At 41.8% G+C, this 61485-nt stretch overlaps 2 protein-coding genes across 5 annotated transcripts; both read right to left on the bottom strand.

The window, feature by feature from the left end:
* Positions 1–11436: 11436 nt before the first annotated feature.
* On the bottom strand, positions 11437–16239 carry LOC134847908 (uncharacterized). Of its 4 annotated transcripts, none has more exons than XM_063865174.1 (5): positions 16111–16239; positions 15612–15769; positions 12535–12637; positions 12039–12177; positions 11437–11835 (listed from the first exon to the last, which is right to left on the bottom strand). In XM_063865174.1, the coding sequence occupies exons 2-5, from the start codon at positions 15687–15689 to the stop codon at positions 11694–11696; spliced, it is 462 nt and encodes a 153-aa protein (XP_063721244.1). In that variant the 5' UTR covers positions 15690–15769; positions 16111–16239; the 3' UTR covers positions 11437–11693. The 4 variants fall into 4 exon arrangements, with proteins under 4 accessions (XP_063721244.1, XP_063721245.1, XP_063721246.1 ...); XM_063865175.1 differs by having other exon boundaries at positions 15612–15766; positions 16111–16235; XM_063865176.1 differs by having other exon boundaries at positions 15612–15802; positions 16111–16203.
* An 8213-nt stretch (positions 16240–24452) lies between these two features.
* LOC134848680 (E3 SUMO-protein ligase NSE2-like) lies at positions 24453–25187 on the bottom strand. The gene has a single exon (XM_063866196.1). The coding sequence runs from the start codon at positions 25185–25187 to the stop codon at positions 24453–24455; it is 735 nt and encodes a 244-aa protein (XP_063722266.1).
* Positions 25188–61485: the final 36298 nt, after the last annotated feature.

The following is a 61485-nucleotide window of genomic DNA, read 5'->3' as shown; positions in this document are numbered from 1 at the left end:
AAAAAACTCGGTCGGACATGGCAGTTACAATGGCAAATGATATTCTTAAACAAAAAAGACTTTTTACAAGTTTTTTGAGGTACATAATTTAACCATAATTTAATTAATAAGGTACATAATTTAATTTTAATAAGTCCTCTTTGTTTGCGAAAACCATTTACCATAACAGCTGCCAGCCCCGACCATAAAATTCAAGTAATAATTTCTGGAATAACTATGAGTGACCTTTCTGGAAAAGGGTCAGTGATAATCAAGAGTTAACGTATAATCAAGAAAAATTCCGTTTCCAGGGTAAACTAATAAAAAACTACGAAGGGTTACTCATATTTTGTCAGGTTTGAATGTAAATGTAAATGTAAATTGTCATGTTTGAAGCTAACTCCGTATTTTAGAAACAATTTGAGGTCGCACAATTTCAAAAGTTTTTTTTCGAAAAATTAGAAAAAAAATTGTAAAAAAAAACTTTTGAAAATATATTGAAGAGAATTTAATTTTAGCAACTGACATTGGTAACAGTTTTCCTGAAAATTTAAAAGAAGAAGTTCGTAATTATAATCGATTATAATCGATTATTATCGATTAAAAATGGATTATTTTGCTTTTAAAACAAGTTTCATTTTCTTTCAAAAATAATCGATTATACATTGTTTTGTAATCGATTATTTTGTAATTTCATAAACACTGTCTATATAATGACAATATAATCGATTAGGATCCATGGGAGCTCGGTGCGGGACGTTTTAATTTTGAAAATTGATTTTGTATAAAATATTCATTTCAAACAAAATTGCAGAATAGACTGCTTGAGAAAATTTCTCAAAAGGAATACCAATTTATACTGTTAATTACCAAAATTTTATTCATATTTTATTCCAAAACTATATTTATTTTTTAATTAATATTTTTGATTAATTAGATCAATTTATTTTGCCCTCTAAGTTAATTCATGAAAAGCCATTATTTTATCCCCCCTGAATCAGTTAGCGGGAGGGGAATTGTACGGTTGATCCGAATATATCATTATGTTCAACAAAGTTTCCCGAAAAGAGGAAGTGATTAAAAAGTTCGAAAAAATTAACCTGATTATATTAGTTTTAATTGATATTGCGTGTGGTGGGAGGGGGGTGAGGATGTGTCGAGAGATATTTATAGACACATTGCCACCCTAAGCAATGTCAAGTAAAACTGATATAAAATGATTGTGACACAAAGTTAGTTATATTGCTATAGCAAGGAACAAGGTCAAAACCGAACACAGCTCGACCAGAACGAAATAATATGCACTAAATACTAAAAAACAAGCGAAAAAAAAAACACTTTTACAGTTTTGTAATAGAAGACAGTCAAATTGGAAATCAAGATTGAACACGATGAATAAAGCAAGATCAGATAGAGGGACTAAGTTGCAAACAAAATCAAGCTTAGCGAAAACGAGCGATGGGAGGGAAATCGAAGCTGCAGAAAAAAAAGCAGAACGGGCGATGCAACAGCAACCAAGGATGATATGTGCAGTGAACTGGTCGGTGAAGCACGATAAAAGGTTCCGTTAAATTTACGACGTTGATCTCCATTCACAAGAAGACCATGAACGGAAGTTGCACGCAAAGCTCAAAGTTTTCGAGGAATATGATGAGAATTTCCAGTTCAGAAAGTTAAATTCAAGCGTCACAACCCCCAGTGACTGTGTTGGCTGAAACTGGTTGCGAGGAGATGATTGAAGCCCACAACAACAGCCCAAGGAAATAGGACACTAACACGACTGATGTAGGGGAAAATTCAGGAAAGTTTCATTCCAGCCCAGAAACGAGTAACGTCAATACCGTAAGGCCGAATCATGTGTCAAGGAAGGACAAACATCGACTGTCAAAACAGCTAGGGCAAAACATTCTCCACAATCTGGAGAAACTATTTGACAAAAAAATTATAAGTTGAAAATATATCAGAAGACACGTGGTTTTTGAGCAGTTGGAACCATACATCGACCCATTGTCCAAAAACATCAGATAGTTTAGAGCGCAGCGCAAGTCAAGACTTCGCCTAACTGTGTAAATTTTTTGTTTTTTATTGTCTATTAGTTGTTGCCTGTCTGATCAATCGTAGCTTGTAAAATCTTATTGCTCAACGCTTGTTAAAATTAATAGTCCAGAGATTTGGTTTTTGAAGTAAAAAGCCTGTTACGCAATGATTTGTGCCATTAAAGAGTAAAAGTACCATTAGCTGGCTTTCCTGAAAATATAAAACGATTTAAAATATTCAAAAACACACTTGAAATCGTCAAATCAAACTGAACTAAACTGACATTGCGTGTAAAAGATAGAAAAAAAGTGTCGATACTTTTCCTAAAAGCATTTTTTTGTATTTATGTGAGGCTTTTTAACTTTGTAATTCAAAATGAAAATTTAGATTTCCAGACAATTAAGAGGTCCTGTAAATAAGTTCCTATAAACTCTTGAAGAACTAAAGATATGGTAGAAAATATTCAAAAACAAAAATTTCTAGAATCATTCTCAAATTTTACCAGAATTCGGTTACTTTTTTATTTCGGCTAAATACAGAGGAGATACCTAAACTGTCTAGTCTTTCTCTGCATAGTTTGTGCAAAATTGGTCAAGTTTTGGTAAACTTAAAGCAAGAGTACTGATCGGATTAACTACATGACGATGTCAAAGTGAACATTTCACTGGTAGGGGTCTATCTATAACAATTTGTTTGGATACTTAAAAACTTCGAGTTATCTTTGATCTATAAGGGTCTGATAACAGCTGCATTTGATATGAAATAAACTCAGTTTGCATACTAATTATATATTTTTTCTTCAATCGAATCTCTATTTATAGTCAGTGTTTTCTTCTGCAATCAACTAGTACTGGTGCCATTCATCATCGAGTTAGGGATTAAGTCTGTTTAGTTTCCAGTCGGAAAATCTCCCGCGACTGAGCCGTTCTGAATCAATCCACCAGCAGGCATAAACGGGTATGTTTCATTCAATCCATCTCCAGTAGGAAAACCTGCTGCGATTGAGCCATTCTGAGCCCATCCATCAGAAGACATGAATGAGTCAGTTTGATTCAATCCACCTCCAGTCGACATGAATGCAGAATGGTTTTGTCCGTTTACACAAGTCATAGTAACTGTCACTATGAGCAACTGTGCCGCCAACAAGAAATGGTTTGCCGTTTTCTAGAAAAGAAAAATCAAGTTAGTCATTTGTAAACATTCCATTGCTTTCATGTGGGTTCTTTTCGAAGTTAAAAATTTTCAAGGATTTGACCAATTAATTGCGCACAAGGGGTTTTTGGATTTTATACGCACAAAAGCATTCACCGCAAAGAAAGTTTGACCAGATTCTATTGCGCAGGGGTAAAATTAGAGTGGGATGCCTCCATCAGCAAGAGTTTGACACACAAACCGTGCCATCTTTGAAGCTAACTTTAAGACTCCCAGTTTTGACGGCCGATATCAGCCCTAAATTTTTAAAGTTGCCTCCGAGAAAAAAGACGCCTTGCTCGAGTTTTACGCCAAAAATGGCCGTTAATTGTAAACATGCTTCGCTGATCGAAATAACTCAATCTAGTATGAGTTTAGTCCAATAACAAAATCGAGTTTCGACCAATCCTCTGCGACTCATAAAAAGGAGCATTTTGTCTGTATTTTTCTAAGTGGGTCAAAGAGCTCTTCCAAATGAACTATAAGTCTATACTGGCCGAAGTTTTATTGTTCCGACTTTCGTAACGAAAGTAACGGAATATTAGTGCTCGGGGTGGGTTTTTTTCTTCAGACGAAATTCGATTTTTTAACCAGCCATTTTTGAATATCTGATTTTCACAAATGTGGAGAATATTTGGTTTTCACAAAAGGTGGATGATTTTCACAAAAAGTCTCAAATTTGAAAAAAAATAGCTTTATTTTATTACATTTAATTTTTTTGGCGCACAGACAATTCGGCCAAAAACAATTCAGCCAACTTGAAATTCAGACAATTCAGCCAAAAGTATTCAGACAACTCAGCCTGAGACAATTCAACCAGTTTTACAAAACGCTAGATTCGAATGAAAAAATCGGAATTGGAGTTATTTCTCGGTATAAGGTCGCCGGTAACCGGCCTTCTTAAGTTATTTATGTAATTACTGCCTTCTTGTGTAATTTATCGAAAATGATTAATCTTACCTGTAGTTTTTCATTTGCAAGAGTGAGAAGTTATTGATTGATAGAATAACGATCAAGAGTAGAAAATTATTGATCGATAGAGTAAGCTTTTAGCGATTAAACGATCATATTTGTAGGTCAATTCATCAACTCTTAAAAAATTCTTTGGTGTTTCTGGTCCGCTAATGAGTAGACAAACTACCGAATCAGCTAACCGCAAGCGATTGTTATCGAGAAATGGTATGGTCAATATTTTCTGGTCAATGTTTACTTTGAATCAGGCCATTTACCAATTAGTCAACTACTTGAACGACTTAAACTAAAAAGTTAATAAATCGAGATACCTGAATTAAATTGGATCTCCACCTGTTCAACTACTAGAAGGTTTTATAGAGGCGCCTTTTATGAAGGAAGTATCGAAATGTAAGAAGCCAATACTGGCCGAAAACAAGATCAGCAGATATCACAATTAGCCGTGAAAAGGCCAGGCTGTTATCCGCGTCCACCTTCAGGACACTAAAATGATCTGTCATTTTTTGAAATTCCGCAAAAACGTTCAGGAAAAAGATTTTTCTAAAGCTCTGATTGCTTGAAAGTTTTCCATTACTCCATCACACCATCATGAGAATAACCATAATTTTTATAATATTTTAACCATCTCTAAAATTAGTTTTTTTTTGTTACCAAATTTTAGCTCACAAAAACGATTTTTCACTTTGCTCAAATGAATTGAATTTTAATTTTTAAAGTGTACTACTGTTGTTCTCCTTGAACTAAAATTGTTATAAAAAAAATTGAAACTGCATGAAAGAAAGTTTTGATTGTTTTGACAGTCCAGTTAATTTTTACCCTTTTTAACTTATTTTTCTACGAATTTTAGCAATGTGTATATATTTTCAGACAAGTTTCGGCATTTCATTGACTGATGGCAATAACTGAAAACCATTTGATGATTATGAACATTTTGCGCTAAAGTTGTTTTTGCTTTCCAGCAAAAGGCATTAGAAAAGGCATGAAAAACATCAATTGCGCCAAGTTTTGTTCTTAAATCAAAAATGAACTCAGGCGAGCAAATTGATTTTATTTTTGTGTTTCTTCGAAACAAAATTTGCCAAAATAAACAGCAAACCCATAAAAAAGCAGTCCAAACCTTGATAGCCAACAATTTTTAGGTAATATTGTATCATAAAATTTTGAAAATAGACGTTGTTTATTAGGCCAGCTTTTGAATAAAAAGGCGATTGAATTCATATATAAATGAGTATTATGTATAGAAGTACTGTTATGAGAAAATTTTTGATCAAATGGCAATTTTTTTAAAAAAAAGTATAGCTTTTAAACGATTTTGAATTCATATAGTGTAATAAACTACTAAGGGAAACTGGAGCTACTTGTTCAAAATGGTATTTGTAAAAAAGTAGCCAATCCCTTTCCCCATAACCGCTACTAGATTTAGCCGGGTTGACCAAATGGCAGCTTTTTTTTTATAAATCTTGCTATCAGATATTGAAATTCTCAGAACTTTTCTGGAAACGTCTTCACATGACCCAACTGAATCAAGTGCACCGAGCACACTAAATTTTGTTGGTTAATTATCAGTTACTAGATAATTGAGAGTGTTAATCGAGGGTAGCAAAACTCAGCATAAACCTTGTCCAAAATAGTTTTCAACTTAAAAATGTATAGGTAAGAGAATTAACAAAAATGTTGACTATTTGGAATTATTTTGTTTGAAAAACCTAAATTACAATTGTAATTTTAAAACTTTTCCTAAGAATTTTTTTTGAATGGAGTTCAAACAATTGCTCAACAAGTTTTTAACTTTATAAACGGTACAAAAACACCGTTTTTAAAGTTTCGAAGTCTTGCAAGAATGTTTTGAAATGCTATGATAGCTACAGATGTGCATACATATGTACTGATTCACTTCTGATTCAGTTTTTAAGATTCAACTTTTTTTAAAATCAAACATGCCTTTTAAAATACACCAGTTGCATAGTATTTTTTTAAATAGTCGTTTCCTATCAATCAATAACGTCTCATTTTTGCAAAGTAGAAATTAAACTAATACCGGACAAACCAGTTTTGATAGTTTCAATAAATTTAAGACTGGTTTTTCTCAACACTGGAAACCTTTTTAAATTTTTCTTAATGTCACTCGAATCACGAGTTCAATATGATATATCACTTAACTCTATCCCATGATTATTTGGGCTGCTGATTTTCCGAGGAAAACAAAAAAAAACACCCCCAAATAGCAAGTTCCTCCCCAATTTTTAAGTGGTCGGAACAATAAATGTTTTTAAAAGCAAAACAGAAACCATGAACACAATAATTTTGGAATTAGGAATAGGTAGACAAGAAGGTTTTTCCTGAAGAGATGTAGTATGTCAACTGACAACAGTTATCGCTGTGGAAAATGAAGAAAGGCGATTTTTGTTCTTAAGTTACTCACAGTATTTTTGAATTTGAACTAATGAGCCGTTCATATGTTCTCCAAATAGAAAACTAACAAAGATTCATTTTTAATTGCTATTTTCAAAAAAAAAACGTTTTTTTCCTACTATTGCAAAAGTTGAGCTTGAGTAGTATAATTGTTCCGACCAGCTTTATCGTAACTGAGACTACTATAGAAAATTTTTTTTGTTCGGATTTTTTTTCGGTAGAATGTTTTTTATTAGGATGCAAAATTCGTTTCACTACGAGCTAAATTTGAGGCAAATGAAGTCACGCAGAAAAAAATTTACCTTGAGCATTATAGTCGAATCAATCTAAAATTGAGGTTAATTAAAAAATGAAACTTAAGCAAGAGCCCACTTTGAACCCCAGCCCGCCTCATAATCCGCCCTCCAACAGTTACAACTGGCACACAAATTCACGTTCCAGCAGCTCCGATATGGATTCAGAGATTGCCGTTCAAGTAGTTATCATCTTCCACATACTCGCCTTCCTTTTATGTATTGGGTGTGTTGTCACTTGGTCCATTTTATTGTGCGGAAAACAGAGATATAATCAACAAAAAGCAGCAAATATTGTAAATTTATTTATCAACTGTTTAACAGAAGCGTCGATCCTTGTCCCAGCCGCTGTTTTGACGGCGGATCTGCAAAATTACAGCGATTTCGCCTATCAATTTACGGGCACTTATTACGTTGTTTTGTTATGGCTCGGTGTGTTTTTCTTCACGCCTGCATTTGCGGGGGCAATTGCACTTATTTGCTGTGTCCCGAAGAACGCAAGCGCACGTCGCAACAGTAGGGGTAACCTAGACACTGAGGCAATGATGTTGATTCAAGCTTCAGGTTCCGGTCAGCCCCAGCCACCACATGGGGGATATCCACCTCCTCATCCCGGAGATTCATACCCCCCTCCACCACATGGTCAATATCCCCAATATCCCCCTCCACCACATGGTCACTATCCCCAATATCCCCCTCCACCACATGGTCAATACCCTGGACCTCAAGGTCAATACCCTGTACCTCAAGGTCAATATCCGCCGCCACCAAACTGGAACCAAAGCGGAGGTCGTCCTTATCAAGGACAAAACTCAGCATCGGGACCCCCTTCGCCTAGTGGACCTCCCCCTCCTAGATATAAAAAAACCCAATCAAGTCCTGCCGCACCTGCCGGAGGGAGTGTGAAAAATACAGTGGACTCTACGTACAAAAACACGGATACTGATTATCGAAAAGGCACAATGGAACAATCATCGAAAAGATCATCGAAAAGAAAGTAAAAGACACGATACAAAATCAAGGTCACCATAACGACTGATTTTTCCTATGACTCGGTCCTTCCCACGTGCATTAACCAACTGAACCTGATCTAATTTTATTATTAAGTGTCAAAGAACAAAAATCAGACACTCCTCTTGGTCTTAAGCTTTTTTATGGTTTTTTTTTCGGGAAAACTTCGGCTCTTTTTCACCCCACCCCACATTTGAAATTCAGTTCTAAAACATTGTTTGAGCGTGCTCATGTTGCAATGAAACTTCCCATGTTTAGCCATACTAACACGTAAAACACTAATGAAAGCATAAAAATTGAAATATGGCGGAAAGTGGAAAAGAGCCAATAGTTCTCTCAATTTGTCTATGCTAAAATTTGGTTTTTCGCAGTTGAGTTTAGCTTTCTTTTCAATTTTATTTCAAAATCAATAGTTAAAAGAAAGATAAATTACGGTCTAAAAAAATCAACCATAAAAGTTCTTTTAGTTTCAACCGTTTTAATGTCTTTTCTTAAATTCAGAAGCTGAAACACCTTCAAAAAATCAATACGTTTTTCTTACTTGAAATCATTGACACTTTTCCAACTTACTGTTGGCTATGTTTATTATTATTAATTAAAGGAAATTATTGTACAGTTAACGTTGCTGAGCAAAATTTATAAAACTATTTAAGGCCTATACTCAAAACAACGATGTATAATTGGTTAAATGAAACAAACCAAGAAAAATGAAAAACCCGTTGATTAATTCAAAAGTTTTCCGAATGGAAAGTCAGGTGTCCAAAAAGTTTACGCCTAAAAATTTAATTGCGTTTTCTTTGCGAATTTACCTTCCGAAAAGCCATATGGTTGCTTCGATGACCGCTCCAATAAACACAGAGGCGAAGCAGAGCCTTGCACCACTTGCGATACAACTCAAACATAAAAAGAAACAAGTCGAAAAAAAAATTAAATCCAAAACTTTTCCATAATTTTGCAAACGAATTTCTATAATGAAAAAGAGAAATTTTATCAAACCGATTGGTAAACATACAAAAAATTTGAAAAGTAGGGATGCGAGTGTTAAAATTGTGTTTCCTTTGAAACGACGCAAATTTAAGTCATCAAGCCGACAAGAAATAGGCCGAAAAAACAAGGTGAACCAAAATTTTAGTATGACTCGTTAAAACAAAAACAAGGAGCCGAGCTAAAGCAAGAAGTACGCGTTTAAGATTGAATTTATTTGCTATACTGGAGCGGCACGAAAAATGTGACTTCAAAAAGCGGACCTTTCCCAAAACCTTAGTTGTATCTACTAAAAGAATTGTGTAAATAAAGTGTAAAATTTTTTTGAGATAATCACTTTTCATAAGTCAACATTTCTGTAACTAAAAATAAAGAATCTTCCCTTAAGGATTCGAAGGAACAATTTTTGCAACCGGTTTTTTCAGTTGAATTTTTCATCTTAGAAATGATTGAGTAAAATTTAAGAAAAAATATTACAAAAAACTTTCATTATGTTCTAAAAAACGGTCAAAATGATTTCCAAAGTCCAAGAACTTTTTTTTCTGCAAAAAGCAGGTTGTGGTCGCTTAAGCAAAGAGGATTCCCAAAACCGAGTTTAATGAGTCAACAGAACCTGAAAATTAGCACGGTAGTTAAAAGTCGAAAATTTCCAAAAAACTTTCAAAGTCAAATATTTGACTTTTTCCAGGGCCATAACTTTTTGAGTAACATTTTTTTGCGGTTGACCGCTAATGCAAGGGAATTTTCCACTGCCTGTTATCTCCATTAAACCCAAAATATCAGATTTGAAAGATTTGTTTTCTAACAAAGTTTAAACGTTCAAAAACCAAAAACTTGATTATTCGGAGGGCCATAAATTTGTGTTAAAAAAATTGGGCGTAACCACTCATCCGCAAAATCTTTCAAAAGTCTTTCCATTCATTGAAACAAAAAAGTCAGATTTGTGAGGGGTAGTTTTCGAGCGAACGAAAAAACAAATAAAATCATGGTCAAATATTCCCCCAGACTTTTTCGAAGCTGAAGACAGAAGGGTCAAGTAAAAAAGACTCTAGGGGAATATACAGGCACACAGGGAAGTAGGTGATTTTTCACTTGATAACCCTTCTATGAAAATTAGTAGAAGCTTCCGAGAAAAACGAAAGATTTTCCATAACTTAGGAAACGAATTTCTATGAAAAAAAAAACATTAAGCCGATTGGTAAACATACAACCAATTTGATAAGTGGGAAGGTGAATGTCAAATTGTGTTTTCTTTGAAAATACGCGAATTTAAGTCATCAAGCCGATAAAAAAAGGCGAAAAAATTTGGGCAGAGGAAATTTTTTTAGCGAAAAAATAAAAAAACAAAGGCAATACGAAGTCAAGGTAAGTAAAATTACACACAGTAGAAGAAAATGAAACACTAGAAACAAAATTAAAGAACCTGCACGCAGCAAAAACCGATTCCAAGATGTGACAATTCAGCAAACAAATAAGTGGCCGACAATTTTGTTTAAAACAGTGTTTTTCCTGTTGGAAATAAAATAGGTCCTGATCAAATTCGAACCCAAGACCTTTGCCATCCAAAACATATTCGTTACCTCCAGGCTGCGTTGACCAGGCACACATGGAAGTTTGAATTCTTTATGAATTAGGCTACAAGTGATTCTTTTAAACAAGTTGCTAACCCGAGAAAAGTCTATATTCCAGTTTGATAACGCTTGCTTATCGCAAGCGTAAACATGGATGTCGTTATGTAGTACAAAATGAAATTCTCAGGTATGTAGTTTTAAATCATGTTCATATATTTGAAAACTTTTTTTGAAGAAAAAACTTTTAATGACAGGTTTTTTTGGTTCAGTGTTATACTATTGATGTCTCATTGCTGAAAATTTTATTGTTGTATATTGGTTAAATGACTTCTATTATAATAATAACTACAACTAACTCAAAACCAATTCTGCTACTCAAACTTACCAAAAAATTCCAACTTCAATGATTAGAACAGGGGAACTGCGACAGACAGCAAAAAACAGTTAGATGAATCGTCTTGCATTATATCGAGAAAAAAACAGGAAGAAAGACATGAGAAGAAAGACGATTTAAAGAAAGCTTGAAACGTTTAAAATTTTGGATCAATCATCAATTAATTTAGATGAAAAATAGTCTAAAATATTCAAATCTAGTTTTTCAGAAAGAAAAACAACAGAAAAAAACCGAGAATTTTTTTGATGTCGAAAACTTTTACAATTTATCACATTTTTTTTGAGAAAAAAGCGAGCTCATCACTGCTTCAAAATCCCAAATTTTGTTAAAAAAAATTAATTTGAAGTTCAAAATCAGTACACAAAACGTTTCAGAAATTATTCGGTGATTTTAAACCATAGCCAAAAGACAGCTGTAAACAAGTCAATGAGCGAAGTAAACAGAAGAAAATTAATGACTTTATTTTAGAAACTACCTCAACCTTCGAGTTCCAAATTAGTTTCGAGTTGCTTTGAAATTCTAGAACATTCTATGGTTGACACTTTTTTTATAATATTAACCCAATTGGAGAAAACAAAACCAATAGGTAAACTTTTATTTTGCTGGGAAATCTGAAAATTAAAAACCACTTTCGTATTTCAAACATCCGAAAGCTTCACAATGAATTCTAATTGAAATGGTATTAATTGAAAGATCAATTGGATTATGATAATAGAAAAACCTTTCGGTTTATTTTATGGCATGACGTTGGCATTTAGTTTTTGAAGATATTTTGGTCATTTTCAAAAGGTATTGTAAAGATAACGAGTTTAATTTGTCACATAAAGATAACAAGATCACATGGTCGGGTCACGTGGTTCCGAGTTCTGAGGCCATGAGTCCTACGAAGTTGATGTACTGTATCTTTCCGTCATAGTTCATGTCGGCAGTTTTGATCAACTCGTCTGCCTCTTTTTCCGTCATCTTGTCCCCAATTGTCATCAAAATATTCCTAGAACATCCCAGAGAACATCAAACTTTGCGAGCCAACTTTTAAAAAAAAACTCAGATTTTTTTTGGGAAGATTTGCGCATGTAAACTCCACTAAACCGCTTACTATCAAACTACAGCATCAATTTGCATTAAACATACAACTAAACGGCTTCACAAAATTTCACACTGTTTGAATTAATTATTTTTATTTCGCAGTCTTACTTGAGGTCTTCAGCCCAGATGAACCCCAACTTCTCCTTGTCGAAAAACTTGAACGCCTGCATGACGTCATCTTCAGTCATAGGTTTGGTCAACTTCGAGTAGAGCGCCTCAAACTCCGCAAAGTCAAACACACCATCGGCTAAAACACTCTAAATATAGAGAACATTAGAAAAAAGGAATAACTAGCTATATCCGTTAGTTGAGGATCCTTTGCAAAACTAATGTGCCGACAAAACTTACGTTACACGTATTTGAGCGCGGAATCCAGGGAAATTTTGTATAAGTAATTTACTTATATTTTGGAACATGTTTAAAGACCTTTTTGAAACTAAAGGTTAAGCTCCATTTTTGGGCCATGAACAACGCAAAAAAGGCATCAACAGTAATTATGCACAAAGGATTCCATACAATGCTATTGACTATTCTAACCGCCTGACGGGGCGGTTGTTGGAATAGAAAGTCTTAAATAAAGTACTGACTTATGAACAGGACTCACAGTTCTTGTCAATCTCCACAGTTATGTCTTCTACTTCTTCCGGAAACAGTTCCAGACCCAGCTGCTGGAACATCTCACCCAGCTCACCACTCTTCACCATTCCCTAGACACCACAAAATCATTTGAAAACAAGTTGAGTCGGATGATGTGCAAGAAGCTTACTCATTCTAAAACTAGAAAAAGATTTTTATATATTCTTGAAATATGTATCGTTTTTAGTGCCTGGCGTGATTAGACAACTATACAAACGCGTAAAAAGTTAATGAAGTAGACATATTCGACATTTGCCTTCAAAAACTGAACGACAAACGCAAATACTTCTAACTTTCTAAAATTTTTTGCTCAATAAATTTGATCTTTTTCAGAAAACCCTGATTTCCAAGAAAGAGCTAACGAAAAGTTCCAAAACTCGTTTTCTTTGAAATAAAACCAAGTTTTTTTAGCCTAAAAGCTTTAATAAAATTTGATCGCTTTACTCGCTCGAAATATAACTAAAACTAGAACGAAAAAAAAAAAGAAATAGTTTTCGGCACTGTGAAAACTTTTTGAAATTTCTGAAATGTCGTTGAAATCACGAGCCATGGGCTTCTATTCGACCCATTCCGATGATCATTAGTGATACTTGATTTTTCATGGAAAACAAAAAACAAACAAAAACACTAAATTATTCCCCATTTTATGGTGGGAACAATTACTGCAAAACATCTAAATTGTTTTTTCCTATCAATTTGCATTTAAGACTATAAACAGCGGCGACGGGTATAGTTTTGCATTTAAGACTATACACAGCGGCGAAGATATAAACTATATTCCGGAATTAAATAAAAAGGTCGAAAAAAATCAACAACATCAATCGAATTTTATTCTGTTTGTCTCGTGTGAAAATCAATTTAATGAAAAAATATCAAGAAAAAGAATTGTTATTGACAACCCAAAAAACACAGCCAAAAAAAAACGCAAATTAGAAAATTCCAGAAAAAAAAACCGGAAGCAATTATACTAAAAACTGCTTAAATCAGAATAGAAGTCCATGCTTTGAAAAGTAAGACAAAACTAAACAGACAAAAATTTTTTTTAAATCAATTTTAAAAACATGGCCTTTCGGTGGCAATCGAACCCAGCGCCTTGGACGTCCCAAGCATGGGCGTTACCTCTTATCTAAGTTGGCAGGAACCGTAAGGGATTCAACTTTATTATGAAGCAAGTTACATCCCATGCATAAAATTTGTTAGCAAAGTGCTTTTCGGTAAAAAAAAATCTAGTACCTGATTGCAAAACTATGTAAATCGCAATAATAACTGAAAAAGAATATATTTCATCAATACTATTAAAATTGATAGAATAAATTTGATAGCACTTGCTGATCGCAATCGTAATAAGGAAACACAGAGTCGAAGCTGTGCTTCGCAAACACAAGCGTGGAAAACGCAAAAAAAATATCTCTAAACGGGCAAAACAAAGTGAAATATGGAAAAGGTTAAAAAGACACTTTGACAACTTTTTTTGCGAGGCTTGGGAGCAACACGTTCTCACGTCTGCTTTATGACCGCTGGTAATTTTAATAACACTAGCCACCAATAAAGCAGCTGCAGTTTCTATCAAATTGCCAATGCGATGCAGGAAAAACTCGACCAAAAAAACTAACTATTTCAATGTTCCGGATATGGATCTCCTACCGGTTGTTTAGGATTTCCACTTCCTCGCAATCGCGCCACGGACGCTTGGAATAAAAACTAGTTGCCCAGTTTATGCTAGACTCACATGTTTTAATATTTTGATCATATTTTGTACTGATACCGAAATGCGTAATTTTGAAAGTTTCTAAAATGGACTTAACGCAAAACCCTAGTGATTTTTCTGCTTAGGTAGAGTATTAGCTGCATTATTAAAGAAATATATGCTAATCGATTTTTCAACTGAATTCTTTATCTGAGGGTAGTTTTCGAAAAAAAATTGAAAAACATTCCAAAAAACGATCAAAAATCTTAAAAGTTGGCTTTTCCTAAATTCACAAAATTTTCTCTACTAAAGCATGTGAAGAGTCTCGTATGCAGAGAAGATGTCTACACCCCAATTTTTAGAATGAATCCTTAATATCGGCTTTAGCTAGTAGCTTTCGAGAACAGTGATGAAATTTCAATTAGTCCAGAAGTATAAAAATACAGATCAGTAATTATAGACAGAAATGATTTTTAACTTAATTTCTGATTTGAATCCGCGTTATAATTGGAAGAGCTTTAATAAGATATCACACTTGGTGCTATACGAGCTCTTTTGCTTTTCGAAAACTTCGAGAAAAAAGCGATTTCGAGCTGGTGAAACCATAGTGGAGCTCAAGGAGACCGTGCTTAAACTTCTATAGCAAAACTCGAAAGTTCATATTTCTGGATCGTAAAATGTAGATGTTTCAACTAGGACAGGGCGGTAACGGTAACCAAAAAATCATTGGCACTGCCGACACTGATACTGCCACCGATAAAATTTTTACGTCGCAGTGATATTTTCCGAACAATTTCTTTAAATACTGTCAACGTTTCGAAAATTGTATTCTCTAATCAATACTTGAAATTAACCCCCGAAGTTAACCTGGAATAAAATCTCACTCTATAGACCTGTTGCTGTTTTTTAATGATTAAAAGAACAAGTGCAGCGAAAATGTTATGTCATTGACCTTGATTTGCTAGTACTGATGAAACTGACTGATCATGCTTCGCACTGATGACAACACAGTTGCCACCCTGTAGTTGTGCTTTTCATGGTCTGCTCCTCATAATGACTTGCTCGGGTCGAGTGAGCTATCAAACGTAATCCTTCTCACACATGGTGATGTTTTTTTGAGTCCAGCCTCCCCCCTCTACCCAAATGGTGATAAATTTTGCTTGAGAACTTTTCAGAAAATGATCGAATAGCGCATCAAAACTGCCAATCTGACATATTAAGGGTCATATTTGTAAAATACTGCCTACCATTTTTTTCAAAATTAGGCTGCCGATCAAAAGCCCAGTTCAAATGCCTACTTGTAGTCATTATATTGAGGCGTGGTGGCGACATAAGTGCAAACTCAAAGTATGGCCTACCTGTCCTTCTGGGTCATGACTGTTAAACACTTCCTTCAACTCTTCAATCTTCTCCGCGTCCAATTCTTCTCCACTCATTTCCAGGGCTACTTCAATTCAGTTCAATTGTTTCTTTGTAATGCTTTTGTTTATTTTGATATATTTAAGGCGTAGTTCTTCTTTTTCGCGGTTTTTGATTTGGTTATTTTTGGCTAAAAACTTGGACTCTTTTACCTTTGAAAAAACTTTCAAGAGACTTCGACCAAGCAATTTGGCAATGAATGTATCTAATTTAACTCCGAAAAAACTATACCGACAAAAGAATTATAATTATTATGGTATCAATTCAGTCTACAACTGATTTTTTTTCAGTCAAATAAAAAAGAAACAAAAGAATTAATGATTTGGGAGCAATTGAGCAAAGTCCCAATTCCTAGATCTGTTCAATCACTAGAGATTAAGGGGGGAGTTAGTTTCACCAAAAGAACAAAAGGGATTCTCTCATTACACAAAAAATAACCAAATCGTCAAAACAATGTTTTTTTTTTCTTGAATAAACTGCAAGTAAAATCATCAATTGCTGTACAATTATGAACAGTAAATGAAAATACAAATCTTTCTTTTAACGTAAATCATATTCACAAATCAAAAAAGCTTCAAAATTGAATTAGTAATTTCACGTATAAAACATCACAGTGAGAGCAAAATTAGTTGTTATGCGCGTAAAATACTTAGTACAAAACCTTTGCTCTCGCAAAAATTAATGTGAATTTAATTTGAGGAATGAATTGTTGAAATAAATGGTATGCGAAAACAACTTGAGACAAAAGAGACTACCCAGGTTATACATAAGGCTTGAAATTAATTCTCAAGATGGCAACAAGAGTTGCTTTCAGCATTCCAATTCGTTGTGGCTGAGATAAGTAGATTCTTAATTTGTTTTTTTTTAATGATCAGACGTGTTTTAAAAATCTTCCTGTGCTTCAAAAGGTACTTAGGAAAGGTTTAAGATTAAAACAGCAAACTATTTGAACAGCAAACCGCAAGCTAATTGAGATTGAAACTGAAAAGAAAAAATATCATTTTGCGATAGATTGTATGCCATTGAAAAAAGCAAGGGCGTGTCAACCGGGCACTCAAGTTAGATGCTTTGTGAACGTACACAACCTTATATCCTAGAAAGGGTTGCAGCAGATTTTCATCTAATTGACTAATTCAAATTAGAGCAAAGTCGAGCGTTGCAATTTTTAGTAGCTACATGCATTCGTTGACTTGACGGACTAGAATAAATAATAGAAGAACTATAAGAAAATATGACATCGGGTGTTTTTTTTCACACAAGGTCAGTGCAACGAACAGGCACACGTCTCTCAACACGAAGGTCATGCTTTTGACCCACTTCGGTCACGGTTGGAGGGGTCCCAGAGTCTTCCACCTCCTCAAGATGTGACCGGCTGCGGCGAAATTGATGACATCTCTCCCCCCACGGTTGGTCCTGCACTGAGCAGATGGGGGATAAAAAAGTGCCCGAACAAAAGTCAGACGGGAGATGAAAAAGAGTGGGCTCCCAATTTCATTCTAGCACAATATTTCAGGTGTGACTATCTTATTCATTAAGCTACCTTACCATTTCAATGAACCTTCGCCGTTCATCTAGGAAAACGACCAAAAATTTTAATAAAGCAACTCGATTTTTTTTCAAATTTTGAATTTTTTGGCAAACCTTGTTGTCACCATATTCTTTAGCATACCTCATATTTCAACCCTCTCACTTCATCTACGAAACCAAATTTTTCAAATCCTTCCAAAATTTAACCGTTCACATTGTTGTTTTTTAAAAAGAAATATTGATATTACTAAATATGCTGAAGCTTTGATTAAAAGTAGCTTCAATGGAAATCAATCAATTATCAGCACAGATTGCGATTATTGTTCCAAACACGAATGATGAAGTAATTCTATACTCGGACGTGTTTTTAATTGTATTTTCATTAAACTTTCTTGTCGCGCAAAATAAGTTTCATCGAATAAAAGTCACAGAGTGATATGTCACATAAGAGCCCTTTCGGTCACGGAAGAAAAAAATTGAAATGATTGCTCTCAAATCCAATTTAGATCGAGAAGAGAAAAACTAATTTTCCAGAGTGAGCTAGTGTTTCAGGCTTCCCGGCATAAGACTTAAAAAAAATAGACTTCATCATTCGTTTTGCAAAGATAAGTTTTTGAATGCAGCACTAGGAATGAAAACTAGCCGATAGAAAAAGACGGAAGCCATAAAACCGGAAAATTACATAGAAAAAATTAAATTCACAAATATATGTTTCGAATGATATAGATTTGTGAACAGAGTTTTTTTGGATGTCCAATTTGAGAAAACATGTCGGCTAACAAAATGTTCAGCGTTAAATAAGCATTGTGAGGAAAATTACTATAGAGAAAATACTCGGGTAGACGTCCGTTCTCCTGAAAAAACTTGTGCTAAAAAAACTTTTCATGACTCTAAGTTGTTACGAAGTCCGTCTAGTCTGTCTTGCTTTTCGATGGAACTGCCGGTCTAAAGCCCGGAAAAAGGAGAAGAGTGGACACAAAAAAGGCACTCGATCAATTAGGATTTCATGCAGAAAATGCATTGTTAAATAAATCATGGAAATTCGTACAAGCAATGGCCCTCGGGCCCGTGCGCCCATTGAATGAGGAAAAGGTGCTAAAAATTTCATAGTTTGAATGACTAATATGACTAATACTAATATGTGCAACACGAAGGAATCCACCCTGGAAAAGAAGTCGTCCGACTAAGCTCTTGGAACGTTGGCAAACTAAAAGGAGATATGCAAAATTCTATAAAGAAAGATATCGGTGTACTGTCTAGAAGAAACCCTGTTTTGTACTGTATCGGTGTACTGTTTTCAAAGGAAGAGGCACAAGAAGTTTCGGAGATGGCGAAGTTTTTCTGGCAAAGAAATTCACCAACTGGTGGAGAAGATTTGGAAAAGGTTGAATTTTGTAACACGCTAGAAGATACTATGGTATATCTACCAAACCAAGAATATATTTTCCTGTGTGGTGACTCGAATGGAAACTTTGGAGGGTGGCGCCAGGAAATTGACCGAGAAAGTGTCCCATTCTGCTTTGTGAATCCGAACTAAGATATCAGACTTCTCAATTTCTATCAGTCACAAAACCTAGCCGTCCTAACACTTTCTTTAACAAACGCTGCGATGATGATGACTGTACGCTTCAGAGTTGAGAACATTCTTACACAGATTGTCGCAGAGATGGGTCAAAATTTGAAAGTTATCACGGGCGAAGAATGTGGTACTACAAACTTATTTTTCGTGCGTGCATTCTTTCTTGAAGTTCCTATTTACCGCCATACGCCAAAACCAGTTGGAAGAAAAAATCTTGGAAATTAAGTGAAAGGGAAAACTAACTCAAGTACAAAGAAGCAATAAGAAAGAAGCTATAGAATAATCAAAAACAGGCTAACTGGAAAAACTTTTGATCAACCCTTCAAGAATAAGCGAAAAGCGTATGCCACGAACAACCGAAAAACCAGCGTGAAAAAGATAAATATGGTGGTGAAACGAAGAAAAATAGACAAAGGAGTTAAAAAGAAAAGAAAAGTAGCAGAGGTCTGGAAATGAACCAAGCCAAAAAGGACGACACGATATGTCAAAACGGAGACAAGACTTCAAATGTTCCGCCTCGCCAAGCAAATCTTGTTGCCGAGCTAAAAAAAAAAGCATCGAGCTAGAAATGTTGTCAAGGTTTTTCAAAAACCGGAGCCACGACTTGAAATTTGTCACCTCGCCAAGCAAAAGAAAAACGATCAAAAGGATGTGGTTGGAGCAAAATTCATTAAGGAAACTCCTGACTTGAGACGAGGATGTTCTGGCAGTGGCAAAGCTTTTTCTCAAATTTTTCAAATGAGACATACGTTTAAAATGGAGCCCATTAGATGAGTTTAATATCCAGAAAGTGGCACTGGCAAGGAGAGAAATCAAAAGTTATCAGCGCCCAAGACCAACTTCGGACATGATAAAATTTTGCCGGGGAACCTGAACTTGCTGAAGTTTTTGAAATCCCTAAGTTAGTCAGGAAATCTGGTCTAATCCCCTCCGATTGGAGCGAAGGTGAAACTGTCTCATTTTACAAATGTGGATACTACAGAGGCATCCGATTACGGAGGCATCCTATCAAAACTTTTTGAGAAGAACAAGAAAAACATCTGAAATAAAGTACAAAAATAATCTACATACAAATAACTGACCTTATGGGTGGTAGATCAACAACCGATGCCGGTTTTATTATAAGACACTTGAAAGAGCTAATTGCGAAAAAAACTTAAATTACATATTTGTTGTTCTCGAAAAAGCATTCGACCGTGGTCCCTGGGAACTGATCCCATGGGTTTTAGGCAACAAAGAAATCTCAAAAATGTGCTACGACTGTTAATATGTCTGTACACGGAGTCGAAAAGCAGAATTCGCCTACCCCAAGTATGCGGTGATTACTTCAAAATTAAAGTAGGCGAGCATCAGGTGACGGCGCTTAGCCCGTTGTTATTTACAAAATTAATGGAAGAGGTTACAAAAACTGTCGTTCCAGGGTCCTCTGTGATACTCTATATGCAGATGAATTTGTGATATCAGCTGAAACGGAATACCAGTTTAATGAAAAACTTCATAATTAAAACCAGGCTTAAAAAATTTCTCAGAAAACCCAAAAAGAGCTATTCGCTTGTTGTTTGAAAGGAGTCGGCGCCTATTCAAAACTTTGCAATTCCTGTAATCAAGTGATACATAAGGAATGCAATGGGTCTGAGGAAAACACCTGAAGATAAAACCAATGTTTGTCCACGATGCAATAGTCCTTCAAATTATCGCTCAAATCAGAATGCTAATCAATGGATCAAGCAATCTGAAACCCAGGACACTATCAAAGAGCTCTGCAAGCTGGGCAACATAAATTGAGGTATCATGACGCAAAAACTGCATCGTTCAGAAAAGCAGCTTTCTGGACAAAATGCCGCCTATGCTGCTGAATGAAGATATTGACTTGATTACAAAGTATCATACCTACAGAGCTTGTCTCGGGCCAGTTGTGATGTACTGTTATGAAAGCTGGGCGATCCACAAGTGCGGTCACCGCTACAATGGTTTGGCCTGGTCACCAAAGAGAAAATGACCACGCGCTTAAATTGACAGACCGGGTTTCAGTCCCAGGGGAAATACCAGCAGGAGAACCTAAAAATTGTTGGACCGATTGTGTTTAACGAGAGATGAATAATTCCCACTAATTCCCTCAAACCCAAAAACTTCCTTAACAGAATGACATAAGAAGCTTGAATCTTATTAAGGATGCCCTCATCTGATAACTTCAAATTGTCAAGCTATCCAGATACACCATTGCTTACCCACTTTCCGAACGCCCAACCTCACCACAAAAGGAGAATGGACAATTATATGATTGGTATGAGCTGTAGTTAAGTTGTTACGAATACCAAAGCATAAAACCGCTTGAGAAGTTATTACAGCCCTCCTTTAAACAACCTATTTTGAGGCAACTAAGCCGATATAAACTACACCGAAAAGATTGAAGCCAAAAAACCTTAAAGAACATCAAAATGGTTTTTTCAATAAGCATAATTATTATAGCATCCTCTATAATAAGTTTTTCGATGCAGTAAATTAAATTTTGCTCGTCTATAAGTTGGGATATGATTGAGATTAAACTGTATCATTTTGTATCTATTCCAAGTAGTCACGGATCTTTTAAAAACTGATTTTTCTACATATAGTCTATTACATCCTTGAAGGAAAAAATATTTTTAATTTCTACTGTTTATATCTATGCTGTGATTCTCGTATTTGACTTTTCGATCATGAGCATGAAAAAAAAACACATTTTTCAAAAACTATGAGCTAGTTTGAATTTTTAAACCTATTAATGACTAGGGGCCAGCTTAAACTGGAAGTATTTCTTTGATAAATGTTAAAATTTTTGTACTGAAGCGGGTAATTTCAAAAAATGGGCTTCACCCAAAACCTTAGTTGGTTCCCTAATAAGATAAACAGTAGTGAGTTCTTTGAGAATTTGAAATTTTATCAAGATCAATGTCATTCTTACAAAATTTAAATCGTTTCAGCTTTTGCACGGAAGCTTCCGACAACCTGTTGAATCGAATAAAAAATTGATATGGGATTCGGCTCGATAGTCTTCGAGAAAAAAGAAGTTTCAAAATACGGTAAAAAATTCAACATTTTGACTTGTACGAGAGCAATAAGTTTTAGTTGAAAAATTTGGGCGTAGCCGTTGATGCAGTGAAGCTTCCTACGACACGTTTTTTTTATTGAAATCAAAAACTCCGATTTGGGAGGGTAGTCCTTCAAAAACTTAAATACCTTCAAAAACTTAAAAATTTGCTTTCTCCGAGGGTCATAACTTGATGTGTAAGAAATTTTGGGCGTAACTGCCCACGCAGGGGAGCATTCTACAGCCCATTCTAGCCATTGGCACCAAAATCTTAGACTCGGGAGGGTAGTTTTCGAGAAAAGTCCAAAACCTTTTGACTTTTCCGAGAGTCGAAATTTTGACTTTTCCGAGAGTCATAACTTTTAATGTAAACAAGTTAATGTAAACAAGTACTGCTTATGCAGGAGAGCTTCAAACACATTTTTATACCCATTGAAACTAAGCTCTCAGATTAGGGAGAGTAGTTTTCGAGAAAAGTCAAAGTTTAAAAAAAAAACTGCCAAAAAATAGAAAATTTGTTTTTTTTTGAGGTCCATAACTTATTGTATAAACAAATTGGCCGAAGCCGTTTGTCCGGGGAACTTTTATCAACCTTTTCTATCAATTGAATACAAAATCTCAGATTCGGAAAGGGAGTTTCCGAGAAAATGTAAAAAAAATCCAAAAATATGCGTCAAAAATTCCGCACACACAATTTTTCGAAGGCTGTAGAGAGTTGGGTAAGGTAAAAAAAAAGACGAGGGAAATATGGCGGCACGCAAGGTAGTGAGCAGATTTGCCGTTGGTAGCACTTTCTTGAAAATCGGCTGATCAGATTTTTCAGCAAAACCAATTTTTTGAAAAAGTGAAAAAATTTTGCTAAGCGTCTCAAAAAAATGCAAAACCCGATCCCAATAATTTTTTCATTATACCTATTTTTATCAAACAGGAATTTAAACAAAATCAAAACATACACCAAATTTCTACATAAGGAGGCCATTGGCATTGCCTTTAAATGATAATTATACAGCCAGAGTGACTCACCTAACAGTTCAAGAAGTGCAATGAACCGCCTTTTGAACATGGCTGTGACTAATGTCCATTTTTTGTGCAACGATCCATGATTTGTACAGTAGGATGTTGTTTGGCAGTTTAGATATTTTTAACAGAAGATAATAACCTCCGCCCTCTAGTAGTCCACTGAAATCAATGGCTATGAAAACACTTGATAAGATTTCGGTTTCTTTTAATTATCCTAGAGCACAATCGATATCACTCTTTTCACAGAACAGGATGAGGTGCATCCGAAATAACAATTAAACGCTCGCAACGATGAGAAAAACTTGTTTTGAAGTTCCGTTTTTATTAAAGGAAAGACTTTTGTTTTACTGCTATGATTCTTCTGCTGAAAACGCAATCATAAGAAAACTCTGCTTCAGAATAGGATTTTGACATCACTTTTCATTGTTAGTCATTTTCATTGTTAACTGATAATCGTGCTTCGCATAAATTAGAGAGCATTGCCCAAAAATCTAGGATTCGCAACTAGTTGTTCCGGCCATTTGACAAATGCGGAGGAACTTTGTATTCGTATGTTTTAGTTTTCTTTATTATTTTTCCACTCAAAATCAGGTACAAATAAGCATCATAATGGATCGAGTTACATACCAGATTAAAACCTTTTCTGTCGTGATTTAAGCAGTAATACAAAAATGTGAAAAATTTATTCTCAGCGTCGAGAAAAATTGGTTTGAAATTTTGTGATGTTTGTTCTAATTTCGAGTTAAAGAGGTGGGCGTGCAGGCTTAAAATTGCTTACTTAAGCTTAATTTAAGCCACAAAAACTGAAATTTTGTGATGTTTGTTCTAATTTCGAGTTAAAGAGGTGGGCGTGCAGGCTAAAAATTGCTTACTTAAGCTTAATTTAAGCCACAAAAACTTAGTTTCACTCGGGAAAAGTTAATTTTTGGAGTTTTTTAGCGCCACTTTGGGAATCGGTAAAAAAATAGAACGAAGTTTTTGTTTCGTTTTTCTAGTCATTTTTCTACAAAAACTGCTTTCCATTTAGACTATGAATGTCGAATATGACTTACTTGAAATTTTTTCGTTCAGATCTTTTTATTACACTACACAGAAAAAACGACACTAATTATAAAAAAAAAATAAAGACTGGTCGGAACATTGTGATATTTGCACAGTGAGCCGCTATCCTTGTTTCACTTTGTAATCTAAATAACAAAAAAAAATTAATTATCGATGTCAGAAGCCTGTTCTGAAGCAAAGTTTTGTTATGATTGCCTTTCCTAATTTAATGATAGCTTCCACTTTTGAGCAACTTTTTTTGTTTGAAAAACGGTTTTATTGCACAAAAGAGATCATCAAACTGACACACGTTCTAATTGCGTATGTTTAGCCAAACACGTTTTCTACTCGGTTGAAGAAAAACCAATGAAGAACTTATATCAGTTATGGTTTGACTTCTATGCGGAAAAATCTTCATAAAATAAAACTGAAAATATTCTCATTTTATAATATAATTCAACACAATATCATAACAAAAAATAATGAATTTATCAATAACAAAACTAGCTTTCAGTGATGCGAATTTGAATTTACCATGCAATCAGTTCAATCACTTTCATCATCGTCATCCTCCACCCTGCCTGTTCGACTTAACAAAGCGCTGATTTCGTCGTTGGACTGCAAATGGCTTAATTCTACTGGTCGTTCATTGGCACAATTATACGGACACAAGAATGCCCTCTCAGATTGTTTAATCGCATTTTCAATTGCAGCTTTTTCGTAATTGTGTCCGCAAAACTTGTTTGCAACAGGATTCACAAATTGCTTTTTGGTTAAAGGGCAGATCAAATTTTTCTTTCGCATGACCGACTCTTGACTGTTGTCTACCACCTCGATGGAGCCGCGGCTTCGTTTCAAGCGATCTTCGGCGCTTTTGATGGCATCTATTGCTTCTCTAATGAAACCCGCACTGTCTTCGACAACCCTTCGTTTGGCGGGCTTAAACGCATCTAATCGTTTTGCTAGGTTTGCATTAACTTCTTCAAAATTTGTCAAATCAACAACAGACGATATGGAGCTTTCAAATTCACGCCTCTCACTTTCGGCTTGATTGCTAGTTGTAATAATGTGTTGATGATGTTTTTGACTGAGAGCTATTGATTTTATCAGCTCTTCCAGTTCCTTAAACTGTTTTCTGACTTCAGATTGATCTATACTTATTCCTAGCTGTTCTCCTTTCAAATATAACTCCGCTAATTTGTTTGCGTCGTCAACACAAATGTCTGAAAAAGCTCTCATCGATTGCTCGATCTCTTCTTGGTAAAAATTTTGTCGGGACATTTCCAATCTGGAATCAATAAACATTAGAAGAGATTTTTGATAAAAAGTAAATTTCAAACGTTTTCGCACTTATGTGAATCGTCAGGATTTTACAATAAACTAATTTAAATGACGATAAAACATCAATTTACATCCCGTACGACCAGTACAATCACTTCCGGGCAGCTCGTATGAGAATCTTAACAAAACGCTTTTTGACAACTGACATTCGACCAGAATGTACGAAAATGCAAAGTCGGAATTTGAAACTTTATTGTGACATCGGGGTGGGAAGATTGACGGTTTTGACGAGTTAGTGGTTTTAATTGTTCATTTTCACGAACGCGGAAGGGTTAATTTGAACTTTCATGTTAATTTTTAGAAATTCGTTCAAGAAAGACACGTGACAACGTCAAAATTTCGCGCCATGAAACGGCGAAAACACAACCACAGTAGTCTCACACAGAAGAACAACAGAACTAGTTGAGAAAAGCCGTAAACGGAAATTGTGTGATACTGATCTATGTGACATTCGACCAGAATGGACGAAAATGCAGATTCGAAATTTTAGCAGCTAACCTTCCGAATTAGCAGTTTTGAAGGATTAGCAGTGTTATTGGAACGTCATATTTCTGAGAAACGTCAGAAACGGCCATTTTGGCAGAAAAACTGAAATGAAACACAACAACAACAGTAGTTGCGACGATAACAACGAAAAAACTTAGAATCGGAATTAGAGACGAGCAGAAATAGCAGAGACCGTTCCGAGTTGCAACTATTGTGTCGCTACGATAGTTGCAAGGCCGTTGCGATCAACGGTGAAGGGTAGAAGGCAGCCTTCCGGAAGGAAAATAGAGGTTTTATTTCCCCGGATTCAAGAATCCGGAGGGGTCTCTGGACTGAAACTCATAGCATTTTCTACAAATTTTTAGCTTCCCTATTATGTCCTGAATTGAATTTAATTAACATCTGAATTCATTTTGCTAGGATGCGAAGCTAGGAGTTGGGGGAAAGGGTTGATCCATCTTCGATGGAGATGATGATATTTATCTACTGAACAAAAACAATAGTAATATAATTAATAGTAGTAGCCCTGATTTTAGGAGTGACCTCGTGGTCTGGGGATACTGAGTTCCAGCCATGAGCTCACTATTTCTGCATGTAATTAAGTTAATTTGAGCGTTCTGGTCGAAGCAGGAAAGCAGTATCGTTTTTGTCGACCTGATTGTAACATTCGTCTACTGCAGTCACACATGAGGCTTAAGAAAAATAGGCCCTATAACCACTGGCTCAAGGGTCAGGGACACTATCTCTTGTGTTTTTCTACCTCAAGAACGGTCGGAGCCAGTTCGGTTCGCTTGTGACATGAGACTACGACCCGTTACAGCTTAAAGGCTACTACTAAAATATCCCCCCACTCTAGAATTAGAAACGTCCCCATACTTAGGTCTCTAGATACCCAAAATACATGAACGCCGTTAAAAACCGGGTTGGAACAATCCGTTAAGTTACTTTTTATTAGACAGTGTAACTTTGATCCATTTCAGATGGATCAACCTAAAACTCGCCTTACCTCAACATCACAATTATAAAACACACTCTAGGAATTTAAATTAAGTACTCACATTGTAGCACGCTCAAGAACCAGGAAGTAAATAAGTCGGTAAACAACTCAAGAATTAATAAAGTAACTAATATGAGTTTAATGTTAGTCAGTTTTAACAACAAGAACAAGTTTTTACTCTAGACTGCAAGTTCTCGTGAACCATTGGGACACTCAAGCTGTCCACCTTTCCACCGAAGGTTCACTCTAGTCCAGTCAATAATAGTATTCCAATCGTAACAATCCAACTCGTGGGAATGCTCTCGTCTCTGTTTCAGATGGGACAGCTCTACTCTAGGTTATTATTGCTATTGAAATTGCGAATAGCAATTTCCCACCGATTTTTCTAGCAACTTTCCCGCGATTGTTATTCAACTGTTCTGAAATTGTTCTGATCTCTTTTTCTGATTTTCAGTTCTCGCGAGAAAATCGTGCATGACAGGTTCCATTCGAAATTTTGAAAAATTAAATTTCACTCCAAAAACAAGTGTTTTTTGCTTCTCTCAAGGTCAAACTTCCAAATATCACCGACTGGCACATACTCCCCGGACTCGAGATCGATGTCCTCATCGCGCGCTGTCTTCTGCCAGTGAGTCCCAGAAAAACCGAGTGTTGCTCAAGATACAGTGCCAGTGGTCATTTACAGAAGTTTGCAGCAGATTTAAGCTTATCTACACCCCAAAATTCACAGCCATTTAAAATTTTCACACTATTGCTAAACAGCAATCAAAATCTGCATACACCTGCACCCTTGAATTTTCGCTTTTCAAGCCAATCATTTTAAAATCTCTTTTGTCCTATTCAATCAGGAAATTGTCATGCAGCATTTCGATTTATATAATAAATATAGTATATTAGTAACAATATTTGCTTTGTTAAAATTTCTTTTTCGTTAATCCAAGTTTCACTCGGATCCACGCTCAAGCCCCCCTTCCCTCTCAAGACTCAAGATCCATCCGATTTGCCCATTCATCTCGTGCTCTTCGCCTTGGAGGTACTGCATCCTGAAGTGCTAGATGCGGCAAACTGTCTCAACAGTTCCTCTTCATCATCGGAACTAATCACAATCTCCTCCCAAGCCTTCAGCTGTTCATAGGATCGCATCCATTCTCTCTGCTCCTGCAATCTCTTTGCTTGGTTGGGTAGTGCCTTCACCCTAGCTTCTCGGTTCAAGCAAAAGGAGTTGTGCAGGCTCAAGCTCACGTTCTTCGCCAGGTCTTCCTCTAGTATCGACTCCCTCGCTTTGGTATTGTCTCTAGACATCTTACCCACTCTTTTCCATCCTGTCGTGATCGCATTACGATGGGTTAGCATGGGTCTCTTGAAAGCTTCCGGCCCAATCTCGGCCTGGAACTGTCGATACTCTTTTTGATGTTTTCTCATGTGATCTTTCGTTGTCATGTACAACCAAGACGTCAGTGTCGCCCGAAACCATGGAAAGTACCTCAAGCGACTCCATACGTGCCTGACTTCCGTCGGTATGGCGAATACTTTGCACGCAGTCTCAAACAACTCGAGTCTCCTGCTGTAGTCTATCGCGTATATTGACTCAGCCGTTGGCGTCGTCGCCTCCCGATACTTCGTTATATTCTCCTCTATCCATCTCAGAGCTAACATCGTACTCACTACTAAGAGCGTCACCTTCTGCCGGTGATCCGGTAGTCCGATCGACCGAATCTCTTCCACATCCCACACCAGGCAAAGGTTCTTGTGATCTGGATACCACACCGTTTGTGCCAAACAGTGGCATGGGCATTCCCCATGAGAGATCTCAATGCTCCTGAGATTACGCTCCCCTGAGGCTTCCAAGAGAGGTTCAAGCTCCATCATTTTCTCGTGCATCGTGTCGTTGTCTTCCAGGTTCGGAGTACTTCCCACAGGTTTCCCGATCACGTTTTGTCTCTCGTGATCGCTCGTGTTTTCTCTTTCCAACTTCAGAAGATCTTCTCCCCAGATTTCGCTTAAGTCATCTCTCAATTCTTTTGGTACTGTCCCTTTGATTTTTCTCAACAACTTGTGCGAGTGATGCGACATCCGAGCCAACCTCACGCACTTGGGCACTGAGAAGGCCTTGTCCACCAGTATTCTCTGGCTGGACACTTCCACCATCGCCATGTGTAGCGGGTAGTGACTTCCGCACAAGTTGGCCATCATTGACCCTATCAGCGATTTCGCGTTCAATGGCAAGCCATAAGCTTCGCTCATGGGAAATCCCATTTCCGCCTCAAGACCAACCTTCCAGCTCCGGATGTGCTTTTGAGTCACCTGCAACACCCCAGGCCATGATTCTACGCTCAACGCCGTCACTAAATGATGTTCAGACTCCAGTCTCTCCAGTGCCTGCAGACCACACATTCTCGAGAAGAATCCGAGAGCTGTCGCTATATTCACCGTGGTTCTCGCGTAACATTCCGCTATTATTTGCACTTCACTTTTCTCCCTTTCTGTGATGTCTTCGAACCAAGTGACCAGGTCTTCTTTTTGAAACGACAGTATTCTGACGCATGACCGTCCATCGCAGATGTGCTCTCCGTTCCCACACGTCGAATCCAGACAGCTACCCGGCTCCAATTTCTTTGCTGACCCGGGGTCGCTCGTCCTTTCGCTTGGCTCTTGCATCTGGGGCGTGATTAGCTTATGTAGCACACTCAACTTCGCCAGATCTTCATCTTCCGTTGGTGCTAACCTCACTCGCTCTGTGGTTTCCTCGATTAGACTTGCATGTGGATGTGGACACCAGGAGGGTCTTAGTAGCTTCCATATCACTCCCAAGTTCGTGGTTAACAAGCCATTTCCACCGCCCATGTTCACTTCAACTCTCTTGTTTGAGCGCGGTATGCTTATCACCTCTGGTGTTTTCTCAAGAATCAGGCCCAGGCTCGGCCCCTCTTTTTCCACCGCGTCTATTTCCATTATTCTTTCTGTCCAAAACTTCAGTAGCTCCGCTACCTCATGGTTTCTGTGGGCTCCTCCAGCTTCCGAGTCCAAGAAGGGATTGTAGGCTATTCCCATCACTCCAGACACATATTGGTATTCCCCCTTCTCACTGAGTCTCGAGTACTGTTCTGACGAGGCCAGGTTACGGTGAACATCATGTTCTTCCTCGAACTTCTTATTAGAGAACCTCCGTACCTCGTCCAGCTTTCGATGGTTCTCTAAGGATAGTCTGGAACCATCTTCTTTCTCTATTCCTGTACTCTGATATACGTTCAAGATGATCGTTGAGACTCTTCTCTCCATGGTTTTACTTCCACTTGCTCTCTGGTGGCATGCCAGGATGGTGCTATCAGACATCATTGACATTGTCCATCTCAAGAAACATGTGGCATCTTTTCTTCTAGCCAGGCTCAAGCCTGAATTGTCCCTGGCCACGTGTTGCATCAGTGCCTGATACACCTCTAGCTTCTTGCTTCCCAACTTCAGCCTGTCATACGAGGTCAATGTCTCCAACTCTATTCCCACCAGACTCCAGGTGAACATTAATTGTCCCGCAGTTCTAACGAAGGGATTCGCCATTAGTGGCGGTGCTGATGAGGATGTCCTCATCGCCTCTTCAAAATGATCCTTCAACAAACTCTGCCAGGACCTCTTCAGATGACTTGCCATCTCTATCTTATTAACCTCGGCTTTTTGCTGGGTGGCCCAATTGCGTCGCCTGCGAGCTATTCCACTGTCCAACTTCTTCAAGCAGTCCTCCATTTCCTTCAATGTTTCGAGGGCCACCCACCACGTCCGGGAAGTGTTCCTCGTCTTGTTCCTCTCCAATGGATCACTCGTCACTTGTTTGCCCATGTCCTGATGTGCCTTCGAGATCCATTCTTTGCCGATCTCCACTTCCCCTACCTGTCCGTTCGTTGAACCTCTCTTCACGTTTACCTTCTGAGGCTTGAAGTCTTCTTCTGACGTCGAACTGGTGGAAACCTCTATTTCCTTTTCTACTTCAAGTGGTTTCCTGAGCTCCGAGTTGTTCTTGTATGCCGCCGTCTTGCATCGGGCCAAAACGATGGGCGCCGTCTCTCTCAAGTTTCCTTCCGAAACAGCATCCACTGAAGGACTACCCCATCCTTCCACTTCTCTCTTCCTCTTGCGAGTCTTCACATCTCTGCTCGAGGGTGTTGTGGCTATCATCATTGATTCGACCTCTCCATCCACTCCTTCCAACTCTTGCCTCCCCCCTGCTCGAGCCTTAAGGATATTAGTACTTTTAATCATATTACTAGTCCCAACCTTATCCCTTTTTATATCATCAACCATTTTATCCACAGTTTTTTGTTTCAGAGTAGAGCTGTCCTCACATTTCTCTTTTCTAGTCTTCGATCGTGCGTTCCTCAGCTCCACTAGCTTGTTCAGCAGCTTTTTTCTTGCTTTCTCATCCAGGCCCGTTCCTATCAGGAGCGGTTCCCCGAATCTCACTACTGCGTCCCACAGTTCCTTCTTGAACTTGTCCAGCGTCGTCTCGCTGCCCACTTCTCGATTGAATTCCCCCAGGAATTCCTGCCAAGCGTCATCCTCGAGAGATCCCAAGAATATGTCCCTGTTCCCTTCGAACGTGTTCTTCTCCCTTTCCTCCGAGCTCAAGAGTAACATCCCCATATTGAAGGTCTCACCTGCCAATGGCAACTCTAGGTTCTTCCGCGGGGACGGGTTCAGAGGTGGTGTGGCAGTATCTGCCCAATTCTCTTCGCTCAAGTCTTTCAACAGCTCTTGAGTGGTGAGTTCCTCCCCTGATGGCCCTGGTTCAGGTGTATTCCCCACCTCCATGTCTTCTCCAGCTTCACTGAGAGTTTCATCCATACTCTCTTCCTCTGATTCATTTCTTCTTCTCTCGAGAATTCTTTTGAATCGATCTTCAACGGGTCCACTCCTCTTGTCTCCAGGCGTGTCTACAGACAGTGGTGACGGTGTCGTAGGATCCAGCTTTTTATATTCCGTCAGGGCTACATGCAGTTGACCTGCTGCATCTAGTTCTGTTCCCTCCTGTGTCACTTCTACTTGTTCCAAGCCATAGGGTGCCTTGTATTTTCTCGTGGCAAATTTCATCTCGTCCACCAATGCGACGTGTCCCTCCATCACGATCATCCTGCCATCATCCCATATGGGTAGCATATTCTCAAGTCCTTCCTTCTCAAGAGTCCTCAAGACTTTCCGCACCTCATATCCAGGGGGCTGCGAACCTCTACTCTTTTTCGCTTGCGTCGTCCACGAATTTACCTTCATCTCGCTGGTGTGGAAGTAGACTGCCGCCGTGTAGCCGATGAACAGGGGATCCCAGCCATCCGTGAAATGCCTCTGCGTTTCCTCCGTCATCATCTTCGCCATTATGGAGGGAACCACCAAGGGACTATTCATTCCCAAGGTCATCCTCCTGACTGTCGGGAACTCAGGCATGGTGGCTGGTAGGATTTCTTTCTCCATTATGGCCTCCAGCTCCCTCTTGACTAGCGCAAAGCACTCCTTCCAGGCGGGGATTCTCAAGACTTCTCGTCCGTTGGCCGTCAATGGGTTTAGGTTCCAAAACTTTGGATACATTTCAATGAGGCCCTCTCGCTTGCCTCCCATTCTACATTGCATTTGTCCCCTGAAGTTGCACACCATCATCTCGGCATCTTTCACTTTTCCGAAGAGTACCGTGTTGCTCATACGCGCCCTGAGCACCTCCTGCTGACACCAATTCAGCGCTGTACCATCCAGTACGCTGATGAGACTCAAGTGCGTCACCGAGTGACGATACGTTATCACCAGGGGGTCTGGAAACGCGTACGTCACTGCTGGACCATAGATGCAGGTCACCACCTCCTCTAGACCTCGGATTATCCCCATTGGGTCCGACCTCATTGCCAGGCACAGGTCCGTCAACAGAGGCATCCCTCTGTTCGCCTTCTCCCATTCTTCTCTCGAGGTTGGGTTCTCATCTTCACCCGTCATGTATCGATTCTGCATCATGAGGTATTGCACCAGCAGTGTCTTCAACCCTGCGGCACACTTGTAGGAGCTGGTTTCAATGCTCGTGTGGACTCTCCCCATAGACAGAGGTTCTCCATATTCCATTAACCGATGAAACGATACCAATTCCCCATGGGTCAAGAGTACTAGTGCCAGATACCCATCAACTCGAAGTGTCTCCACTCCTCGACTAAACATGTATGCTGGGCCCATGTTGAACAAGTATCTGGGGTAAACCAAATACAGGGCCAAGAGCAGGCTGATGGACATGCCCAGTATCTCCTGTACGAAGGCTCCGAAGATAGTCGCCGTGGTGCCGAACACTCCTGCCAAGAATTCTCTCTCCCAGCAAGGACTCAAGAACTTGAGAATCTCGTAATCTCTCCTAGTCTTCAATTCGCCGTTGGCGTGCTCTCTCCAAAATCCTCCAATCGTCACTTCATTGGTGGCCGAGACAAATCTAGCCACCGTCATGTCTCTCGTTTCAGCTAGCTCCAGTTGCTTCTCTAGAAAACTCCAGATTTGTTTCACGAGGAGTGGTGCTTCCTCCCTCGTCTTATTCATGACGTTCTCCAGCCTTGGTGTCAGGAATGGCCACCAGCCATTCTCTTGAGTCAAGCGATATTTCATCGATTCTAACTGTTTCTCCGTCTCGACCACATTTCTTCTCTCGTTGCTGGGACCTCTAGTCCTGCTGGTGGAATTTGCGACTTTCACATCCATACTCCGGAACCACAGGCTGGCCGTCAACTGGTTTATCGCCGGGTGGTCGTCCCCGATGACTGGGCTGAACTTGAGTTGTCTAGCAAAGTTCGATATCTCTAGCAAGAGTACCTCATCCAATACAATCAGGACGTCGGCCAGTCCGTAAAAGCCCCTCAGTGCATGAGATATGTCAGCCCATGCGGCCGGCAATTCTGATTTGTAAAGCCTCAAGTTCAATGGCTCCAGCTCTCGATTGGGGGCTGCCATCAGAATCCGCCATTCACTCCCTTCTGCTATCAGGATCAAGACCGCGTACACGAATTGTAGGGCGGGTGGCATATTTGCGTATCCCGGGGATGTGGTAAACACCACCTTCGTCTTGGACCCAAATCTCGAGGCTACGTTCTCTTGTACCTCATTCATCGCCGCAAATAACGCCTGAATAGCCTCCCATATCTTCTTTGATGTCGGAATCTCCTTGCCCTTCAGTTGCTCAAGAAGTCCCATCGCGTGCAGGTGATCATTCATTCCTGCAAACATTAGCAGCTCAGGTTCACAGGGCATCTCCGACTTTATTGCCACCACTAGAGTCAACATCTGGTTCAATTCGGCTCCTGGCAAGGAGTATACCAGAGTCTCCGGCCAGAACAACTTGGGAGACGTTCCTTCGAAGTCCGATCCCGCCACAATGACTACTCTTGCAGCAGCTGGATCTGCTCTTTCATAAACTGCCAGAGTTTTGGCCAGTTGGGTGCCACCACAGGGCTTCCCGTACCTGGGATCTTCTGCCAACTTCGGACCTTCGTAAGCGGCATCAGGCAATTCCATTCCCCCCGGATTGAGTAGCTTGTCTACCACCTTCAACTGCGCCGGTGTTGCCAACCTGATCCTAGCGATGCCAGTTCGGTGCTTGGGAGGTTCTGTTATAAGTCCAGGACCCCCCAACAGTTTGAGAGGCCTGTAGTTAATGGGTCCCATGATCGTTTTTGTGGGAATTCCAGTCAGGTCTGTGGTCTCCATTAACTTCGCTCTCGAGAAGTGCGCTTCGTGAGCTTTCAACCAGTCTATGCAATGATGTCTATTCAAATCCTCGTGCGACACTCGTTCGATCCCCAGGGTTTCCGCCAACTCTCGTCTGCATTCCAAACTCTCTAGATCCAGTTCCTTCACCTTCTCAGGATATCTCAAGCGGGCAGTCTCCATAGACTTCTTTTCTCTCCTGCCATCTGCTACCACCACAGAGGACATCGCCGAGCCCGGAGGTGTTGATGACTCTACCTCCTCCGACTCCATTGGCGTGGCACTCTGCAATCGGGTCTGATTGCTCCTTGAACTGTCTCTAGTATCAACTCTCGCTCCCAAGCGACCAGCCAAGGCCCTCGAGGCAAGGAATGGTGGGTTGGGAGGTGGTCCTAAAGTGAATTGGGCTGTCTCCAGCAGGTCCGCCTCTAGCGTGTTAATATGTTCCTGGAAGACGTCGTTCAGCCACTCCGCTCCCCTTGGCCTATCGAAATGGATTCCATCTTTTGAGGTGTCTTCAGGGAATCCCTTTTTCTCCATACGTTCTGCTATGTCCAACAGCCTGAGAGGAAGCACACTCTTCCGGTGTATGTCTCGGATCATCTTGTTCAGGCTCCGCACCTTCTGGTTCATCTCTAGGGCGTGCTGATCAAACATCATGTTGTAGGGGACCGTGCATACCGTCAGCAGGATGGGGTCCATCTGGATCCTCAGTTCCTCAAGAAGGCAGCTCATCTTGTCGCACAGCCTCGCTACTTTCCTCGCTTCTCCCCTTGACACGTCGTTGGTCCCAACCATCAGGGTCACTGCGTAAACTTTGGTCATCCCTAGCATGTCCAGGGTTGCCAACATCTGTGGCGTGGCAGCTCCAGCGAAACTCAAGACTCCTGTCTGCCAATGGGACCGTATCTGGGTCAACACCCGCACCAGGCTATCCCCTATAATTAGGTGAACTGCACCCTCTGGCACACGAGGTGGCGCTAGATACTCCACCCAGGCTGCGTCATGGAAGCAGTCCCTCCTGGCTCCCTGTTCCGCACTCCAGTCCAGCCGATTGTGCCTGTGGTAGTTCCCTTCTGTATTCTTCTTATAGCTTGCGATCACGACATTCCTGACCGGCTGTTCCCTCCAAGTTGGGGGAAGCTCTGGCCTTGTCGATCTTTCACGACTCTGCTGCTGCAATTTCTCGCCTAGCTCCTTCAGGCGCGATGAGGCGCCACTCACCTGACTGCCACTCGAGGTCGAGGTTGGGGTATATCCTGGTAACACCACATCCATCAGAGGACGTACAGGTTGTGTCTCTAGGTTGCGCAAGGAAGGCGTCACGTCATTCGGTATCCAGACCTCTAACCCTTCGCTCATGTGTTCTCTGGCCTCGCGGTCAAGGTTGAACCGTCCTCTAGCCCTGGGAGCTTCATCCACCTCCATGCGCGACTCTGGCCTCGAGCTGGTCACCACTCGTTCGTTTGACCTGGCTCCCTTCTGTGCGTCAAGCTCGCGTTGTCGCTGTTCTATCCTTTCCAACTCCGACTTCAGTTGATCACGATTTGCGACGTTCTCCCGCACCCTCAGCTCCTGCTGATGTTCAGCCCTTAGCATCTCAAGTAATTTCGACGTCTGATCTTGCTCGTCGACTGCCTGGTCTCTCTCCAGCTGAAGCTTCTCCCTGTCCAGCTTCGCCTGATCCCGATCGAGGTTCGCTTTATTCCTTTCCTTCAGCGCCTTCTCGAGCTCTTTCTTTAGAACCCCCAGATCCGGATATGCCTCTGTCGTCTGTTGCGCTCGCGACATCGACGGCACCTTACTCGAGCTCTGGCCTGTGGATCTTGCTGTTGGTCTCGTCGGTAGCGGAAACTCTCCTGCGCCGTGTTCGGTGTTGTTACTCAGGCCAGGATTTCTTGCCAAGTCAAAGCCCCTTACTCCTCCATCCGCATTCCAAGATAACCATCTGGTCTGTTCTCGATTTGATATGCCCTCGGTGGTGTAGCCGACCATCAAGACAGCCTCCGTCGCAGACTCCCTGCACTCACCCTGGTCCTCCAACTGGAGGATCGCATTCAGCATCACCGCCATTCTCTCGTCTATCTGGGTGTAGTCCAGGTCCCTCAAGCGTCTGTACAGCTCGTCAAGAGTGGGCTTCTTCAGAGCCGCGGGCACGGAGTTCCAGAATCGGTCTGCCATTTTTGCAACTTCGGGATGTATATAGGTAGATGTTAACCAGCTCAAGAATTACCTTACCAACTCAAGAATTACCTTACCAACTCAAGTATTACCCAATTCAAGAATTCTCTAGAAATGCTCTCTTGCAAGTACTTGCTGTAAATTCGGATTATCGCGTGTTCAATCAAGATTCTCTCTTTCTGTTTCTCGCTTGAGTGTAGTTGGATTTTCAACTTTGTTTTTCAAACTCGATCTGAAAACAGAAAGCTCATTAAAACTTAGCATGTCACGTTCCTAACCTAGAGACCCCCCTTCTACCCATATGGTTAAAATCTTATCATTCTCATATCACTTAAAGCAATTCGATTGGATTTTCCCTTAAGAACATGCAGATTCATTTTATGTTTTAGCACCATCAATTCTTTCTTTTAAAATTCAATTGTCATGCCAATCACATCTTAAGATCCCTTTACCTGCGCCGCACCCCAGTACCTAACTCAAGACTCCTCCCTCACACCCGACCTGATACCTCCATGTACCCGACTCAGGCAATGCTCAAGTAGTACTTCTTGTGAAGATGCACCATTATCTCTGTTTCTGCAAAGACCACATGTAGGATAGCGTACAATTCCCTCGAGCTCAGTTTGCCCCTGTTTGGGTCGTACACCGGCATCGAGACCTCCACTATTCCTCTTTCAATCATGAAGTCACGTAGTCTTGTCAGTGCCAATATCACGTGTTCGGGATCAATTGTGTTTCTGTCGTTGACTCTCGTTACTAGGAAGCAGAGGTATTTGCCCGGGACTTGTGCCACTGACGGTGGAAGCGCTGCAATGCCTCCCAGTCCTGGCCTCTGTCTGAACAGAAACTCTACGTTCTGGTACTCTCTTTTGAAGTCAGCCTCCAATCTTGATTTGAAACTCATGTCCGCCGTGATGCAGATCGCGCTGGTCCTGTTTGACAGGATGAAGTCGCTATCCGTTATCATGATGTTCTCTGAGTATTCATTGGGTATTTCGAATTTCGTTTTGAAATTCCTTCCTATGGTAGGCTCTGGTTCTTCTTCCTCCAGTTCCAATCCGCTTGTTTCCCTCACTTCCTTGAGCTTCCTTATCATCAAATTTTCGGTGTGGGTAAGTCCTACCCCCACTCCCCGGACAAAAATATTTATCGACGTCCCCGTCGATGTAGTCGGGTCTGAATTGTCCTTGGGGATGTCCAGTGGCCTGTCTGTTGCTGTCCATCCGAAAAGAGGGTCCTCTGTCTTCATGTAATTTGCTGCTGATACATCGATTTGCTGAATGCTTTGTCCTTCGCGGCTCTCGTCTTTGACATCACGCATCCACTCTAGAATCCTCAAGTTCGTGTTCTCCCTCCTTTCTATTTCACTCTGCTCGAGATCCGTCTCCAATTCTGGCGTCGAGTAATCATCCTGCGGATAATGTCCACCATCGTCAATGACCTGCCATTCCTCTTCGGCTTCCAGTTCGCCTGCACTTAGTAGTTCATCGCCCAACTTGTCTGGCTGTATCTTATCGATCAAGAAGTCATCCCCGTACCTATTGTACCTCATACCTGTTCGTTTACGATTGCCAGTCCTGGTTTCCGGTGGTGTTGGTCGATCCGGCTCCATCCACTTCGGTACCTCGTTTTGCTCTGGGTCGTTCCAGTCTTCTTCTACAAATGAACCTGCATCCGACTCCACTTCTATCTTTTCGTTGTCGTCCAAACTCAAGTTCTCATTTCCATCATTTTTCTCTCTAGTGCCTTTCTCATTCACTTCGCACGCTGGTTCCACCACCAGGTACTCAAGACCTTCCATGTCTTTTGGTAGGCACCAGTCCTCCGGGGACGGGACGCGAGGCTTCAGATTTTCGTAATGTGCTGCTCGCCCTGTACTCAAGCGATAGAACCGTCCTTGTTGATGTACTTCCGTAATCATGAACGGTCCTCTCCATTTCTTGAGTAGTTTCTTTGTTCCCTTGGGCGGTATGACATTTTGGAAGACCCACACGTATTGGCCCACTTCGTATGGCTTTGCTCTTAGTATCTTTTCGTCATATTTCTTGCGTTGCCTCATTTGCGCTTGCGCCGTGTTTCTCCGACATAGCTCGTTTAGCTCTTGTTGTCTTTTGATCGCTTCCTTCACGTATGCTTGAGGTGACGTCCTCTTCCCCTCGTACTCCGGGTAGAAGAATGTTATAGGCATTGCCCTTTCCCTGCCTGTCAACATCATGAAAGGACTGATACCCGTCGTTGAGTGCTGAGTACTATTGTAGGCTCCTACTACCTGTGGCAGGTATTTGTCCCAGTCCGTCATGTATCTCGAGCAGTACACCCTGAGCATGTTGACCAGTGTCCTGTTCTGTCTCTCTACCAACCCATTGGTCTGTGGATGATAGGTCGTCGAGTGTGCTTGAGCAATGTGTGATCTCTTCATCAATTCTTTTGTCAAGTCCCCCACAAAAGCCTTGCCGTTGTCCGACTGGAAAGTCATTGGACAACCATACCGCGATATCCAATGCGTTATCAGGTGATCACATGTCTCCTCTGCCGAGGCTGTCTGGCACGGAACCGCTTCCGCCAACTTGGTGAAGTGATCTATTATAACTAGTATTTGGTTATAACCCGACTCCGTCATGCAGATTTTCTGATGGTCTATCTGCACCACTTCATTGAATTCCGAACTCTCGACAGACTTGAGGGGAAACTTCATCTTCCTTGGGTCTTTTACTTGAAGGCATGCTAGGCAGGCATTCACCCATCTCTCGCAAGCTTTTCTCATTCCCGGCCAATCAAACCTGTGAAGTATCCTTTGTTGTACTTTATCTATCCCCTGGTGGCCCATCTGGTCGTGTGATCTGAAAAGCACCTCCGTTTGGTACAATTGTGGTAGTATGATGAGGTTGTGTTTGTGTAATATTTTTTCCTCATCTCTTCTCTTGCACGCTACCACCCCTTCAGCTGTGTGATAAAGTAAATCTCTCTTTTCTTTGTAGAACTGGCTCAAGATCTTGCAGCTGTCTTCCTCAAGTTCCCCCTTCTCCTTGACTCCCGAATGGATCCATTTGGAGAGGTTACTTGTCATTTTGTCATTCTTCTGGGCCCTTATTAGGTTAGACAGCCTGTATCTCGCCTTAACGTGCTCCTTTAGCGCCATGATCTGTCCATTCATTTCACCAGGGTTGTGGATGTCATCGCTCAGCTTCACACATATCATCCTTTTCACGATTTTCATGTCGTCTTCTGGTACCAGATTCGTTCTGACGTTTGAGTTGCACGATAGTTCCCTTAGTGGTTTTCTTGAAACTGCTATTTTCTCGAGCTCTTCACCACCTCGTACCTCTTGTATTTACAGATTGTACGTCCCTGAAGATGGATCCGTCTGTAATTCCCTGTCGTGCTGTCTTATCTTCTCTTCCGCCAGTATCATGCATAGACTGTCTTGGTCTTCGCTGCTCTCATCCGAGTCTTCATCCCATTCTTCACGCTCCCCGGACAATTTCCCTTCTCCGGTTTCGTCTTCTTCCATGAATCTGGACCACTCCCCGGACTCTTGATCTAGTCCCAGGTGTTCAACTTCTTCTCTGAATGTTACTTTCTTATCCCTGACTTTTGTCTGTTCCAGAATTTTTTCGGGGATTTTTTCAACTAGTGATCGCACAACTTCCCTGCTATCAGTGATGCTTCCTTTTGAGACGTCAGTATTGTTCACTGTTTCTTCTCTCCGAAGTATGGTTAGTTCCGGTGCCTCCTGACCTTTCCCTTGGATCACGGGCTTGTCATCTGATAGTTTCTCAAGCAACCTCATTAAGTCTTCATCTATTCGGACCGTTCCCTCCTCTACCTGGATGAGATCATAACCTTTTGCCTTAAGTGTTTCCCTCACGATCTTGGACTTGAGCATTATTCCTATCGGAATCCTTCTGCTTTTCTTCAAGATGGTCTTTTCAAGAGGCTCTTCCGGCAATTCGGGATGATCTTCAATCGGTTTGCCTGATTTGTCCAGCCATCTCGTGAGTGGAAGACTGTCGTACGTTTCTTTGTCCATGAAGGAGAAGCCGTCTTTGATCTCAGGTCTGTCCGCCTCTCTTTGTTCTTGCCTCTCGTAGAACTCCGTCTTCTTACTCAAGCTGTCAGCATTTTGATGTTTATCTCGTGTTCTGTGCTCAATTATCATGTTGTATCCATCCAAGCGAACTATCCACCTCCCAATATAGCTCTGGTCCATTGAGTACGTTTTCAGCCAGCTTAGTGCTCGGTTGTCGACTCGCAGCTTGAAGGGCTCACTGCCTAAGTATGCTCTGTATTTTTCGACAAAGGTGACCACCGCAAACATCTCTGCTTTCGGTGCTCCGTACTTCATTTCTGTGTCACTTAGGACCTTGCTCCCGTATGCTATTGGTCTCAAGACTGTCTTCCCATTCCATTCTTGTTCTTGATGGAGAATCCCAGAAATAGCGACTACTGACGCATCCGTGTCTAGCACGTACATCCCCTTCTCAGTCGGCATACCCAGTACTGGTGCCTCACACAGCTCTTTCTTTATTCTCTGGAATGACTCTTCCGCCGCGTTGTTCCACGTGAACTTCTTGCCCTTATGTCTCATTAATTGTTGCATCGGGTATACCTTGTCCGCATAGCCCTTGATGAATTCTCTATAATAGTTGGCGAAACCCAGGAAGCTCATCAGCTGGTGTTCCGTCTTCGGTGATTTCCAGGTTAGGACTGCTTTCACGGCGTCTGGGTCAGGTCTGATACCGTGTTTATCTATCATCCTGCCCAAGTATTTAATCGAGTCCTTGAGTATCTCGCACTTTGATGGTTTACACTTCAGCCCCGATCTTTTCATGCACGCGAACACCTCGTCAAGCCTCTCGATGTGGTCTTCTAGTGTTGGCGTTGCTATTACCACGTCGTCCACGTAGCACATTACCAGGTTGCCGTACTTCTTCGTCACGCCTGTCAACGCGTGTGCCATCAGCCGCTGAAACGTGGCTGTTGCATTGCAGAGTCCAAACGGCATCCGTTTCCATTGAAACAGACCCAACTCGCAGGCGAACCCTGTCTTGTCCCTGTCTTGCTTCCTTAATGGTACCTGCCAAAAGGCCGAGCCTAAATCAAGAGTCGTAAAAAATTTCGCATCACCTAACTTCGAGAGGCTCTCATCAATTCTAGGTATGGGATAGGCATCCTTCACCGTGACGGAGTTCAGGTATCGAAAGTCACAACAAAACCTTAACTGGTCGCCTTTCTTTTTGGCCATCACTACTCCACACGCCCACGGTGACTTGGATGGTTCTATCATGTCATACTCTAGTAACGTTTCGATTTCTTTTCTACACGCGTCCGATTTGTGTGGGGTCATGCGCCTCGCCCCCTCCCTGTGTGGTACCGCGTTTTCCTCAAGTTCTATTTCATGTTCAACAAAATTGCAACACCCGATATCCGCCTTATGCCTTGAAAAAACCTCCTCGTTCCGCTCTAGTACGTCCTTGATAGCTTCGAGCTGTTCATCTTTCAGTTTGCCCCTTAAATGTTCAATCTCCGGCAGAACCGGTTTATCAGTTTGCATTTCATCTGGTGTGGGTCGCTCTGGAAAGTTCGAACAGCTCGAAAGCCCATCGTCCGTTTCTGACTTAAGTGATTTGATAAGACTTGAAGAATCTTTTATTCTCTGCAATCGTCTCAAGATACAAATTTTGTCCCTGTGATTAGGACAATCAACAACTTCATTTTGTTTTGAGTTTTCAATTGTTTCGTATCGAGTTTTAACTGGTAAAGCATATCCCAGCTTCCTCCCTCTCTGTATCGTGATCGGTATATCAAGGGTATTCAACAAGACACTGACGCAGAGGCCGCTCTTCGTTATCGAAAATGATCTTCCTAAAACAGCAGCGCTTTGACTATTGGGATTCGGAACTATACACACTTGCTTGTTGTCACTTAGTTCATTATAATTTTTCATCCTCAAGCTTACGATTGCCGCTTCATTGGCTTTTAACCTCACTCTCCTACTCAAGAATACCGGTGCTTTGTTTTCATTCGCCATTATTAAATTTACCGGTTTGATTGCGTACCTCCTATCCGGGTTCCGTATCCTGAACATTGCATTATTTAGATCAATCGTTACGTCGAAATTCCTGATGAAGTCTCTGCCCAAAATGAATTGGTCAGATTCATCTAGGTTTTCTACCACGATGAAGCTCATCCACAGGTTACGTTCCCCCAAATTGAGGGCTATTATCGGCGTCCTGCCCAACGCCCGAAGGGCCCCTTTGTTTGCAGCTGACAGCCGTATTCTCGAATCTATCAAGTCACCTTTGTCAAAGCCCATCTTTTCCCATGTTTCGATTGGTATGACGCTCAAGACTGCTCCCGTGTCGAGTAATCCACGTAACTGAGTCTTTTTGCCATTTATGTCTAGCACGTGCCCTGTCACGTCTGCTTCCGTCCCGATGTGCATTGCATCTTCTTCGAGCATAGCACAGTGTCCAATCGATCTTACTTTCAATTCTTCTTTCCCTACATAGATTTGTCCAATTAGGTCTTCGTCGCATGTTATCATCGTCTTGGTATAGATGTTGATTCCATCTATATTTAGCATGACCTCGTGTGGACCATAAGCTTCAGTGTACCTATTATCAACACGTACCGATTTGCTGCCCCCTCTCGTGAGTAGTGCCCTGAGCGCTCTAGAAGTCGTTTGTGGACTTATTCCACTCAAGTAGTCTGCATACACGTCAATGTGCATTATCGTCTGGTCGCTCGGCTCGCTCAAGTTTCTGGTTACCTCGTGTCCGCCCACTGTGATTATCGACATTATTCTTGCTCCGATTTTCGATATTCCAAAAGGTTTACCTGTCACCATTTTCACGGTGTTACAATTCCCGGTCTTCATTGAGCCCGTTCTAGCCTCTGGTATTGAGTTCGATCCGGTTAATGCTTCGTTAAAATTCTGTCTTTCGATCTCCAACTTTAGTCGTTGCTCTATTTCTTTCGCAGCCAGATCTTGTTTCACTTTGGCAATTGCTTCCGTCGCCGCTTTCTCATAATTTATCTCTAGAGAGCTTCCGGCCGCGGACTCTAACGCACCGCTAACATGTGTAACAGCTTTCACTGTCTTCGTCGGCAATTCGGTGTTTGGTGCCCCCAAGTTCCTAGATTCAAACTCGTTTTGCCTGTTCCGCTGATTCTGCACCGCCGCTAATGCCAACTTATGTTTGGGGTGATTCTGGTCCTTGACCGCTTCCCAGAACAAGGGACAATCCATTCTGAAGTGCCCCTCCTGGTTACAGAAGAAGCATCTGGCGCCTATCTTGATGATTAAGCCATTATAGTACTCGTGTTCCTCCATCTGGCTCATATCCTCTTCATCCGGTGCATAACCTAGGCTCTTCATGCCTTGTTTGTACGTTGTGCAGTCAGCCACATGATGATCCGCTGACCCGCAGTTCGCGCATGATCTGCGCTTGTCCATATCATCTCTAGGTTTGTACCATGATGACCTCTGGGGTTGGCTTCCCCCTTGCGTGTTCCTGTTTTCGGAATATGAGTACTTCTTAGGTTTCATCAGCATGTATTCTCTTGATTTCTGTCTCATTTCTTCTGGGGTGGGTGCGCTGTCCTTCGACAATGTGTAGTATGTTGCTAACATTGTCCTTAAGTCATCACTTTTCACCCCATCGATGAACTTCGAGGCAATGCTAAAGTTCCGTCTATTTGTCGACTCCTCTGGGTCACTCCTCCTTCTCAAGCTCTCGAGGTCATCTAGGAACCGATCTATTGACTCGTCGTCCCTCTGCCTTCTCTTTTCAAATCGCATCATCGCTTGGTGACCCTTCATGCCTGACCCGAATCGATTCAGCAATATCTCGAAGATCTTGTCCGCGGTGTCGCGTTCTTCCTCCTTCTTTGCGACCACGCATTTTAATGCCGTTCCTTCCAAGTTGCTCAGTATGGCTGTACATGCTTGTCTTTCGTCACTCAAGTTGTCTTGTTCTAGATGTAATCTCATCACTTCCACCCAAGTGTCAATGCATCCATCGGAGTCGTCCTTGAATTCTTTTGGCTTCTTGAATGTCTTTCTTGATTTTCCCTCTCTCCTGTCGCTCGAGTCAGTGTTCCTCGTGGCGAAGGCCTCTAGAGTCCTGTTCATCATCTCCCAAGTGCTGGCCCATGTCATAGCATCCGGTCCTGTGTTGCTGTTAGCTGTTGAATCTCCCGGAGCAGTCGTTGTATTCGACGTTCCATTCTTCATTATTGTTTTCGCAGCTGTTGGTGCTATGCTTATCGCATCCCTGGTTAAGGGCCACGGTGTCGATTGTCGTTTGTTCCTTTGTGGTTCTACAAAGTCAACTCTGGTGCTTTGCGTACGATCCGCTGCCGGTCTTTCTTGTGGAGTGGAACCTCTCAAGATTGCATCCAACTTCGCCTGTATTGCACACGAACTCTCGGCTTGACTCTTGCTCATTGTGTCCATTCTCCTTTCCAGGCTCCCTAATTGGCTGTTGACATCATCATATCGGTTCTTCAACTGTTGCATGTCTGTTTTGATGTTCTTTTCCCGTTCTTCATTGGTGGCTTCTACCTTATCTGACATTTCCTTGAGTCTCTCATCTGTTGCCTTAGCTAGGTTAAAATAACTGTCTAGATACTCGTGCTTGTTGTATCTTATCTCCTTTTTTATCACCTCTCTGTCTTCTTCACTGTGCTTAAGTCTTTTGTCAATCTGATTTAATTTCGCCAACAAGTCACCCAGCTCAATGGTAGTCTCTTCATGGTCAGCTGTCGGTCTCTCTTCGGCCGTAGCCTCTGCTTTAGCTTGTTCCTCTCTTGGATTGGCTTCTGAGGTCTTCGTGCTCACTGTCCCAAACGTTCGTGCTCTTTCTGCTTTTGGTTCTTCAGTCACGTTTTCTTTTGTTTTTATTCCGAACATTATTCCCAATTTTTCCGTAAAAGATGTCCTCTTTACTTGAGAGTCTTCTTTCACCGTTTCTTCGGTGTTGCCTATTGCATCTTCCGCGTCATCTATCGGTGAGAACTCTATGGGTTTCTGGTTCGGTTCCTCTGCATTGGGCATTGGAGTTGACTCTGTCGCCATCTTCCTTGTTTCATCCACACTTTGATCGGGTGTCTCTAGATCAATCTCGATGGTGGGTTCTACTCGCTCCCCTTCCGTGCCCTCTTTCGCCCTGTTCTCCGCTGTACTCCTTGTGCTGACCATGTTAACTGAAAAGTTCGTCTTCGTTATCTTTGGGCCCGTTGATGTCGTTCCGCGCAGCGATGAATTATATTTCGTGTTTGATCCACTTGACCTTTTTTCGAGCACCGGTACCCTACTCCGCCTCATTATTTCTATTTACAACTGCTCCTATTTACAATTTTATTATATACACGATTCTATTCTAAGGGTAAAAAAAATATTTTTTGTGGTAACAAATTCTGTACAACGTGTTAAAAACCTTATCTAATTCTCTTTCTAAAACCTCCGAAAAACTTTCCTTAATTTGGTCTTAACCGTACCTATTTCGATTTGTCTTATTCTGTCTTAAGACACACTTGTTGTGATTCTACTTCAATTTTTATACCGTCCCAAGACTATTCGTCACTATCACAGTACTCTCCGCTAGTGTCTTAAGACCCTTGTACCAAGACTACTGTCCCAAGACTAGTGTCCCAAGGCTAGTGTCCCAAGACTACTGTCCCAAGACTACTGTCCCAAGACTAGTGTCCCAAGGCTAGTGTCCCAAGACTAGTTTCCCAAGGCTAGTGTCCCAAGACTACTGTCCCAAGACTAGTGTCCCAAGGGCAGTGTCCCAAGACCAGTGTCCCAAGGCTGGTGTCCCAAGACTACTGTCCCAAGGCTAGTGTCCCAAGACTACTGTCCCAAGACCAGTGTCCCAAGACCAGTGTCCCAAGGCTAGTGTCCCAAGACTAGTGTCCCAAGACCCTTGTCCCAAGACCACTGTCCCAAGACCACTGTCCCAAGACCCTGTCCCAAGACCACTGTCCCAAGACCCTGTCCCAAGACCACTGTCCCAAGACCCCTGTCCCAAGACCCTGTCCCAAGACCACTGTCCCAAGACCCTGTCCCAAGACCCTGTCCCAAGACCCCTGTCCCAAGACCACTGTCCCAAGACCACTGTCCCAAGACCCCGTCCCAAGACCACTGTCCCAAGACCCTGTCCCAAGACCACTGTCCCAAGACCACTGTCCCAAGACCACTGTCCCAAGACCCTGTCCCAAGACCACTGTCCCAAGACCCTGTCCCCAGACCACTGTCCCAAGACCCTGTCCCAAGACCACTGTCCCAAGACTGCTCTGTCCCAAGACTTCTTCGGTACTGTCCCAAGACTCGTCACGGAGTGTCTTCCTCGTTGTAGGGTCTTCTTGAATCACCGTACCTTGTACCACCACTCAAGCTCTAGTAAAATTTTCCCAAAAACCCTCTCTTAAAAGCCAAATGCTGACCCCCCTCTTCTTTTTGGTTGTTTCTATTTCAATGTAGGTGCGCAGGTATCTTGTGATCACCTGTTCGTATAAAACCAAACACAAATCCTCACTAAAATGCAACAAAAATCTAAGTAAGAAAAATCATAAAAACAGAAAAATGAGCCCACCTGAAATTCAAAGGTGACCAATGTCTACCTTTCGTCGAAAAAAATGTCTGGTACCTAATTGCCACGCGTTTTCCTCCCCCCACTAGTGATCTTATGGGGTTTCACAAAAGCTGTTTATATCCGGTCCCCCCTACCAAACCAACCAGCGTACCAGTCTTAACTCGAGTTGAATTTTGGATCTCCACCTAATATTATCAACGCGTGTTAATTTCTAATGTAACTAAGTCAACGATGTCGACTAATTAGTTACTCTAATTTCCCCCTTTTTACAATTTACAACCGCCAACCTCTAACTTAACCAGTCCCCTTCTAACCTCCCCCCTTTCTAGCCCCCCTTCTTAAGCCTAAAAATTACTTTAAGCGCCGGGTGCTAAACCTCTCAAGAGAAAACCGTAGACCTGTTTCCAGGCCTGCTCAAGTAAAAACGTTCTCAAAACTGGGGGATTTCGCTTATCCAATTTTACACTTATCTCCTATAATGTAATGTGGATTCTAACGATACCCGTTCTGCCCAACTTGAGAACTCGAGAATTGCCAAATCCTTCTTGGCTGCTTTCCCACTCGACTGGTCACCTGTTCCAGTCCAGTCTCCTATTGGTTCAGCTCAAGTGTCCCTGAACCACTTTCCCACTCGGCTGGTCACCTCTTCCAGTCAAGTCTCCTATTGGTTCAGCTCAAGTGTCCCTGAACCACTTTCCCACTCGGCTGGTCACCTCTTCCAGTCAAGTCTCCTATTGGTCCAGCTAAGTTCCAAGCTATCTGAAAACCCTTGACGACGCCCCACTTCGGGCACTTTATTCAGTTTACTGGTTTAAATTGCTAGGTTGATCGAAACGATCGAACTTGTAAAACAGTATGGGTATACTATTTAATTAATATAAAGGTTTGATCCAACTAATCTGGTGTCAAAGTCACTGTCTTTTTTCGTTTTATGGTTTTTGTTTTGCTTTTTGTCTTTTTGCTCGTGTTTTTGTCTCCCTAGTTGCCCCCCTTTACTCGGTTAGCTAAGCCTCGTTCGGAGAGCGTACCAGGAAATTTTCTCGAGTTTTCTTAAAAAGCTATCACGGTACAACCGGAAGGTTTGCACGTTCCTGTCGAACCGTACCGCCGGTACTCTAGAATGGGCATTCAGCCCGAAGCTGTCTCAAGTGGGTTCGACTCCGTAGTCTTGATGTCGTAAACACCCAGGAGCGCCATAAAAACACTATGTAACATTCGTCTACTGCAGTCACACATGAGGCTTAAGAAAAATAGGCCCTATAACCACTGGCTCAAGGGTCAGGGACACTATCTCTTGTGTTTTTCTACCTCAAGAACGGTCGGAGCCAGTTCGGTTCGCTTGTGACATGAGACTACGACCCGTTACAGCTTAAAGGCTACTACTAAAATATCCCCCCACTCTAGAATTAGAAACGTCCCCATACTTAGGTCTCTAGATACCCAAAATACATGAACGCCGTTAAAAACCGGGTTGGAACAATCCGTTAAGTTACTTTTTATTAGACAGTGTAACTTTGATCCATTTCAGATGGATCAACCTAAAACTCGCCTTACCTCAACATCACAATTATAAAACACACTCTAGGAATTTAAATTAAATACTCACATTGTAGCACGCTCAAGAACCAGGAAGTAAATAAGTCGGTAAACAACTCAAGAATTAATAAAGTAACTAATATGAGTTTAATGTTAGTCAGTTTTAACAACAAGAACAAGTTTTTACTCTAGACTGCAAGTTCTCGTGAACCATTGGGACACTCAAGCTGTCCACCTTTCCACCGAAGGTTCACTCTAGTCCAGTCAATAATAGTATTCCAATCGTAACAATCCAACTCGTGGGAATGCTCTCGTCTCTGTTTCAGATGGGACAGCTCTACTCTAGGTTATTATTGCTATTGAAATTGCGAATAGCAATTTCCCACCGATTTTTCTAGCAACTTTCCCGCGATTGTTATTCAACTGTTCTGAAATTGTTCTGATCTCTTTTTCTGATTTTCAGTTCTCGCGAGAAAATCGTGCATGACAGGTTCCATTCGAAATTTTGAAAAATTAAATTTCACTCCAAAATCAAGTGTTTTTTGCTTCTCTCAAGGTCAAACTTCCAAATATGACCGACTGGCACGTTCCTGCTGGTCGAAGCAGGAAAGCAGTATCGTTTTTGTCGACCTGATGTTGAAAAAACCACCAAAAGAACTGGCTTGGTAGAGACGGTGAAAAGCATGTAGAGCTCTGTTTAGATGTTGGCCGGTCGTCTTAGAACCTAGCTTTATTTTCCGTCGATATGTATCTTCCGGGCGAATGTTACATAGATGTTTTTATCGCGCTCCTGGGTGTTATTCTTTTTTAACATCATGACCGGCAGAACCGTTAACGAGCATTCCGCACCGAGCGGATGCTCACATTAACGCCCTTAATAGGCTAAAACCGCCGGGGCGGAAGGGTAGTTCGGAACGCGGAAGCCTTCCGGATTACCGTGAATAGTTTTTTAACCTAGTTAAGACCGAAAATTCACGAACCAGGAAGGGTGGGGGTATCGGCCATCCCCTCGTTCCCTGAGAGGTTTGTGACCAAAAACACTTGAAGATATATTTAAAACCAAACAAAAAGTAGTATAGTACCCAAAAAAAACAAAAAACGTTAAAAAAATAATCGAAAAAACCAAAAACAGTTTAAAAAAAAAGTAAAAAATCAGTAGAAATCATCCCCCCAGACAAGATGTGATCCGACCCTCCCGCTTGTTGTTGATAGATATATTGTTGTTACAGGCATTTTTATCAGTCTGGATTGTTACGATCATTTTTGTAGCCCGTTTGTGAGGCTTGTACTGTAGGGTTGTGTGAGTATTTAAGCACGTTAATGCTAATTTGCGCTCAATCCGGAAGGGTCAGCTGATTTGCGCTCAATCCGGAGGGGTCTTAGGAGAAGACTGATCCGGCAAGCAGTACAAGGAGCGAAAAGAAGGGGATCAACGACAACAATAATCGACTGTTGGGTATCGTTAACAAGTTTTGTATCCATTTGGTACAAAAATTAAGATAGTAATCTGTGGGGGGCTCGACAGTGCTGCACTGTAGTGACCCTTCACCGAACTGCGAATATCTGAGTTAAGCACCTTAATTCGGATATTGAACAAACCGGAGTGGTATAGTATTAACAAACTAATATTAGTACTTATATAGCCCATATTAATAATCCTATATCGTTTTTCAGTGAAAAAACAAAGAAAATAGACCGGTTTTTAGGGTCAAAATAACGATATTTTGATCCTCCCACAAATCGCGATTTTTGACATATCGATATTTTTTGAAACGGAAAAAAGCGCTAAATTAGTGCGTTACATTGTAATTGCACTACTATAGTAGGTAGAACCGGTTAATCTTAGTTCGGAAGTGGTTGGAACTATTTTGGTACCAAAAACCGAATTTTCGTGATTTTTGAGAAAACGGAACACTATAAAATCACAAATTTTTTTGAAATTTTTGAGTTAGGACAGTAAAAATAGTTGTTCGGACAACGTCCGCTAGTGAATCTACAGATTCTAAAACCCGCTTCCCGAAAGCCTTCCGGGTTACAGAGAAATCGAACTTAACGTGTTTGATTCAGTGGATTCATCAATCCGGAGGGGTCCAGGTAGCATAGTTTTTAGCAAATTTTTTCAACTAAAGCGTTTTAGATCGGGTCTTTTGCATTGAACTAGAAGAGTATAGGCCTTTTGTGCTCGGATCAATAATTTTTAGTTTGAAAAGAACAGAATTGCGGAAAAAGTTAGGCGGAACCTATAAGAGAGAAATTTCTTGACTTTAGAAGGAAGACGTTTTGGTTAATAACTTTAGAACTACTAGACAAATCCAGTTGATCTTATTACCATTAGATCAGAAATTAGCTGAGCTTACTAATTGGAACAAAAATTATTCGAAAAAGTAAGCATGAAAATTTTTTGAGATTGTTTTTAGCAAATTCACCAATTCGGGAGGGGTAGACTCCTCACGTTTTATAATTTTTTTTTGGAAAGCCCTTACACCCCTACCAAAGGGTAGAAACGGTTGAATAAGGCAATTTTACGTTGTTCTAGAAAAATAGGGAAGGATTAAGGCACCAGAAGACCTTGATAGAGCCGGATTAGGCTAGCGATAAGACCCTTCACCGTAAGCGTGAATTGTCAAATAAGAGGCTTAACTTCAATCCGGAAGGGTCTAGGGAAGGACCACATACCCTTCCTAGTTGATACAAAAAGCATGATAGCATTGGAGAACGTATCCGGAGGGGTATAGGTTGAAAATCAAGGAAGTCTCAGAAAAGCTAATTTGACAAAACTGGAGGGGTCAAAATATATTTTTTTCTCTCCTAATTCGGAGGGGTCCCAATCCGGAGGGGTCCTGTTTTCATGAAACCGGAGGGGTCCTAATCCATCCGGAGGGGTCTTACATTTACTAACTCAGAGGGGTCCCAAAGCGGAGGGGTCTCGTTTTTCCAGATCCGGAGGTGTCCTATTTTTGCCAATCCGTAGGGGTCCTATTTTGCCAATCCGGAGGGGTACTGTTTTTGTCAACTCGGAGGGGTACTATTTTGTTTAAGGACTTAAGTAAACAGAAGAAAAGATAATAGTAAGGGGTGTTAGGTTATTAAGAGACAGGCTAGGAACCAGTGACTGCACTGGTAACTTGCCTTTTAGGAAAAAGACCAGACTAAAACAAAACAGGTTCAAACTCGGATATTCGCGACACTAAGTCTAAATAAAAAAAGAGTGTGTAACTCATTGGCGTGGATTGAAATCCAAAATGTTTCTGAGAAAAGTGACTGCACTGAGGATTTTAGTAGGTCTAGCTCGGGCAGTCCGAAGGCAAATAGGTAACACAGTACTCGGTGGGTGCAATAGACGCCCACTTGAGAGAATTACTGCCTTCAAAGTTTTGTCTGTTTGGTGCAGCACCAAGCAGGGAAAGCTCTTTCTTTATAAAACAAGTTCGAATTTTGTACTGCGACTGACTAAAAGTACAATACACATACGTTTTTCATAAAATTATTCTTATTTTGTTATATCTGGTTTTAAATCAACAATTTGTGTTTAATTGGGTAGTCAATACACTACCTTTTAAATTGAATGATATCATCATACTGTGCTAGCTCTCAAATCTTACGACTATAATCGATTGTTGTGAATAAGTTGTGAATACGCTGTGATGTGATAACATACAAGGATTCGTGGTCACTATTTAATAGAAATTTTTGGAATTTATTGTGTTGTGTTATTATTATCGATAGTCAAACTAGAAGGCCTCTAGCAATCAAATTGAGTGTATAGGCATTAAGAAGTGATAAATTGAGAATGAGTCTAGACAAGTCAAGGATACGTAAACGAGGTAATAGCTCTAGGAAATTCATACCTAAAAAGCAAAGAAAGGCAATGACCGACCCTTTTGTGGAACGGATCACACGAACCCGGACCGGCAAAGGGGAGACGGTTTCAGGCAGAATGGTTGAAACTAGGAGTCAGAAGTCCTCAGAAGAGCAAAGAGCTGTGTTAGAAGTGGAGGTCCATCCGGACCAGGCCATGCATGAGAATCAAGAAATGCATTGGCCGGACGGGAGAGGGAACACAAGGCTAGCGAGTGAATCTACTCCGGTAGAACAAGGCCAAGATTTTGCCACTTCAACCGGGACACTGGACCGAGAGGAGATGTCGGAACTGTCCGACATCTCTACTGAAATAGTGGCAACTAGAAGATCTCCAACAGACAACACCATGATGGCAGGCGGGACTGAGAAACAAACGACGTCCTCATCGTTCTCAGAAAGAATGAAGAACACTTTTGGAAACATCTTTCCATTCACCGTGGAAATCCCAGGAGGAAGAAGAGGATGAAGACGAGCAAGTGGATTTTGGATCTCAAGTCAGCCTCAATAGTTCGACCCAGGAGAATGAGGCATACGTCAAAAGAGAGACTGGAACCATTGACAAATTTGGTGTGGTGAGAACGATAAGCAAAGACGCAAACACACTAGGCCAGTCGAGAGGCTTTGCGAGTATGACAAATTCAGAGACGCGAACTGGGGAGAGTAGAAACAAGGGGCTAGGCAACGCATTGGCGGATCCTGAAGTGGATAATGAAAAGACGTCGAGGCAGAGAATCAAAACCCGAATCTCGACCAGCACGAAGCTACCCGGGATCGACAGGGTGACACCGCCACTAGTGGACAACGGGGCAGCATTAGAAGAAGCCTTGAACATATTAGTGGGCAGTATAGGAGAACAAAATGAACAGATGTCCATAAGAATGAGTGAACTGGAAATGGCAGTCCACATTGAAAGAGAAAGTCTGCGGGAAGAAATAAACCGCAATAGACAAGAAGTTGGTAAGAGCAAAAAACGCTTGAAGGAAAGAACGGACGAGCACATAGCGAAGAACTTGTCGCGAATGACAAGAGAAGCGGAACAGAGAGAGTTACGCTTAAGAGACGACATGGAGAAGTTAAGAATTCAGCAAGAGCAGTCTCTTGGGACTCTTGACACAAAGATAGACGCAATGATGGAGAGGCGAACTCAGGCTATCATGGATAGGTGGGACGGGATACTAGGCAGCAAAAGTGGACCAAAAGAAGGGGAACCGAACTCGGGAGGTCCCAGCAGGGAGCCGAAGGTGAACTTCAATGACAATCAAAGGAGGAGGACATATGGATCCACTAGAGGTAGGGGCAGATCATCAGTCTATGCCACAAGGGATAATAGAACATGGGGCCCAAACAAAAGAGCAAGTTCAACTGGGAACAGACAAACCTCTAACGAACGACCGACGCAAGGCACATATGCGACTGGGAGAGGTGATTCCGGTAACAGGAGACATGCGAGCCCAGGGAGGAGTCATGTGGGCCAAGGGGGAAACAGGCACGGCGATTCGGTTTGCAGGTATGCACCGAATACAGAGCCCTTAACAAGGTGCGATGATACTCAGGCGGGGCACTGGAGAGATGCTACGGCAATGGCCACAGCCTTCGAACCTCTGAACAGGTCTTTGGAGACATTCCTGACGAGGTTATCCAGAACCAATGAACGCAGTGAAAAAGCTAGAAGAGTCTTTAAGAAACCAAGATGCTACAAAGACGAATCTGATGGCTGTATTGATACTGCATTTCGAGGAAGAGGATTTATCGGAAAGACAAGAATGCAGTGCGCTTTCCAGTAACTTGGAGGGGACAGCCCTGAACTGTGTCATGGCAAAGAAGCAATATCAGCAAGATACAGTTGAGAAAATCTTCGAAATCTTGTTAAATCGTTTCGGATCAGGGGTGCAGCGGCACCAGGCAATGATGCGCTTCGAGAAACGGAGGCAACGAGAAAATGAGACCATAGACAAGTTTCTAGAAGATTTGGAGATGCTTAGAAGACGCAGCCAACCGGATGAGTCAAACAGAAGGATGAACCTGGCAGTAGCCTCGAAATTCATCGATGGTGTGAAGAATGATGAACTTCGAACAATGCTAGCAACGCATTACACACCACTATCAACCAATGCGCCAACACCAGAGGAGTTGAGGCTCAAGTCAAAAGATTATCTTTTGTTGAAACCTCTTTCGAGATCTGGATATTATAAGAACAATTATGGCAATTTTAACAACGGACCAGCAAACCAAGGGAACAACTGGTACAAACCGAGGGATGATATGGACAAGAGACGCTCTTGTGCCAATTGCAGTTCAACGGAACATCATGTGTCAGCATGCCCAACTTACAAACAAGGCTTGAAAGCAATAGGCTTTAGCCTCGAGGACGAAGATGCGTCAGAAGTTGACCAAGAGGATTTCATGAGAGAAGTAATTGCGAAATTCGGCCCGAGGTGTTTCTTTCGCAACTTGGAAGGTCATTTTAAATCAGATTGTCCGCAATTCTGGGATGCAGTGGCAGACATCAAGCATCCAAGGCATGAGGAAGCTTTATCAGGAGTGAAAGCCAGCAAGGCTCGTCTGTTGAGTGAAGCGGAGGCGCACAGAAAAGACAAACCGCAAGAGCTGGCGACGAAGAAAATGCAAGCAGTAACTGAAGAGACATGTGAACCGGAACCAGTGACTGCGGCCAATGACTTCAAGATTGATTATAGGGCAGCCGCGACGGATGCTCTAAATAGAGTGCAGCAGGAACTGGTGACAAGAGAGATCGAACAGAAAGTGAAAATCGAACTGGAAAATGAGAAACTACAGGAGCAACTGAATGCCTTCGAAGCAACGGAGGTCGAGGGACTAAAGCACAAAGCAGTTTGAGCATGAAACTTTATGTGATCTCCGGTCAGAAGTTCGGCATGGTGCCGCAAGGAAGCAAGATACATTCGATAATCTCGGTGGCTGGACACCAGGTAATCAGAAATCTGAGTGAACCATCCGAGTTCACTTTGATGCATTTGGACACATATGCAGATTATCTGAGGCCGGTGGAGCCACGCACTAAGTCAAGAGCTGTGCGAGAACTACTAACAACGGGTGGCCCTCGCACGAAGAAACTTCATGGACGCTATGTGGAAGTCTATGGGCCGTATCAAGTGATTCTGAACGTAGATGGAATCAGTATCTACACTAGGACTTATGTGACAATAGATAGTGACCACATAGGACAGATCTATTTAGGGTAGGAGGAACTCATAGTCCGCAGGATAGGCCATGACGGTATGATTGAACAAGACGCGGTACACATTGGATACGAAGCTGATGTGACAGCACATCTGCTCGATACCAATGGCAAGAAAATCGGAGTCACAGGGCTTCTGGACACAGGAGCGGTGGTGAGTGTGATGCCGATAAAAACTTGGGAAAGAATGGGCTTCACGAGGGAAGATCTAATTCCGACGAATCTCCGACTGGCCGCCGCCAATCGAGGAGCAATTTACGTAGCCGGAAGGACGCCGATAACAGTTCTCCACATGGGAGGACGAGATCTATGGATGAGCTTCCTGGTGGTAGAGAATTAAGACGACGCCGACCAATTCATCTTAGGCAGAGATTTTGTCCGGAATTTTGACGTAATGATTGACTTGAACAACGGTCTGATACGGATTAGAAACCCGTACCGGAAGTATGTTAAGAAACCAATTAATAGGATAATAACAGACGAAAACAAGGTACCAATTTTTTTAGACAGAAAAGTAAAACTACAGCCAGGGCAGGCTGTGGTAGAAATTTTTAGAATGAGAAATTTGAATTTGTTAAGTGATAGTAAACAGGTTTGTTTGGTACCGAATCCAAATAGTCAAAGCTCAGTGATTTTAGGCCGGAGCTTCTCGGTAACGCAAAACGGACTGTGTGTCAGTGTGTTATTCAACACACTGGACACCATGGTTTCAATCCAGCGTGGAAAGAAGCTTGGTTACGCTTGGCCGATGAGGACCGACTATGAGAAGACACAAAACTTGAAAAAACATAGTGTGAAAGAGTGTCCTTATCATGCCAATAAAGATAAAATTTTAAAGAGGATAAATGAATTAAAATCTATTCATAAATTGTTTCCAATGAAGTCCGACACGGATGACGGTTTATCGAGCTGCTCGAATTTTCCGGAACGCCCCTCGTCATATGAACTAGAGTCTGACAAACCGGTTTTGCCAGAGATAGAACACTTAAAAGGGAAAATAGGCAAGGGCGATTTCGAGCTACTAAGGGAGGTTTTAAATCGGAACGCGGAAGTATTTTCAAGACATAAGGCAGATATCGGTTGCTGTAATTGAGTAGAACACGAAATCGAACTCGAGGAAGGCGCCGTTCCCCATAGGGAAGGCGCAAGACGAGTGACGCCACACAAGTCGGAAGCGTGCCGAGCGGAAATAGAAATGTTGCTCGAATACGACATGATAGAACCCTCAAAGTCGCCATGGGCTTGCGGGGGTAGTAATGGCGAAAAAGAAAGGGGGCAGCTTAGGTTTTGTTGCGACTTTCGTTACTTGAACCCGGTAACGATAAAAGATGCGTACCCGATACCGCGAATAGACGAGAGCCTCTCTAAACTTGGTGATGCCATGTTCTTCACCACATTGGACTTGGGTTCTGCCTTCTGGCAGGTCCCGCTGCGGAAGAAGGATAGGGAAAAGACCGGATTCGCGTGTGAGTTGGGTTTGAACCAGTGGAAGAGGATGCCCTTCGGCTTGTGCAACGCAACGGCCACTTTTCAAAGACTGATGGCTCAGGCTTTTACCAGAGTGACAAAGAAGTACGGGAATCTTGTGATGTGTTACGTGGATGAAGTAGTCATACAACACCGACCCTGGAAAACCACACTGATTGGCTCGATGAGGTCTTTGGATGCATGAAGAGAGCGGGCTTGAAGTGCAAACCATCGAAGTGTGAAATCCTTGGGGATCAATCAAGTACCTGGGAAGAATGGTGGACAGGCATGGTGTGAGGCCGGACCCAGAAGCAGTAGAAGCAGTGTTGACATGGAAGGCTCCCAGAACGGACACACAGCTCCTGAGCTTCCTAGGGTTTGCCAAATACTACCGTGAGTTCATAAAAGGATATGTGGACAAGGTGTATCCGATGCAGAAGCTGATGCGCAACAAAGGGAAAAAATTCGAATGGAACGATAAAGCACAAGTCGCCTTCGAGAACATAAAGCGGGAACTGTGCGAAGCACCAGTGCTAGGCATGCCTACAGAAAAGGGCATGTATGTTCTTGACAGAGACGCATCGGTAGTAGCCATCTCAGGAATATTGCATCAGGAGCAACAAGAGAATGGAAGAACAGTTCTCCGTCCCATTGCATACGGCAACAAGGTCTTGAGTGACACTGAGATGAAATATGGTGCACCAAAAGCAGAAATGTTTGCAGTAGTCACATTTGTGGAAAAATACCGCGCATACTTGGGGAGCGCTCCCTTCAAGTTACGCGTAGACAACAGAGCGTTCTCCTGGTTGAAGACCTACTCGATGGATCAGAGTTATAATGGTAGATGGATAGTAAGATTGGATGGCTACCACATGATAATTGAGCACAGGATGTGTGATAAACACCAGAATGCTGACAGCCTCAGCAAGAAAACTGAGTTCTATGAAAGATTGGAGCAGAAGCCAGCCAATCAGGCAGAAATAAAGGAAGGATACTCGTTTCTGGACAAAGAAACTTATGAAGCGCTTCCCTTAACGAGATGGTTGGACAAGTCTGGACATCCAATTCCACGACATCCTGAGTTACCTGTAGAGAAAGCAGCCGAGATAAAGATCATGTCCAAGGGTAACCCGGTCCCCTTGGATCTGTTGCTGCGCTCAAACCTGGTCCAGCAAGAATTCTCTCGCATGAACATAAACAGCCTCTCATTATTGGATAAAACGGTGCAGGTCACACCGCAAGTGATGCGGATGCTGGGTGGATTGTTAGAAAGAGAAGTGACCAGAGATGACCCCGAGTGGACAGCAGCAGTGGCATCACTAACAGTCAGGGAGAAAGTGAAGATCATGCCGTCCAGACGACAACATGAAGAGAACGAGAGGGATTGTAGGACAATAGTTCAGCAACTAGTATCCTCAATACCACACGAGGTTTTAACCAGTACCTCTTACGGACGGAAAGAACAGGGGAGCAATACGCCAAGGAAAACCGTTACCTTTGTGGACCAGGATAAAGAAGGTGAAAAGGTAGAACGAGACCTGGAGCAGGATTGTTTGTCCGGGGAGACGAACGATGAGAAATGCCAGCGAGCACAAGGTCAACACCCGGGACAAGGAAGTTTGTCCGGGGAGTCTGAGATAGATGAAAAAGTTCCTGATGGGAAACAGGACCTGGGGAACAAAGTTTTGTCAGGGGAGTTCAGATGGATGCGGAGAATGCACAGACCTGATCTGGAGGAGGGTGCAGACTCCATCAAAACCTCTTCTACAGATGACATCTCCCGAAACTCAGGAATTGACACCTAATCAGACAGGAACTCGAGCTCAGGATCAGAACTGTCCGAACTAGCGATACACACACTGCTAGTGGAAACTCGTGCAAGGGATCTGGACAGAGAGGTGTACCAGGACCCTGACAGTGATCACTACCTCATACCAAGCGAAAGAGTATTTGACAACGCAGCAGATGATTTGGAAACAATAGCAGTATCGAAACGTTCGATAAGTCTGTTGCCACAAAAGGAGGTAGTCAGGACCGATCTTCAGCCGTTCAAGCAAGAAACACAGCCGGTGGCGAATATTTGGTGAGTTAAGATGGAGGAAGACACACACCAACCCAATGAGCTGAATAGTCAGATGAGGGTCATGAAGACGTACTTGAAGGCGAGATACAGACTAGCGGATCTTCTAAGGGCGCAGAGAAATGACCGCATGACAAGCAACCTGAAAAGGTGGATCGAGAATGGTTCTCCGGATAAAGGAGACATCGAGGAAGACAGTTACCGTATCCTGAGAGAGTATTTTATGCAGAAAGAGGGAAGGTTATACTTGAACAAGGACGGGATTGTGGCTTGCAAGAGAAGAGACGAGGACAAAGTCCTATACAAGTATAACGCGATAGTGTTGCCGCAACTCTATCAGACAGAACTCTTGTTCAGGTCGCATGATCAGATGGGCCATCAGGGGATCGACAAAGTGTATCAGAGGATCCTGAAGCGCTTTGAGTGGCCTGAAATGAAAGAGGCATGCGAGAAGTGGGTAACAGCATGTCTGTCATGCCAACAGGTCAAGGATCCAAGGAAATTGCGATTTCCCTTGCAATCGATCTAGTCGTCTGAATTTAACGAGGTAGTGCAGATAGATCACCAAAAGATATGCATGACAGACAGTGGTTATAATCAGGTATTGGTCATGATAGATCATTTCACGAAGTATGCAGAGGCCGTGCCCTGCATAACTGCCTCGGCGGAAGAGACGTGCGACCACCTGATCAATACGTGGATAGCGAGACTTGGTTGTCCGATGACGTTTCAATCGGATAACGGAATAGCCTTCGTAAGAGAACTCACGAAAGAGCTAATGAGACGCTCGCAAGTTGCTCAAGCTCATTCAACGACATACCATCTACAGACAAATGGCTTAGTGCAAAGGCAGAATCGTACGTTAGTGTCGATGCTGAGGGTATTTTGTTCCAGGTACATGACCGATTGGGACAGATATCTTCCGCAGGTGATGGGAGCTTACAATAGCACACAACATTCCACCACCGGAGTCAGCCCACACATGATGCTGACAGGGCACGAGAAGTCTTTGCCCTTGACTTTCTTCTACCCAGAGTATGAGGGGAAGAAGACGTCACCAAAGGTCTATGCGAGGGATGTAATTAGACGTCAGCAAGAGTTGAACGATTTGTGTAGACGAAATACTCAGCAAGCGCAGGCAAGGCAGAGGAAAAGATTTGAGGAAAAGAAGAAAGCAGCTGGTGCAAAAGCTTACTCGGTAGGAGATTACGTATGGGTATTTCAGAACGTCATACCACCGAAAGGAACGAAAAAGCTTTTAAAAAAGTGGAGGGGACCCTTCATGATTACGGAAGTGCACCAAGAGGGACGCTTTTATAGACTGAGTACTAGCCGAGCCGCTCATTACGAAAACATTAAGCTACACAATCCATCGACAGAAGACTGGTGTATACCTGCAGACATGGAAGAAGGGGTTTATCTACTGATGGACCCTGCTTGTGAGGTCAATGAGAAGGGCACCAGGAGAACGATGACAAGAACGATGGAAATGAGGTCATAGAGGAAGGAGCAAGTACACCACTGGACTTGGACCCAAATGACGTGATTGAAGCGGACGATGAAACTTTACCCTATGCAGAGGAGGACTGGCAGGACCCTGAACAAAGGGAGGTTCCTAAGAACTTGGAACCGGATCTTCCGTTCACGATACAGACTCGTCAGAATGACAGGACAAGATCCAAGAAGAAATATAACCCTTACGGCGACGATTTTGTAGCGGACAGGATAGACCTAAAGAAGATAGGGGAAGAAGTAGTGGGTCTAGAAGAAAAAACTGTGTCACAGGACATTGACATAGTCGATGATCACGACGGTGAGTGGGTCGATGACCGGTCGAAACCCGAGGTAGAAATCGACGACGAGCAACAGCAGTCATATGAACAAGACTTGACGAATCTGCGTGTCCTGGAATGGCTGAACGAAATGACGTCGGGCCCAAAGGAGACCACTGTCACGATTCAAGATGTAGATCGTGAAAGCATAAAATACATGAAAACCGAACGAGAAGATCCTTCCTGGGCTGCCCAGGAGGGCGACTACTCATTCCGGCTTCCAATCTCGATTTGATACCCGGTATGCGATCGACGGTGACGTCGATGGATATT

The sequence above is a fragment of the Symsagittifera roscoffensis genome, chromosome 6 (assembly GCF_963678635.1).
Source record: "Symsagittifera roscoffensis chromosome 6, txSymRosc1.1, whole genome shotgun sequence".
NCBI classification, from domain to species: Eukaryota; Metazoa; Xenacoelomorpha; order Acoela; family Convolutidae; genus Symsagittifera; species Symsagittifera roscoffensis.
The sequence above is the reverse complement of the archived record's forward strand: the minus strand, read 5'-3'. Positions and strand labels throughout refer to the sequence as shown.

What these genes read in the sequence shown, in the direction of transcription:
- LOC134847908 (XM_063865174.1), bottom strand. Translation starts at nt 15,689, where the DNA reads ATGAGTGGAGAAGAATTGGACGCGGAGAAGATTGAAGAGTTGAAGGAA. An exon ending in GTCATGACCCAGAAGGACAG is followed by an intron (nt 12,638 to 15,611) that starts GTAGGCCATACT and finishes TGTGGTGTCTAG; the next exon opens with GGAATGGTGAAGAGTGGTGA. An exon ending in ATCTGGGCTGAAGACCTCAA is followed by an intron (nt 11,836 to 12,038) that starts GTAAGACTGCGA and finishes GGGATGTTCTAG; the next exon opens with GAATATTTTGATGACAATTG.
- LOC134848680 (XM_063866196.1), bottom strand. Translation starts at nt 25,187, where the DNA reads ATGTCCCGACAAAATTTTTACCAAGAAGAGATCGAGCAATCGATGAGA.